General features: G+C 48.0%; 6 protein-coding genes across 6 annotated transcripts in view; all 6 read right to left on the reverse strand.

Moving 5' to 3' along the window:
* Positions 1 to 2818, reverse strand: part of LOC124012222 (mucin-5AC-like) — a gene marked incomplete at its 5' end in the record, with an annotated part of 4467 nt that extends 1649 nt beyond the window's left edge. Inside the window, 2 exons of the mRNA XM_046325697.1 lie at positions 104 to 261; positions 861 to 2818. Of these exons, the coding sequence (XP_046181653.1) occupies positions 104 to 261; positions 861 to 2818 (2116 nt within the window). The remainder of the gene's footprint in view (positions 1 to 103; positions 262 to 860) is intronic.
* A 438-nt stretch (positions 2819 to 3256) lies between these two features.
* LOC124012223 (mucin-5AC-like) lies at positions 3257 to 5314 on the reverse strand (the record flags this gene model as incomplete). The annotated part of the gene is made up of 2 exons (XM_046325699.1): positions 3257 to 3454; positions 3539 to 5314. Coding segments are annotated over 2 exons (1974 nt in total), but the record flags the coding sequence as incomplete, so codon positions are not given.
* Positions 5315 to 15720: 10406 nt separating this feature from the next.
* LOC124012224 (mucin-5AC-like) lies at positions 15721 to 20466 on the reverse strand (the record flags this gene model as incomplete). Its single annotated transcript, XM_046325700.1, has 4 exons — positions 15721 to 16398; positions 16582 to 17256; positions 17503 to 18075; positions 19669 to 20466. Coding segments are annotated over 4 exons (2724 nt in total), but the record flags the coding sequence as incomplete, so codon positions are not given.
* Positions 20467 to 23936: 3470 nt separating this feature from the next.
* On the reverse strand, positions 23937 to 27100 carry LOC124011957 (integumentary mucin C.1-like; the record flags this gene model as incomplete). The annotated part of the gene is made up of 2 exons (XM_046325243.1): positions 23937 to 24127; positions 26668 to 27100. Coding segments are annotated over 2 exons (624 nt in total), but the record flags the coding sequence as incomplete, so codon positions are not given.
* Positions 27101 to 28732: 1632 nt separating this feature from the next.
* On the reverse strand, positions 28733 to 34814 carry LOC124012225 (mucin-2-like; the record flags this gene model as incomplete). The annotated part of the gene is given in 7 exon segments (XM_046325701.1): positions 28733 to 29569; positions 30263 to 31135; positions 32585 to 33081; positions 33200 to 33209; positions 33497 to 33931; positions 33933 to 34419; positions 34504 to 34814. Coding segments are annotated over 7 exon segments (3450 nt in total), but the record flags the coding sequence as incomplete, so codon positions are not given.
* A 2026-nt stretch (positions 34815 to 36840) lies between these two features.
* LOC124012226 (mucin-5AC-like) lies at positions 36841 to 58907 on the reverse strand (the record flags this gene model as incomplete). Its single annotated transcript, XM_046325702.1, has 7 exons — positions 58707 to 58907; positions 56627 to 56776; positions 56126 to 56170; positions 55945 to 56095; positions 41489 to 42027; positions 37490 to 37937; positions 36841 to 37046 (listed from the first exon to the last, which is right to left on the reverse strand). Coding segments are annotated over exons 1-7 (1740 nt in total), but the record flags the coding sequence as incomplete, so codon positions are not given.
* Between the last annotated feature and the right edge of the window lie 8226 nt (positions 58908 to 67133).

Consider the following 67133-nt stretch of genomic DNA (forward strand, 5'->3'; position numbering starts at 1 on the left):
GAAGTATTTAGATAGCGGGAGCAGTTGAATGTTTACCTATGAAACGATATATAGAGAGAGTGGAAATAAATGTGATGATATAAGTCTAATTTCTTGAACTCACTGATATAAGTTGCATTCTGGAAGGTGGTCTGAGTGCTTCTCTGAATGTTGAATTGACGAGACAGTTGCTTGTTGATGACACCAAGGACATCATCCTCAGTGGGGACTAGTGTGTTGAGCTGGAACACCAATCTAACAAAAACCACCACTGTGCCAAATCTAAGAGAAAATAGTAATAAATGAACATGTCATTTCCTAAAGAAAATATGTGTGCTTGCTAGCTTGTCTTATATTTTTTTATGGCTGTGAAATAAGATTTATTAGTGGTAGTGACTGCAGTAGTAATGGTAGGTAGATGGGAAAACTTTGGTTTTTGGTTTGGTTTGGTGTCTCTAGCTTGAACGGATCAAGAGTTACCACTATTGTTAGGTTATTACATGCTAGTTTCTACTTGTTTAAATGTGTATAGTTTATAACGTTTTGAATTGTTGTAGTACAAAAAGTATAAATGCTATAAAATATATATCTAAGTTGATTCCGTGTTTAACTTAAAGCATTTAAGTGCTAAAGCGGGCTAAATGAATCAAATAATTAGAAGTATGTCAAAAAAATATGGTTGTTTTACCTTCAGCAAGCATATTAATTGGATTGAAATAGCGCCTATACACAAACTGAGGTACACAAAGAGCTTTTCTAAAGAATGGCTGACATTTTGAATGCTTTTGCTTCAAAGTTGGTTCTTCGCTTCAAAGTTTCCTTGATTGACAAAGTGTTTATTCAATAGCATAAAATAATTATGCAAAACATATCTTGCTTACCTGGTTGTTGATGTCCCTGAAGCCATAGAAGTTGTTGATGTCCCTGAAACCATAGAAGTTGAAGTAAAAGTTGGAAGTACAATTGTGGTTGTACTTGTAGGTGCTGCAGTCGTAGTCATTGTTGGAGCAACAGTTGTGGTCGTTGTTGTAGGACCTGCAGGTTGAATTGCCATGCTAGAAGCTACAATGGTGGTGGTGGCTGTAAGAGCTGGAGTTGCCATTGTTGGAGCTAAATTCGTAGTTGTCATTATGGCAGCTGAAGTTGTGGTTGTCATAGTAGAAGATACAGTTGTGGTGGTTATAGAAGCTTCAGTTATGGTTGTGGAAGTAGGAGCTTCTATGGTGCTGTTGATAGTAGGAGCAGTGGTAGTTCTCGTAAAAGCTGCAGTTGTGGTTGTCGTAGGAGCTGCAGTTGTCGTAGAAGCTGCAGTTGTCGTAGGTGCTGCAGTTGTCGTAGTACGTGCTGCACTTGTGGTTGTCGTAGTAGGTGCAATTGTAGTTTCTGTAGCAAGTGCTCTAGTTGTAGTAGTTGTAATATCTACAAATGTTGTAGTAAGAGCTGCAGTGGTTGTCGTAAGCGCTGCTGATGTAGATGTAGTAGGAGCAGTAGCAGGTACCTCAGTTGTAATGTTCAGAAGAGATACAGTTGTCATATGAGCTGCAGTTGTCCTAGTAGCTGCAGTTGTCGTACGAGATGCAGTTGTCGTAGGAGCTACAGTTGGTGTTGCAGGTGTTGCTGTTGAAGTGATCGTAGGAGCTTCAGTTGTAGCTGTCATAGTAGGTGTGGTTGTTGTCGGAGCTTCAGTTGTAGCTGTCGTGGAAGGTGTGGTTGTTGTCGTTGCTGCACTTGTAGCTGTTTTAGGAGCGACAGTTGTTGTAGTAGGACCTACAGTTGTTGCAGGTTCAGCTGCTGCAGTGCTTGAAACTACAACAAATATTGTAGTCGGATCTGCAGTTGTGGTTGTAGCAGTAGGTGCAGTTGTGGTTGGCGTAGTAGTTGCTGCAGTCATAGTCGTTGTAGGAGCTGCAGTTGTAGAAGGTGTTGCAGTTGAGGTTGTCGTAGGAGCTGCAGAGGTAGTTGTTGTGGGAGCTACAGTGGTCGTAGTAGGTGCTGCAGTTATCGTAGTAGGTGCTCCAGTTGTCGTAGTAGCTGCAGTTGTCGCAGGAGCTGCAGTAGTTGTAGGTGCTGCAGTTGTCGTAGGTGCTGCAGTTGTCGTAGAAGCTGCAGTTGTCGTAGGAGCTGCAGTTGTCGTAGGAGCTGCAGTTGTCGTTGCAGGTGTCGTAGGAGCTTCAGTTGTAGCTGTCGTAGTAGGTGTGGTTGGTGTCGGAGCTTCAGTTGTAGATGTTTTAGGAGCTACAGTTGTTGTAGTAGGACCTACAGTTGTAGTTTCAGCTGCTGTAGTGCTTGTAAGATCAACTAATGTTGTAGTAGGATCTGAGGTTGTGGTTGTAGCAGTAGGTGCAGTTGCGGTTGTCTTAGTAGTTGCTGAAGTCATAGTGGTTGTAGGTGCTGCATTTGCTGTAGTAGGTGCTGCAGTTGACGTAGTAGGTGCTGCAGTTGTCGTAGGTGCTGCAGTTGTCATAGTAGCTGCAGTTGTCGTAGGAACTGCAGAAGTAGTTGTTGTGGAAGCTACAGTTGTCGTAGTAGGCGCTGCAGTGGTCGTAGTAGGTGCTGCAGTTGTCGTAGTAGGTGCTCCAGTGGTCGTAGGTGCTGCAGTTGTCGTAGGTGCTGCAGTTGTCGTAGTTGCTGCAATTGTTGTAGGGACTGCAGAAGTAGTTGTTGTGGGAGCTACAGTTGTCGTAGTAGGTGCTGCAGTTGTCGTAGTAGGTGCTCCAGTTGTCGTAGGTGCTGCAGTTGTCGTAGGTGCTGCAGTTGTCGTAGTACGTGCTCCAGTTGTCGTAGGTGCTGCAGTTGTAGCTGTTTTAGGAGGTACAATTGTCGTAGTAGGTGCTCCAGTTGTCGTAGGTGCTGCAGTTGTCGTAGTAGCTGCAGTTGTCGTAGTAGGTCCTCCAGTTGTCGTAGGTGCTGCAGTTGTCGTAGGTGCTGCAGTTGTCGTAGTAGGTGCTCCAGTTGTCGTAGGTGCTGCAGTTGTAGCTGTTTTAGGAGCTACAATTGTCGTAGTAGGTGCTCCAGTTGTCGTAGGTGCTGCAGTTGTCGTAGAAGCTGCAGTTGTCATAGAAACTGCAGGAGTAGTTGTTGTGGGAGCTACAGTTGTCGTAGTAGGCGCTGCAGCGGTCGTAGTAGGTGCTGCAGTTGTCGTAGTAGGTGCTCCAGTTGTCGTAGGTGCTGCAGTTGTCGTAGTAGCTGCAGTTGTCGTAGGAACTGCAGAAGTAGTTGTTGTGGGAGCTACAGTGGTCGTAGTAGGTGCTGCAGTTGTCGTAGTAGGTGCTCCAGTTGTCGCAGAAGCTGCAGTTGTCGTTGTAGTGGTCGTAGGAGCTTCAGTTGTAGCTGTCGTAGTAGGTGTGGTTGTTGTCGGAGCGTCAGTTGTAGCTGTAGTGGAAGGTGTGGTTGTTGTCGTAGCTTCAGTTGTAGTAGTTGCTGCAGTTGTAGCTGTTTTAGGACCTACAGTTGTCGTAGTAGGTGCTCCAGTTGTCTTAGGTGCTGCAGTTGTCGTAGTAGGTGCTCCAGTTGTTGTAGATGCTGCAGTTGTCGTAGTAGCTGCAGTTGTCATAGGAACTGCAGAAGTAGTTGTTGTGGGAGCTACTGTTGTCGTAGTAGGCGCTGCAGTGGTCGTAGTAGGTGCTGCAGTTGTCGTAGTAGGTGCTCCAGTTGTCGCAGAAGCTGCAGTTGTCGTTGTAGTGGTTGTAGGAGCTTCAATTGTAGCTGTCGTAGTAGGTGTGGTTGTTGTCGGAGCGTCAGTTGTAGCTGTAGTGGAAGGTGTGGTTGTTGTCGTAGCTTCAGTTGTAGTAGTTGCTGCAGTTGTAGCTGTTTTAGGAGCTACAGTTGTCGTAGTAGGTGCTCCAGTTGTCTTAGGTGCTGCAGTTGTCGTCGTAGCTGCAGTTGTCGTAGGAACTGCAGAAGTAGTTGTTGTGGGAGCTACAGTTGTCGTAGTAGGTGCTGCAGTGGTCGTAGTAGGTGCTGCAGTTGTCGTAGTAGGTGCTCCAGTTGTCGTAGGTGCTGCAGTTGTCGTAGTAGCTGCAGTTGTCGTAGAAACTGCAGGAGTAGTTGTTGTGGGAGCTACAGTTGTCGTAGTAGGCGCTGCAGTGGTCGTAGTAGGTGCTGCAGTTGTCGTAGTAGGTGCTCCAGTTGTCGTAGTTGCTGCAGTTGTCGTAGTAGCTGCAGTTGTCGTAGAAACTGCAGGAGTAGTTGTTGTGGGAGCTACAGTTGTCGTAGTAGGCGCTGCAGTGGTCGTAGTAGGTGCTGCAGTTGTCATAGTAGGTGCTGCAGTTGTCGTAGGTGCTGCAGTTGTCGTAGGTGCTGCAGTTGTCGTAGTAGCTGCAGTTGTCGTAGGAACTGCAGAAGTAGTTGTTGTGGGAGCTACAGTTGTCATAGTAGGCGCTGCAGTGGTCGTAGTAGGTGCTGCAGTTGTCGTAGTAGGTGTTCCAGTTGTCGCAGAAGCTGCAGTTGTCGTTGTAGTGGTCGTAGGAGCTTCAGGTGTAGCTGTCGTAGTAGGTGTGGTTGTTGTCGGAGCGTCAGTTGTAGCTGTAGTGGAAGGTGTGGTTGTTGTCGTAGCTTCAATTGTAGTAGTTGCTGCAGTTGTAGCTGTTTTAGGAGCTACAGTTGTCGTACTAGGACCTACAGTTGTTGCAGGTTCAGCTGCTGCAGTGCTTGAAACTACAACTGATGTTGTAGTAGGATCTGCAGTTGTGGTTGTAGCTGTAGGTGCAGTTGTGGTTGTCGTAGTAGTTTCTGCAGCAGTCATAGTGGTTGTAGGAGCTGCAGTTGTAGAAGGTGTTGCGGTTGAGGTTGTCATAGCAGCTGCAGAAGTAGTTGTTGTGGGAGCTACAGTTGTCGAAGTAGGCGCTGCAGTGGTCGTAGTAGGTGCTCCAGTTGTCGTAGGTGCTGCAGTTGTCGAAGTAGCTGCAGTTGTCGTAGGAACTGCAGAAGTAGTTGTTGTGGGAGCTACAGTTGTCGTAGTAGGTGCCACAGTGGTCGTAGAAGGTGCTGCAGTTGTCGTAGTAGGTGCTCCAGTTGTCGTAGTAGGTGCTCCAGTTGTCGTAGATGCTGCAGTTGTCGTAGTAGCTGAAGTTGTCGTAGGAACTGCAGAAGTAGGTGTTGTGGGAGCTACAGTTGTTGTAGTAGGCACTGCAGTGGTCGTAGTAGGTGCTGCAGTTGTCGTAATAGGTGCTCCAGTTGTCGTAGGTGCTGCAGTTGTCGTAGTAGCAGCAGTTGTCGTAGGAACTGCAGGAGTAGTTGTTGTGGGAGCTACAGTTGTCGTAGTAGGTGCTGCAGTTGTCGTAGTAGGTGCTCCAGTTGTCGTAGGTGCTGCAGTTTTCGTAGGTGCTGCAGTTGTGGTAGTAGGTGCTCCAGTTGTCGTAGGTGCTGCAGTTGTCGTAGAAGCTGCAGTTGTCGAAGGAACTGCAGAAGTAGTTGTTGTGGGAGCTACAGTTGTCGTAGTAGGCGCTGCAGTGGTCGTAGTAGGTGCAGCAGCTGTCGTAGTAGGTGCTCCAGTTGTCGTAGGTGCTGCAGTTGTCGTAGTAGCTGCAGTTGTCGTAGGAACTGCAGGGGTAGTTGTTGTGGGAGCTGCAGTTGTCGTAGTAGGCGCTGCAGTGGTCGTAGTAGGTGCTGCATTTGTCGTGGTAGGTGCTCCAGTTGTCGTAGGTGCTGCAGTTGTCGTAGGTGCTGCATTTGTCGTAGTAGCTGCAGTTGTCGTAGTAGCTTCAGTTGTCGTAGGAACTGCAGAAGTAGTTGTTGTGGGAGCTACAGTTGTCGTAGTAGGCGCTGGTCAGTGTGCTCAGTTGTCGTAGGTGCTGCAGTTGTCGTAGTAGCTGCAGTTGGTGAACTGCAGAAGTAGTTGTGTGGGAGCTACAGTTGTCGTAATAGGTGCTGCAGTTGTCGTAGGTGCTGCAGTTGTCGTAGTAGCTGCAGTTGTCGTAGGAACTGCAGAAGTAGTTGTTGTGGGAGCTACAGTTGTCGTAGTAGGCGCTGCAGTGGTCGTAGTAGGTGCTGCAGTTGTCATAGTAGGTGCTGCAGTTGTCGTAGGTGCTGCAGTTGTCATAGGTGCTGCAGTTGTCGTAATAGCTGCAGTTGTCGTAGGAACTGCAGAAGGAGTTGTTGTGGGAGCTACAGTTGTTGTAGTAGGCGCTGCAGTGGTCGTAGTAGGTGCTGCAGTTGTCGTAGTAGGTGTTCCAGTTGTCGCAGAAGCTGCAGTTGTCGTTGTAGTGGTCGTAGGAGCTTCAGGTGTAGCTGTCGTAGTAGGTGTGGTTGTTGTCGGAGCGTCAGTTGTAGCTGTAGTGGAAGGTGTGGTTGTTGTCGTAGCTTCAATTGTAGTAGTTGCTGCAGTTGTAGATGTTTTAGGAGCTACAGTTGTCGTACTAGGACCTACAGTTGTTGCAGGTTCAGCTGCTGCAGTGCTTGAAACTACAACTGATGTTGTAGTAGGATCTGCAGTTGTGGTTGTAGCTGTAGGTGCAGTTGTGGTTGTCGTAGTAGTTTCTGCAGCAGTCATAGTGGTTGTAGGAGCTGCAGTTGTAGAAGGTGTTGCGGTTGAGGTTGTCATAGCAGCTGCAGAAGGAGTTGTTGTGGGAGCTACAGTTGTCGAAGTAGGCGCTGCAGTGGTCGTAGTAGGTGCTCCAGTTGTCGTAGGTGCTGCAGTTGTCGAAGTAGCTGCAGTTGTCGTAGGAACTGCAGAAGTAGTTGTTGTGGGAGCTACAGTTGTCGTAGTAGGTGCCACAGTAGTCGTAGAAGGTGCTGCAGTTGTCGTAGTAGGTGCTCCAGTTGTCGTAGTAGGTGCTCCAGTTGTCGTAGATGCTGCAGTTGTCGTAGTAGCTGAAGTTGTCGTAGGAACTGCAGAAGTAGGTGTTGTGGGAGCTACAGTTGTCGTAGTAGGCGCTGCAGTGGTCGTAGTAGGTGCTGCAGTTGTCGTAATAGGTGCTCCAGTTGTCGTAGGTGCTGCAGTTGTCGTAGTAGCAGCAGTTGTCGTAGGAACTGCAGGAGTAGTTGTTGTGGGAGCTACAGTTGTCGTAGTAGGTGCTGCAGTTGTCGTAGTAGGTGCTCCAGTTGTCGTAGGTGCTGCAGTTTTCGTAGGTGCTGCAGTTGTGGTAGTAGGTGCTCCAGTTGTCGTAGGTGCTGCAGTTGTCGTAGGTGCTGCAGTTGTCGTAGAAGCTGCAGTTGTCGAAGGAACTGCAGAAGTAGTTGTTGTGGGAGCTACAGTTGTCGTAGTAGGCACTGCAGTGGTCGTAGTAGGTGCTGCAGTTGTCGTAGTAGGTGCTCCAGTTGTCGTAGGTGCTGCAGTTGTCGTAGGTGCTGCAGTTGTCGTAGTAGGTGCTCCAGTTGTCGTAGGTGCTGCAGTTGTTGTAGTAGCTGCAGTTGTCGTAGGAACTGCAGGAGTAGTTGTGGGAGCTGCAGTTGTCGTAGTAGGCGCTGCAGTGGTCGTAGTAGGTGCTGCATTTGTCGTGGTAGGTGCTCCAGTTGTCGTAGGTGCTGCAGTTGTCGTAGGTGCTGCATTTGTCGTAGTAGCTGCAGTTGTCGTAGTAGCTTCAGTTGTCGTAGGAACTGCAGAAGTAGTTGTTGTGGGAGCTACAGTTGTCGTAGTAGGCGCAGCAGTGGTCGTAGTAGGTGCTCCAGTTGTCGTAGGTGCTGCAGTTGTCGTAGTAGCTGCAGTTGTCGTAGGAACTGCAGAAGTAGTTGTTGTGGGAGCTACAGTTGTCGTAATAGGCGCTGCAGTGGTCGTTGTAGGTGCTGCTGTTGTCGTAGGTGCTGCAGTTGTCGTAGTAGCTGCAGTTGTCGTAGGAACTGCAGAAGTAGTTGTTGTGGGAGCTACAGTTGTCGTAGTAGGCGCTGCAGTGGTCGTAGTAGGTGCTGCAGTTGTCATAGTAGGTGCTGCAGTTGTCGTAGGTGCTGCAGTTGTCATAGGTGCTGCAGTTGTCGTAGTAGCTGCAGTTGTCGTAGGAACTGCAGAAGGAGTTGTTGTGGGAGCTACAGTTGTTGTAGTAGGCGCTGCAGTGGTCGTAGTAGGTGCTGCAGTTGTCGTAGTAGGTGTTCCAGTTGTCGCAGAAGCTGCAGTTGTCGTTGTAGTGGTCGTAGGAGCTTCAGGTGTAGCTGTCGTAGTAGGTGTGGTTGTTGTCGGAGCGTCAGTTGTAGCTGTAGTGGAAGGTGTGGTTGTTGTCGTAGCTTCAATTGTAGTAGTTGCTGCAGTTGTAGATGTTTTAGGAGCTACAGTTGTCGTACTAGGACCTACAGTTGTTGCAGGTTCAGCTGCTGCAGTGCTTGAAACTACAACTGATGTTGTAGTAGGATCTGCAGTTGTGGTTGTAGCTGTAGGTGCAGTTGTGGTTGTCGTAGTAGTTTCTGCAGCAGTCATAGTGGTTGTAGGAGCTGCAGTTGTAGAAGGTGTTGCGGTTGAGGTTGTCATAGCAGCTGCAGAAGGAGTTGTTGTGGGAGCTACAGTTGTCGAAGTAGGCGCTGCAGTGGTCGTAGTAGGTGCTCCAGTTGTCGTAGGTGCTGCAGTTGTCGAAGTAGCTGCAGTTGTCGTAGGAACTGCAGAAGTAGTTGTTGTGGGAGCTACAGTTGTCGTAGTAGGTGCCACAGTGGTCGTAGAAGGTGCTGCAGTTGTCGTAGTAGGTGCTCCAGTTGTCGTAGTAGGTGCTCCAGTTGTCGTAGATGCTGCAGTTGTCGTAGTAGCTGAAGTTGTCGTAGGAACTGCAGAAGTAGGTGTTGTGGGAGCTACAGTTGTCGTAGTAGGCGCTGCAGTGGTCGTAGTAGGTGCTGCAGTTGTCGTAATAGGTGCTCCAGTTGTCGTAGGTGCTGCAGTTGTCGTAGTAGCAGCAGTTGTCGTAGGAACTGCAGGAGTAGTTGTTGTGGGAGCTACAGTTGTCGTAGTAGGTGCTGCAGTTGTCGTAGTAGGTGCTCCAGTTGTCGTAGGTGCTGCAGTTTTCGTAGGTGCTGCAGTTGTGGTAGTAGGTGCTCCAGTTGTCGTAGGTGCTGCAGTTGTCGTAGGTGCTGCAGTTGTCGTAGAAGCTGCAGTTGTCGAAGGAACTGCAGAAGTAGTTGTTGTGGGAGCTACAGTTGTCGTAGTAGGCACTGCAGTGGTCGTAGTAGTAGGTGCTGCAGTTTGTAGGTGCTAGTAGGTGCTCCAGTTGTCGTAGGTGCTGCAGTTGTTGTAGTAGCTGCAGTTGTCGTAGGAACTGCAGGAGTAGTTGTGGGAGCTGCAGTTGTCGTAGTAGGCGCTGCAGTGGTCGTAGTAGGTGCTGCATTTGTCGTGGTAGGTGCTCCAGTTGTCGTAGGTGCTGCAGTTGTCGTAGGTGCTGCATTTGTCGTAGTAGCTGCAGTTGTCGTAGTAGCTTCCGTTGTCGTAGGAACTGCAGAAGTAGTTGTTGTGGGAGCTACAGTTGTCGTAGTAGGCGCTGCAGTGGTCGTAGTAGGTGCTCCAGTTGTCGTAGGTGCTGCAGTTGTCGTAGTAGCTGCAGTTGTCGTAGGAACTGCAGAAGTAGTTGTTGTGGGAGCTACAGTTGTCGTAATAGGCGCTGCAGTGGTCGTTGTAGGTGCTGCAGTTGTCGTAGGTGCTGCAGTTGTCGTAGTAGCTGCAGTTGTCATAGGAACTGCAGAAGTAGTTGTTGTGGGAGCTACAGTTGTCGTAGTAGGTGCTGCAGTTGTCGTAATAGGTGCTCCAGTTGTCGTAGTTGCTGCAGTTGTCGTAGTAGCTGCAGTTGTCGTAGGAACTGCAGAAGTAGATGTTGTGGGAGCTACAGTTGTCATAGTAGGCGCTGCAGTGGTCGTAGTAGGTGCTGCAGTTGTCGTAGTAGGTGCTCCAGTTGTCGTAGGTGCTCCAGTTGTCGTAGGTGCTGCAGTTGTCGTAGGTGCTGCAGTTGTCGTAGTAGGTGCTCCAGTTGTCGTAGGTGCTTCAGTTGTCGTAGTAGCTGCAGTTGTCATAGGAACTGCAGAAGTAGATGTTGTGGGAGCTACAGTTGTCGTACTAGGTGCTGCAGTGGTCGTAGTAGGTGCTGCAGTTGTCGTAGGTGCTGCAGTTGTCGAAGTAGCTGCAGTTGTCGTAAGAACTGCAGAAGTAGTTGTTGTGGGAGCTACAGTTGTCGTAGTAGGTGCCACAGTGGTCGTAGAAGGTGCTGCAGTTGTCGTAGTAGGTGCTCCAGTTGTCGTAGTAGGTGCTCCAGTTGTCGTAGATGCTGCAGTTGTCGTAGTAGCTGAAGTTGTCGTAGGAACTGCAGAAGTAGGTGTTGTGGGAGCTACAGTTGTCGTAGTAGGCGCTGCAGTGGTCGTAGTAGGTGCTGCAGTTGTCGTAATAGGTGCTCCAGTTGTCGTAGGTGCTGCAGTTGTCGTAGTAGCAGCAGTTGTCGTAGGAACTGCAGGAGTAGTTGTTGTGGGAGCTACAGTTGTCGTAGTAGGTGCTGCAGTTGTCGTAGTAGGTGCTCCAGTTGTCGTAGGTGCTGCAGTTTTCGTAGGTGCTGCAGTTGTGGTAGTAGGTGCTCCAGTTGTCGTAGGTGCTGCAGTTGTCGTAGGTGCTGCAGTTGTCGTAGAAGCTGCAGTTGTCGAAGGAACTGCAGAAGTAGTTGTTGTGGGAGCTACAGTTGTCGTAGTAGGCACTGCAGTGGTCGTAGTAGGTGCTGCAGTTGTCGTAGTAGGTGCTCCAGTTGTCGTAGGTGCTGCAGTTGTTGTAGTAGCTGCAGTTGTCGTAGGAACTGCAGGAGTAGTTGTGGGAGCTACAGTTGTCATAGTAGGCGCTGCAGTGGTCATAGTAGGTGCTGCAGTTGTCGTAGTAGGTGCTCCAGTTGTCGTAGGTGCTGCAGTTGTCGTAGGTGCTGCAGTTGTCGTAGTAGGTGCTCCAGTTGTCGTAGGTGCTTCAGTTGTCGTAGTAGCTGCAGTTGTCATAGGAACTGCAGAAGTAGATGTTGTGGGAGCTACAGTTGTCGTACTAGGCGCTGCAGTGGTCGTAGTAGGTGCTGCAGTTGTCGTAGTAGTTGCTCCAGTTGTCGTAGGTGCTGCAGTTGTCGTTGTAGGTGCTCCAGTTGTCGTAGGTTCTGCAGTTGTCGTAGTAGCAGCAGTTGTCGTAGGAACTGCAGGAGTAGTTGTTGTGGGAGCTACAGTTGTCGTAGTAGGCGCTGCAGTGGTCGTAGTAGGTGCTCCAGTTGTCGTAGGTGCTGCAGTTGTCGTACTAGCTGCAGTTGTCGTAGGAACTGCAGGAGTAGTTGTTGTGGGAGCTACAGTTGTCGTAGTAGGCGCTGCAGTGGTCGTAGTAGGTGCTGCAGTTGTCGTAGGTGCTGCAGTTGTCGTAGTAGCTGCAGTTGTCATAGGAACTGCAGAAGTAGTTGTTGTGGGAGCTACAGTTGTCGTAGTAGGCGCTGCAGTGGTCATAGTAGGTGCTGCAGTTGTCGTAGTAGGTGCTCCAGTTGTCGTAGAAGCTGCAGTTGTCGTTGTAGTGGTCGTAGGAGCTTCAGTTGTAGCTGTCGTAGTAGGTGTGGTTGTTGTTGGAGTGTCAGTTGTGGGAGCTGTAGTGGAAGGTGTGGTGGCTGCAGTTGTTGTAGTAGTTGCTGCAGTTGTAGCTGTTTTAGGTGCTACAGTTGTCGTACTAGGCACTGCAGTGGTCGTAGTAGGTCCTGCAGTTGTCGTAGGTGCTGCAGTTGTCGTAGTAGCTGCAGTTGTCGTAGGAATTGCAGAAGTAGTTGTTGTGGGAGCTACAGTTGTCGTAGTAGGCGCTGCAGTGGTCGTAGTAGGTGCTGCAGTTGTTGTAGGTGCTCAGTTGTTGCAGAAGCTGCAGTTGTCGTTGTAGTGGTCGTAGGAGCTTCAGTTGTAGCAGTTGTCGTAGTAGGTGTGGTTGTTGTCGGTGCTGCAGTTGTAGCTGTAGTGGAAGGTGTGGTTGTTGTCGTAGCTTCAGTTGTAGTAGTTGCTGCAGTTGTAGCTGTTTTAGGAGCTACAGTTGTCGTACTAGGCGCTGCAGTGGTCGTAGTAGGTGTTGCAGTTGTTGTAGTAGGTGCTCCAGTTGTCGTAGGTGCTGCAGTTGTCGTAGTAGGTGCTCCAGTTGTCGTAGGTGCTGCAGTTGTCGTAGTAGCTGCAGTTGTCGTAGGAACTGCAGAAGTAGTTGTTGTGGGAGCTACAGTTGTCGTAGTAGGCGCTGCAGTGGTCGTAGTAGGTGCTGCAGTTGTCGTAGTAGGTGCTCCAGTTGTCGTAAGCTGCAGTTGTTGTAGTGGTCGTAGGAGCTTCAGTTGTAGCTGTCGTAGTAGGTGTGGTTGTTGTCGGCGCGTCAGTTGTAGCTGTAGTGGAAGGTGTGGTTGTTGTCGTAGCTTCAGTTGTAGTAGTTGCTGCAGTTGTAGCTGTCTTAGGAGCTACAGTTGTCGTACTAGGCGCTGCAGTGGTCGTAGTAGGTGTTGCAGTTGTTGTAGTAGGTGCTCCAGTTGTCGTAGGTGCTGCAGTTGTCGTAGTAGGTGCTCCAGTTGTCGTAGGTGCTGCAGTTGTCGTAGTAGCTGCAGTTGTCGTAGGAACTGCAGAAGTAGTTGTTGTGGGAGCTACAGTTGTCGTAGTAGGCGCTGCAGTGGTCGTGGTTGGTGCTGCAGTTGTCATAGTAGGTGCTCTAGTTGTCGTAGGTGCTCCAGTTGTCGTAGGTGCTGCAGTTGTCGTAGTAGCTGCAGTTGTTGTAGGAACTGCAGAAGTAGTTGTTGTGGGAGCTACAGTTGTCGTAGTAGGCGCTGCAGTGGTCGTAGTAGGTGCTGCAGTTGTCGTAGTAGGTGCTCCAGTTGTAGCAGAAGCTGAAGTTGTCGTTGTAGTGGTCGTAGGAACTTCAGTTGTAGCTGTCGTAGTAGGTGTGGTTGTTGTCGGCGCGTCAGTTGTAGCTGTAGTGGAAGGTGTGGTTGTTGTCGTAGCTTCAGTTGTAGTAGTTGCTGCAGTTGTAGCTGTTTTAGGAGCTACAGTTGTCGTACTAGGCGCTGCAGTGGTCGTAGTAGGTGTTGCAGTTGTTGTAGTAGGTGCTCCAGTTGTCGTAGGTGCTGCAGTTGTCGTAGTAGCTGCAGTTGTCGTAGGAACTGCAGAAGTAGTTGTTGTGGGAGCTACAGTTGTCGTAGTAGGCGCTGCAGTGGTCGTAGTAGGTGCTGCAGTTGTCGTAGTAGGTGCTCCAGTTGTCGAAGCTGCAGCTGTCCAGTGGTCGTAGGAGCTTCAGTTGTAGCTGTCGTAGTAGGTGTGGTTGTTGTCGGAGCGTCAGTTGTAGCTGTAGTGGAAGGTGTGGTTGTTGTCGTAGCTGCAGGTGTAGTAGTTGCTGCAGTTGTAGCTGTTTTAGGAGCTACAGTTGTCGTGCTAGGCGCTGCAGTGGTCGTAGTAGGTGCTGCAGTTGTCGTAGTAGTTGCTCCAGTTGTCGTAGGTGCTGCAGTTGTCGTTGTAGGTGCTCCAGTTGTCGTAGGTGCTGCAGTTGTCGTAGTAGCTGCAGTTGTCGTAGGAACAGCAGAAGTAGTTGTTGTGGGAGCAACAGTTGTCATAGTAGGCGCTGCAGTGGTCGTAGTAGGTGCCCCAGTTGTCGTAGGAGCTGCAGTTGTCGTAGTAGCTGCAGGAGTAGTTGTTGTGGGAGCTACAGTTGTCGTAGTAGGTGCTGCAGTTGTTGTAGGTGCTGCAGTTGTCATAGTAGCTGCAGTTGTCATAGGAACTGCAGAAGTAGTTGTTGTGGGAGCTACAGTTGTCGTAGTAGGCGCTGCAGTGGTCGTAGTAGGTGCTGCAGTTGTCGTAGTAGGTGCTCCAGTTGTCGCAGAAGCTGCAGTTGTCGTTGTAGTGGTCGTAGGAGCTTCAGTTGTAGCTGTCGTAGTAGGTGTGGTTGTTGTCGGCGCGTCAGTTGTAGCTGTAGTGGAAGGTGTGGTTGTTGTCGTAGCTTCAGTTGTAGTAGTTGCTGCAGTTGTAGCTGTTTTAGGAGCTACAGTTGTCGTACTAGGCGCTGCAGTGGTCGTAGTAGGTGTTGCAGTTGTTGTAGTAGGTGCTCCAGTTGTCGTAGGTGCTGCAGTTGTCGTAGTAGGTGCTCCAGTTGTCGTAGGTGCTGCAGTTGTCGTAGTAGCTGTAGTTGTCGTGGGAACTGCAGAAGTAGTTGTTGTGGGAGCTACAGTTGTCGTAGTAGGCGCTGCAGTGGTCGTAGTTGGTGCTGCAGTTGTCGTAGTAGGTGCTCCAGTTGTCGTAGGTGCTCCAGTTGTCGTAGGTGCTGCAGTTGTCGTAGTAGCTGCAGTTGTCGTAGGAACTGCAGAAGTAGTTGTTGTGGGAGCTACAGTTGTCGTAGTAGGCGCTGCAGTGGTCGTAGTAGGTGCTGCAGTTGTCGTAGTAGGTGCTCCAGTTGTCAGAAGCTTCAGTTGTCGTTGTAGTGGTCGTAGGAGCTTCAGTTGTAGCTGTCGTAGTAGGTGTGGTTGTTGTCTGCGCGTCAGTTGTAGCTGTAGTGGAAGATGTGGTTGTTGTCGTAGCTTCAGTTGTAGTAGTTGCTGCAGTTGTAGCTGTTTTAGGAGCTACAGTTGTCGTACTAGGCGCTGCAGTGGTCGTAGTAGGTGTTGCAGTTGTTGTAGTAGGTGCTCCAGTTGTCGTAGGTGCTGCAGTTGTCGTAGTAGGTGCTCCAGTTGTCGTAGGTGCTGCAGTTGTCGTAGTAGCTGCAGTTGTCGTAGGAACTGCAGAAGTAGTTGTTGTGGGAGCTACAGTTGTCGTAGTAGGCGCTGCAGTGGTCGTAGTTGGTGCTGCAGTTGTCGTAGTAGGTGCTCCAGTTGTCGTAGGTGCTGCAGTTGTCGTAGTAGCTGCAGTTGTCATAGGAACTGCAGAAGTAGTTGTTGTGGGAGCTACAGTTGTCGTAGTAGGCGCTGCAGTGGTCGTAGTAGGTGCTGCAGTTGTCGTAGTAGGTGCTCCAGTTGTCGCAGAAGCTGCAGTTGTCGTTGTAGTGGTCGTAGGAGCTTCAGTTGTAGCTGTCGTAGTAGGTGTGGTTGTTGTGCGGAGCGTCAGTTGTAGCTGTAGTGGAAGGTGTGGTTGTTGTCGTAGCTTCAGTTGTAGTAGTTGCTGCAGTTGTAGCTGTTTTAGGAGCTACAGTTGTCGTACTAGGCGCTGCAGTGGTCGTAGTAGGTGTTGCAGTTGTTGTAGTAGGTGCTCCAGTTGTCGTAGGTGCTGCAGTTGTCGTAGTAGGTGCTCCAGTTGTCGTAGGTGCTGCAGTTGTCGTAGTAGCTGCAGTTGTCGTGGGAACTGCAGAAGTAGTTGTTGTGGGAGCTACAGTTGTCGTAGTAGGCGCTGCAGTGGTCGTAGTTGGTGCTGCAGTTGTCGTAGTAGGTGCTCCAGTTGTCGTAGGTGCTCCAGTTGTCGTAGGTGCTGCAGTTGTCGTAGTAGCTGCAGTTGTCGTAGGAACTGCAGAAGTAGTTGTTGTGGGAGCTACAGTTGTCGTAGTAGGCGCTGCAGTGGTCGTAGTAGGTGCTGCAGTTGTCGTAGTAGGTGCTCCAGTTGTCGCAGAAGCTTCAGTTGTCGTTGTAGTGGTCGTAGGAGCTTCAGTTGTAGCTGTCGTAGTAGGTGTGGTTGTTGTCGGAGCGTCAGTTGTAGCTGTAGTGGAAGATGTGGTTGTTGTCGTAGCTTCAGTTGTAGTAGTTGCTGCAGTTGTAGCTGTTTTAGGAGCTACAGTTGTCGTACTAGGCGCGCTGCAGTGGTCGTAGTAGGTGTTGCAGTTGTTGTAGTAGGTGCTCCAGTTGTCGTAGGTGCTGCAGTTGTCGTAGTAGGTGCTCCAGTTGTCGTAGGTGCTGCAGTTGTCGTAGTAGCTGCAGTTGTCGTAGGAACTGCAGAAGTAGTTGTTGTGGGAGCTACAGTTGTCATAGTAGGCGCTGCAGTGGTCGTAGTTGGTGCTGTAGTTGTCGTAGTAGGTGCTCCAGTTGTCGTAGGTGCTGCAGTTGTCGTAGTAGCTGCAGTTGTCATAGGAACTGCAGAAGTAGTTGTTGTGGGAGCTACAGTTGTCGTAGTAGGCGCTGCAGTGGTCGTAGTAGGTGCTGCAGTTGTCGTAGTAGGTGCTCCAGTTGTCGCAGAAGCTGCAGTTGTCGTTGTAGTGGTCGTAGGAGCTTCAGTTGTAGCTGTCGTAGTAGGTGTGGTTGTTGTCGGAGCGTCAGTTGTAGCTGTAGTGGAAGGTGTGGTTGTTGTCGTAGCTTCAGGTGTAGTAGTTGCTGCAGTTGTAGCTGTTTTAGGAGCTACAGTTGTCGTACTAGGCGCTGCAGTGGTCGTAGTAGGTGCTGCAGTTGTCGTAGTAGTTGCTCCAGTTGTCGTAGGTGCTGCAGTTGTCGTTGTAGGTGCTCCAGTTGTCGTAGGTGCTGCAGTTGTCGTAGTAGCTGCAGTTGTCGTAGGAACTGCAGAAGTAGTTGTTGTGGGAGCTACAGTTGTCATAGTAGGCGCTGCAGTGGTTGTAGTAGGTGCTCCAGTTGTCGTAGGTGCTGCAGTTATCGTAGTAGCTGCAGGAGTAGTTGTTGTGGGAGCTACAGTTGTCGTAGTAGGCGCTGCAGTGGTCGTAGTAGGTGCTGCAGTTGCCGTAGGTGCTGCAGTTGTCGTAGTAGCTGCAGTTGTCATAGGAACTGCAGAAGTAGTTGTTGTGGGAGCTACAGTTGTCGTAGTAGGCGCTGCAGTGGTCGTAGTAGGTGCTGCAGTTGTCGTAGTAGGTGCTCCAGTTGTCGCAGAAGCTGCAGTTGTCGTTGTAGTGGTCGTAGGAGCTTCAGTTGTAGCTGTCGTAGTAGGTGTGGTTGTTGTCGGAGCGTCAGTTGTAGCTGTAGTGGAAGGTGTGGTTGTTGTCGTAGCTTCAGTTGTAGTAGTTGCTGCAGTTGTAGCTGTTTTAGGAGCTACAGTTGTCGTACTAGGCGCTGCAGTGGTCGTAGTAGGTGTTGCAGTTGTTGTAGTAGGTGCTCCAGTTGTCGTAGGTGCTGCAGTTGTCGTAGTAGGTGCTCCAGTTGTCGTAGGTGCTGCAGTTGTCGTAGTAGCTGTAGTTGTCGTGGGAACTGCAGAAGTAGTTGTTGTGGGAGCTACAGTTGTCGTAGTAGGCGCTGCAGTGGTCGTAGTTGGTGCTGCAGTTGTCGTAGTAGGTGCTCCAGTTGTCGTAGGTGCTCCAGTTGTCGTAGGTGCTGCAGTTGTCGTAGTAGCTGCAGTTGTCGTAGGAACTGCAGAAGTAGTTGTTGTGGGAGCTACAGTTGTCGTAGTAGGCGCTGCAGTGGTCGTAGTAGGTGCTGCAGTTGTCGTAGTAGGTGCTCCAGTTGTCGCAGAAGCTTCAGTTGTCGTTGTAGTGGTCGTAGGAGCTTCAGTTGTAGCTGTCGTAGTAGGTGTGGTTGTTGTCTGCGCGTCAGTTGTAGCTGTAGTGGAAGATGTGGTTGTTGTCGTAGCTTCAGTTGTAGTAGTTGCTGCAGTTGTAGCTGTTTTAGGAGCTACAGTTGTCGTACTAGGCGCTGCAGTGGTCGTAGTAGGTGTTGCAGTTGTTGTAGTAGGTGCTCCAGTTGTCGTAGGTGCTGCAGTTGTCGTAGTAGGTGCTCCAGTTGTCGTAGGTGCTGCAGTTGTCGTAGTAGCTGCAGTTGTCGTAGGAACTGCAGAAGTAGTTGTTGTGGGAGCTACAGTTGTCGTAGTAGGCGCTGCAGTGGTCGTAGTTGGTGCTGCAGTTGTCGTAGTAGGTGCTGCAGTTGTCGTAGTAGGTGCTCCAGTTGTCGTAGGTGCTGCAGTTGTCGTAGTAGGTGCTCCAGTTGTCGTAGGTGCTGCAGTTGTCGTAGTAGCTACAGTTGTCGTAGTAGGAACTGCAGAAGTAGTTGTTGTGGGAGCTACAGTTGTCGTAGTAGGCGCTGCAGTGGTCGTAGTTGGTGCTGCAGTTGTCGTAGTAGGTGCTCCAGTTGTCGTAGGTGCTCCAGTTGTCGTAGGTGCTGCAGTTGTCGTAGTAGCTGCAGTTGTCGTAGGAACTGCAGGAGTAGTTGTTGTGGGAGCTACAGTTGTCGTAGTAGGCGCTGCAGTGGTCGTAGTAGGTGCTGCAGTTGTCGTAGTAGGTGCTCCAGTTGTCGCAGAAGCTGCCGTTGTCGTTGTAGTGGTCGTAGGAGCTTCAGTTGTAGCTGTCGTAGTAGGTGTGGTTGTTGTCGGAGCGTCAGTTGTAGCTGTAGTGGAAGGTGTGGTTGTTGTCGTAGCTTCAGGTGTAGTAGTTGCTGCAGTTGTAGCTGTTTTAGGAGCTACAGTTGTCGTACTAGGCGCTGCAGTGGTCGTAGTAGGTGCTGCAGTTGTCGTAGTAGTTGCTCCAGTTGTCGTAGGTGCTGCAGTTGTAGGTGCTCCAGTTGTCGTAGGTGCTGCAGTTGTCGTAGTAGCTGCAGTTGTCGTAGGAACTGCAGAAGTAGTTGTTGTGGGAGCTACAGTTGTCATAGTAGGCGCTGCAGTGGTTGTAGTAGGTGCTCCAGTTGTCGTAGGTGCTGCAGTTATCGTAGTAGCTGCAGGAGTAGTTGTTGTGGGAGCTACAGTTGTCGTAGTAGGCGCTGCAGTGGTCGTAGTAGGTGCTGCAGTTGCCGTAGGTGCTGCAGTTGTCGTAGTAGCTGCAGTTGTCATAGGAACTGCAGAAGTAGTTGTTGTGGGAGCTACAGTTGTCGTAGTAGGCGCTGCAGTGGTCGTAGTAGGTGCTGCAGTTGTCGTAGTAGGTGCTCCAGTTGTCGCAGAAGCTGCAGTTGTCGTTGTAGTGGTCGTAGGAGCTTCAGTTGTAGCTGTCGTAGTAGGTGTGGTTGTTGTCGGAGCGTCAGTTGTAGCTGTAGTGGAAGGTGTGGTTGTTGTCGTAGCTTCAGTTGTAGTAGTTGCTGCAGTTGTAGCTGTTTTAGGAGCTACAGTTGTCGTACTAGGCGCTGCAGTGGTCGTAGTAGGTGCTGCAGTTGTCGTAGGTGCTGCAGTTGTCGTAGTAGCTGCAGTTGTCGTAGGAACTGCAGAAGTAGTTGTTGTGGGAGCTACAGTTGTCGTAGTAGGCGCTGCAGTGGTCGTAGTAGGTGCTGCAGTTGTCGTAGTAGGTGCTCCAGTTGTCGCAGAAGCTGCAGATGTCGTTGTAGTGGTCGTAGGAGCTTCAGTTGTAGCTGTCGTAGTAGGTGTGGTTGTTGTCGGCGCGTCAGTTGTAGCTGTAGTGGAAGGTGTGGTTGTTGTCGTAGCTTCAGTTGTAGTAGTTGCTGCAGTTGTAGCTGTTTTAGGAGCTACAGTTGTCGTACTAGGCGCTGCAGTGGTCGTAGTAGGTGTTGCAGTTGTTGTAGTAGGTGCTCCAGTTGTCGTAGGTGCTGCAGTTGTCGTAGTAGGTGCTCCAGTTGTCATAGGTGCTGCAGTTGTCGTAGTAGCTGCAGTTGTCGTAGGAACTGCAGAAGTAGTTGTTGTGGGAGCTACAGTTGTCATAGTAGGCGCTGTAGCCGGTGCTGCAGTTGTCGTAGTAGGTGCTCCAGTTGTCGTAGGTGCTGCAGTTGTCGTAGTAGCTGCAGTTGTCGTAGGAACTGCAGAAGTAGTTGTTGTGGGAGCTACAGTTGTCGTAGTAGGCGCTGCAGTGGTTGTAGTAGGTGCTGCAGTTGTCGTAGTAGGTGCTCCAGTTGTCGCAGAAGCTGCAGTTGTCGTTGTAGTGGTCGTAGGAGCTTCAGTTGTAGCTGTCGTAGTAGGCGTGGTTGTTGTCGGAGCGTCAGTTGTAGCTGTAGTGGAAGGTGTGGTTGTTGTCGTAGCTTCAGTTGTAGTAGTTGCTGCAGTTGTAGCTGTTTTAGGAGCTACAGTTGTCGTACTAGGCGCTGCAGTGGTCGTAGTAGGTGTTGCAGTTGTCGTAGTAGGTGCTGCAGTTGTCGTAGTAGGTGCTGCAGTTGTCGTAGTAGCTGCAGTTGTCGAAGGAACTGCAGGAGTAGTTGTTGTGGGAGCTACAGTTGTCGTAGTAGGTGCTGCAGTGGTCGTAGTAGGTGCTGCAGTTGTCGTAGTAGGTGCTCCAGTTGTCGTAGGTGCTGCAGTTGTCGTAGTAGCTGCAGTTGTCGTAGGAACTGCAGAAGTAGTTGTTGTGGGAGCTACAGTTGCCGTAGTAGGGCTGCTGCAGTGTGCTGCAGTTGTAGTAGGTGCTGCAGTTGTCGTAGTAGGTGCTGCAGTTGCAGTAGTAGCTGCAGTTGTCGTAGGAACTGCAGGAGTAGTTGTTGTGGGAGCTACAGTTGTCGTAGTAGGCGCTGCAGTGGTCGTTGTAGGTGCTGCAGTTGTCGTAGGTGCTGCAGTTGTCGTAGTAGTTGCAGTTGTCATAGGAACTGCAGGAGTAGTTGTTGTGGGAGCTACAGCTGTCGTAGTAGGCGCTGCAGTGGTCGTTGTAGGTGCTGCAGTTGTCGTAGGTGCTGCAGTTGTCGTAGTAGCTGCAGTTGTCATAGGAACTGCAGAAGTAGTTGTTGTGGGAGCTACAGTTGTCATAGTAGGCGCTGCAGTGGTCGTAGTAGGTGCTGCAGTTGTCGTAGTAGTTGCTCCAGTTGTCGTAGGTGCTGAAGTTGTCGTTGTAGGTGCTCCAGTTGTCGTAGGTGCTGCAGTTGTCGTAGTAGCTGCAGTTGTCGTAGGAACTGCAGAAGTAGTTGTTGTGGGAGCTACAGTTGTCGTAGTAGGCGCTGCAGTGGTCGTAGTAGGTGCAACAGTTGTCGTAGGTGCTGCAGTTGTCGTAGTAGCTGCAGTTGTCGTAAGAACTGCAGGAGTAGTTGTTGTGGGAGCTACAGTTGTCGTAGTAGTCGCTGCAGTGGTCGTTGTAGGTGCTGCAGTTGTCGTAGGTGCTGCAGTTGTCGTAGTAGCTGCAGTTGTCGTAGGAACTGCAGGAGTAGTTGTTGTGGGAGCTACAGTTGTCGTAGTAGGTGCTGCAGTGGTCGTTGTAGGTGCTGCAGTTGTCGTAGGTGCTGCAGTTGTCAGTAGCTAGTTGCTCCAATTGTCAGATGTCGTAGTAGGTGCTGCAGGTGCTGCAGTTGTCGTTGTAGGTGCTCCAGTTGTCGTAGGTGCTGCAGTTGTCGTAGTAGCTGCAGTTGTCGCTAGGAACTGCAGAAGTAGTTGTTGTGGGAGCTACAGTTGTCGTAGTAGGCGCTGCAGTGGTCGTAGTAGGTGCTCCAGTTGTCGTAGGTGCTGCAGTTGTCGCAGAAGCTGCAGTTGTCGTTGTAGTGCTAGGAGCTTCAGTTGTAGCTGTCGTAGTAGGTGTGATTGTTGTCGTGCGTCAGTTGTAGCTGTAGTGGAAGTTGTCGTAGCTTCAGTTGAGTAGTTGCTGCAGTTGTAGTTGTTTTAGGAGCTACAGTTGTCGTAGTAGGCACTGCAGTGGTCGTAGTAGGTGCTGCAGTTGTCGTAGTAGGTGCTCCAGTTGTCGTAGGTGCTGCAGTTGTCGTAGTAGCTGCAGTTGTCGTAGGAACTGCAGAAGTAGTTGTTGTGGGAGCTACAGATGTCGTAGTAGGAGCTGCAGTGGTCGTAGTAGGTGCTGCAGTTGTCGTAGTAGGTGCTCCAGTTGTCGTAGTAGCTGCAGGTGTCGTAGGATCTGCAGAAGTAGTTGTTGTGGGAGCTACAGATGTCGTAGTAGGCGCTGCAGTGGTCGTAGTAGGTGCTGCAGTTGTCGTATTAGCTGCAGTTGTCGAAGGAACTGCAGGAGTAGTTGTTGTGGGAGCTACAGATGTCGTAGTAGGCGCTGCAGTGGTCGTAGTAGGTGCTGCAGTTGTCGTAGTAGGTGCTCCAGTTGTCGTAGTAGCTGCAGTTGTCGTAGTAGGTGCTGCAGTTGTCATAGTAGGTGCTCCAGTTGTAGGTGCTGCAGTTTTTGTGGTAGCTGCAGTTGTCGTAGGAACTGCAGAAGTAGTTGTTGTGGGAGCTACAGTTGCCGTAGTAGGCGCTGCAGTGGTCGTAGTAGGTGCTGCAGTTGTCGTAGTAGGTGCTGCAGTTGTCGTAGTAGCTGCAGTTGTCGTAGGAACTGCAGAAGTAGTTGTTGTGGGAGCTACAGTTGCCGTAGTAGGCGCTGCAGTGGTCGTAGTAGGTGCTGCAGTTGTCGTAGTAGGTGCTCCAGTTGTCGCAGAAGCTGCAGTTGTCGTTGTAGTGGTCGTAGGAGCTTCAGTTGTAGCTGTCGTAGTAGGTGTGGTTGTTGTCGGAGCGTCAGTTGTAGCTATAGTGGAAGGTGTGGTTGTTGTCGTAGCTTCAATTGTAGTAGTTGCTGCAGTTGTAGCTGTTTTAGGAGCTACAGTTGTCGTACTAGGCACTGCAGTGGTCGTAGTAGGTGCTGCAGTTGTCGTAGTAGGTGCTCCAGTTGTCGTAGGTGCTGCAGTTGTCGTAGTAGCTGCAGTTGTCGTAGGAACTGCAGAAGTAGTTGTTGTGGGAGCTACAGATGTCGTAGTAGGCGCTGCAGTGGTCGTAGTAGGTGCTGCAGTTGTCGTAGTAGGTGCTCCAGTTGTCGTAGTAGCTGCAGTTGTCGTAGGAACTGCAGAAGTAGTTGTTGTGGGAGCTACAGATGTCGTAGTAGGCGCTGCAGTGGTCGTAGTAGGTGCTGCAGTTGTCGTAGTAGGTGCTCCAGTTGTCGTAGTAGCTGCAGGAGTAGATGTTGTGGGAGTTACAGTTGTCGTAGTAGGCGCTGCAGTGGTCGTAGTAGGTGCTGCAGTTGTCGTAGTAGCTGCAGTTGTCGAAGGAACTGCAGGAGTAGTTGTTGTGGGAGATACAGATGTCGTAGTAGGCGCTGCAGTGGTCGTAGTAGGTGCTGCAGTTGTCGTAGTTGGTGCTCCAGTTGTCGTAGTAGCTGCAGTTGTCGTAGTAGGTGCTGCAGTTGTCATAGTAGGTGCTCCAGTTGTCGTAGGTGCTGCAGTTTTCGTAGTAGCTGCAGTTGTCGTAGGAACTGCAGAAGTAGTTGTTGTGGGAGCTACAGATGTCGTAGTAGGCGCTGCAGTGGTCGTAGTAGGTTCTGCAGTTGTCGTAGTAGGTGCTCCAGTTGTCGTAGTAGCTGCAGTTGTCGTAGGAACTGCAGGAGTAGATGTTGAGGGAGCTACAGTTGTCGTAGTAGGCGCTGCAGTGGTCGTAGTAGGTGCTGCAGTTGTCGTAGTAGGTGCTCCAGTTGTCGTAGGTGCTGCAGTTGTCGTAGTAGCTGCAGTTGTCGTAGGAACTGCAGAAGTAGTTGTTGTGGGAGCTACAGTTGCCGTAGTAGGCGCTGCAGTGGTCGTAGTAGGTGCTGCAGTTGTCGTAGTAGGTGCTGCAGTTGTCGTAGTAGGTGCTGCAGTTGTCGTAGTAGCTGCAGTTGTCGTAGGAACTGCAGAAGTCGTAGGAACTGCAGAAGTAGTTGTTGTGGGAGCTACAGTTGCCGTAGTAGGCGCTGCAGTGGTCGTAGTAGGTGCTGCAGTTGTCGTAGTAGCTGCAGTTGTTGAAGGAACTGCAGGTGTAGTTGTTGTGGGAGCTACAGTTATCGTAGTAGGTGCTGCAGTGGTCGTAGTAGGTGCTCCAGTTGTCGTAGGTGCTGCAGTTGTCGTAGTAGCTGCAGTTGTCGTAGGAACTGCAGAAGTAGTTGTTGTGGGAGCTACAGTTGTCGTAGTAGGCGCTGCAGTGGTCGTAGTAGGTGCTGCAGTTGTCGTAGTAGCTGCAGTTGACGTTGTAGTGGTTGTAGGAGCTTCAGTTGTAGCTGTCGTAGTAGGTGTGGTTGTTGTCGGAGCGTCAGTTGTAGCTGTAGTGGAAGGTGTGGTTGTTGTCGGAGCTTCAGTTGTAGTGGTTGCTGCAGTTGTAGCTGTTTTAGGAGCTACAGTTGTCGTACTAGGCGCTGCAGTGGTCGTAGTAGGTGCTGCAGTTGTCGTAGTAGGTGCTCCAGTTGTCGTAGGTGCTGCAGTTGTCATAGTAGCTGCAGTTGTCGTAGGAACTGCAGAAGTAGTTGTTGTGGGAGCTACAGATGTCGTAGTAGGCGCTGCAGTGGTCGTAGTAGATGCTGCAGTTGTCGTAGTAGGTGCTCCAGTTGTCGTAGTAGCTGCAGTTGTCGTAGGAACTGCAGAAGTAGTTGTTGTGGGAGCTACAGATGTCGTAGTAGGCGCTGCAGTGGTCGTAGTAGGTGCTGCAGTTGTCGTAGTAGCTGCAGTTGTCGAAGGAACTGCAGGAGTAGTTGTTGTGGGAGCTACAGTTGTCGTAGTAGGCGCTGCAGTGGTCGTAGTAGGTGCTGCAGTTGTCGTAGTAGGTGCTCCAGTTGTCGTAGTAGCTGCAGTTGTCGTAGTAGGTGCTGCAGTTGTCGTAGTAGGTGCTCCAGTTGTCGTAGGTGCTGCAGTTGTCGTAGTAGCTGCAGTTGTCGTAGGAACTGCAGGAGTAGTTGTTGTGGGAGCTACAGTTGTCGTAGTAGGCGCTGCAGTGGTTGTAGTAGGTGCTGCAGTTGTCGTAGTAGGTGCTCCAGTTGTCGTAGGTGCTGCAGTTGTCGTAGTAGCTGCAGTTGTCAAAGGAACTGCAGGAGTAGTTGTTGTGGGAGCTACAGATGTCGTAGTAGGCGCTGCAGTGGTCGTAGTAGGTGCTGCAGTTGTCGTAGTAGGTGCTCCAGTTGTCGTAGTAGCTGCAGTTGTCGTAGTAGGTGCTGCAGTTGTAGTAGGTGCTCCAGTTGTCGTAGGTGCTGCAGTTGTCGTAGTAGCTGCAGTTGTCGTAGGAACTGCAGGAGTAGTTGTTGTGGGAGCTACAGTTGTCGTAGTAGGCGCTGCAGTGGTTTTAGTAGGTGCTGCAGTTGTCGTAGTAGGTGCTCCAGTTGTCGTAGGTGCTGCAGTTGTCGTAGGTGCTGCAGTTGTCGTAGTAGCTGCAGTTGTCATAGGAACTGCAGAAGTAGTTGTTGTGGGAGCTACAGATGTCGTAGTAGGCGCTGCAGTGGTCGTAGTAGGTGCTGCAGTTGTCGTAGTAGGTGCTCCAGTTGTCGTAGAAGCTGCAGTTGTCGTAGTAGGTGCTGCAGTTGTCGTAGTAGGTGCTCCAGTTGTCGTAGGTGCTGCAGTTGTCGTAGTAGCTGCAGTTGTCGTAGGAACTGCAGGAGTAGTTGTTGTGGGAGCTACAGTTGTCGTAGTAGGCGCTGCAGTGGTTTTAGTAGGTGCTGCAGTTGTCGTAGTAGGTGCTCCAGTTGTCGTAGGTGCTGCAGTTGTCGTAGGTGCTGCAGTTGTCGTAGTAGCTGCAGTTGTCATAGGAACTGCAGAAGTAGTTGTTGTGGGAGCTACAGATGTCGTAGTAGGCGCTGCAGTGGTCGTAGTAGAAGCTGCAGTTGTCGTAGTAGGTGCTCCCATTGTCGTAGTAGCTGCAGTTGTCGTAGGAACTGCAGGAGTAGATGTTGTGGGAGCTACAGTTGTCGTAGTAGGCGCTGCAGTGGTCGTAGTAGGTGCTGCAGTTGTCGTAGTAGCTGCAGTTGTCGAAGGAACTGCAGGAGTAGTTGTTGTGGGAGCTACAGATGTCGTAGTAGGCGCTGCAGTGGTCGTAGTAGATGCTGCAGTTGTCGTAGTAGGTGCTCCAGTTGTCGTAGTAGCTGCAGTTGTCGTAGGAACTGCAGGAGTAGTTGTTGTGGGAGCTACAGATGTCGTAGTAGGCGCTGCAGTGGTCGTAGTAGGTGCTGCAGTTGTCGTAGTAGGTGCTCCAGTTGTCGTAGTAGCTGCAGTTGTCGTAGTAGGTGCTGCAGTTGTCGTAGTAGGTGCTCCAGTTGTCGTAGGTGCTGCAGTTGTCATAGTAGCTGCAGTTGTCGAAGGAACTGCAGGAGTAGTTGTTGTGGGAGCTACAGATGTCGTAGTAGGCGCTGCAGTGGTCGTAGTAGGTGCTGCAGTTGTCGTAGTAGGTGCTCCAGTTGTCGTAGTAGCTGCAGTTGTCGTAGTAGGTGCTGCAGTTGTCGTAGTAGGTGCTCCAGTTGTCGTAGGTGCTGCAGTTGTCGTAGTAGCTGCAGTTGTCGTAGGAACTGCAGGAGTAGTTGTTGTGGGAGCTACAGTTGTCGTAGTAGGCGCTGCAGTGGTTGTAGTAGGTGCTGCAGTTGTCGTAGTAGGTGCTCCAGTTGTCGTAGGTGCTGCAGTTGTCGTAGGTGCTGCAGTTGTTGTAGTAGCTGCAGTTGTCATAGGAACTGCAGAAGTAGTTGTTGTGGGAGCTACAGATGTCGTAGTAGGCGCTGCAGTGGTCGTAGTAGGTGCTGCAGTTGTCGTAGTAGGTGCTCCAGTTGTCGTAGTAGCTGCAGTTGTCGTAGGAACTGCAGAAGTAGTTGTTGTGGGAGCTACAGATGTCGTAGTAGGCGCTGCAGTGGTCGTAGTAGAAGCTGCAGTTGTCGTAGTAGGTGCTCCAGTTGTCGTAGTAGCTGCAGTTGTCGTAGGAACTGCAGGAGTAGATGTTGTGGGAGCTACAGTTGTCGTAGTAGGCGCTGCAGTGGTCGTAGTAGGTGCTGCAGTTGTCGTAGTAGCTGCAGTTGTCGAAGGAACTGCAGGAGTAGTTGTTGTGGGAGCTACAGATGTCGTAGTAGGCGCTGCAGTGGTCGTAGTAGGTGCTGCAGTTGTCGTAGTAGGTGCTCCAGTTGTCGAGTAGCTGCAGTTGTCGTAGTAGCTGCAGTTGTCCTAGTAGGTGCTCCAGTTGTCGTAGGTGCTGCAGTTGTCGTAGTAGCTGCAGTTGTCGTAGGAACTGCAGGAGTAGTTGTTGTGGGAGCTACAGTTGTCGTAGTAGGCGCTGCAGTGGTCGTAGTAGGTGCTGCAGTTGTCGTAGTAGGTGCTCCAGTTGTCGTAGGTGCTGCAGTTGTCGTAGTAGCTGCAGTTGTCGTAAGAACTGCAGAAGTAGTTGTTGTGGGAGCTACAGTTGTCGAAGTAGGCGCTGCAGTAGTCGTAGTAGGTGCTGCAGTTGTCGTAGTAGGTGCTCCAGTTGTCGTAGTAGCTGCAGTTGTCGTAGGAACTGAAGAAGTAGTTGTTGTGGGAGCTACAGTTGTCGTAGTAGGCGCTGCAGTGGTCGTAGTAGGTGCTGCAGTTGTCGTAGTAGGTGCTCCAGTTGTCGTAGTAGCTGAAGTTGTCGTAGTAGGTGCTGCAGTTGTCGTAGTAGGTGCTCCAGTTGTCGTAGTAGCTGCAGGAGTAGATGTTGTGGGAGTTACAGTTGTCGTAGTAGGCGCTGCAGTGGTCGTAGTAGGTGCTGCAGTTGTCGTAGTAGCTGCAGTTGTCGAAGGAACTGCAGGAGTAGTTGTTGTGGGAGATACAGATGTCGTAGTAGGCGCTGCAGTGGTCGTAGTAGGTGCTGCAGTTGTCGTAGTTGGTGCTCCAGTTGTCGTAGTAGCTGCAGTTGTCGTAGTAGGTGCTGCAGTTGTCATAGTAGGTGCTCCAGTTGTCGTAGGTGCTGCAGTTTTCGTAGTAGCTGCAGTTGTCGTAGGAACTGCAGAAGTAGTTGTTGTGGGAGCTACAGATGTCGTAGTAGGCGCTGCAGTGGTCGTAGTAGGTTCTGCAGTTGTCGTAGTAGGTGCTCCAGTTGTCGTAGTAGCTGCGTGGGTGCTGCAGTTGTCGTAGGAACTGCAGGAGTAGATGTTGAGGGAGCTACAGTTGTCGTAGTAGGCGCTGCAGTGGTCGTAGTAGGTGCTGCAGTTGTCGTAGTAAGTGCTCCAGTTGTCGTAGGTGCTGCAGTTGTCGTAGTAGCTGCAGTTGTCGTAGGAACTGCAGAAGTAGTTGTTGTGGGAGCTACAGTTGCCGTAGTAGGCGCTGCAGTGGTCGTAGTAGGTGCTGCAGTTGTCGTAGTAGGTGCTGCAGTTGTCGTAGTAGGTGCTGCAGTTGTCGTAGTAGCTGCAGTTGTCGTAGGAACTGCAGAAGTCGTAGGAACTGCAGAAGTAGTTGTTGTGGGAGCTACAGTTGCCGTAGCTAGGCGCTGCAGTGGTCGTAGTAGGTGCTGCAGTTGTCGTAGTAGCTGCAGTTGTTGAAGGAACTGCAGGTGTAGTTGTTGTGGGAGCTACAGTTATCGTAGTAGGTGCTGCAGTGGTCGTAGTAGGTGCTCCAGTTGTCGTAGGCTGTAGGTGCTGCAGTTGTCGTAGTAGCTGCAGTTGTCGTAGGAACTGCAGAAGTAGTTGTTGTGGGAGCTACAGTTGTCGTAGTAGGCGCTGCAGTGGTCGTAGTAGGTGCTGCAGTTGTCGTAGTAGCTGCAGTTGACGTTGTAGTGGTTGTAGGAGCTTCAGTTGTAGCTGTCGTAGTAGGTGTGGTTGTTGTCGGAGCGTCAGTTGTAGCTGAGTGGAAGGTGTGGTTGTTGTCGGAGCTTCAGTTGTAGTGGTTGCTGCAGTTGTAGCTGTTTTAGGAGCTACAGTTGTCGTACTAGGTGCTGCAGTGGTCGTAGTAGGTGCTGCAGTTGTCGTAGTAGGTGCTCCAGTTGTCGTAGGTGCTGCAGTTGTCATAGTAGCTGCAGTTGTCGTAGGAACTGCAGAAGTAGTTGTTGTGGGAGCTACAGATGTCGTAGTAGGCGCTGCAGTGGTCGTAGTAGATGCTGCAGTTGTCGTAGTAGGTGCTCCAGTTGTCGTAGTAGCTGCAGTTGTCGTAGGAACTGCAGAAGTAGTTGTTGTGGGAGCTACAGATGTCGTAGTAGGCGCTGCAGTGGTCGTAGTAGGTGCTGCAGTTGTCGTAGTAGCTGCAGTTGTCGAAGGAACTGCAGGAGTAGTTGTTGTGGGAGCTACAGTTGTCGTAGTAGGCGCTGCAGTGGTCGTAGTAGGTGCTGCAGTTGTCGTAGTAGGTGCTCCAGTTGTCGTAGTAGCTGCAGTTGTCGTAGTAGGTGCTGCAGTTGTCGTAGTAGGTGCTCCAGTTGTCGTAGGTGCTGCAGTTGTCGTAGTAGCTGCAGTTGTCGTAGGAACTGCAGGAGTAGTTGTTGTGGGAGCTACAGTTGTCGTAGTAGGCGCTGCAGTGGTTGTAGTAGGTGCTGCAGTTGTCGTAGTAGGTGCTCCAGTTGTCGTAGGTGCTGCAGTTGTCGTAGTAGCTGCAGTTGTCAAAGGAACTGCAGGAGTAGTTGTTGTGGGAGCTACAGATGTCGTAGTAGGCGCTGCAGTGGTCGTAGTAGGTGCTGCAGTTGTCGTAGTAGGTGCTCCAGTTGTCGTAGTAGCTGCAGTTGTCGTAGTAGGTGCTGCAGTTGTAGTAGGTGCTCCAGTTGTCGTAGGTGCTGCAGTTGTCGTAGTAGCTGCAGTTGTCGTAGGAACTGCAGGAGTAGTTGTTGTGGGAGCTACAGTTGTCGTAGTAGGCGCTGCAGTGGTTTTAGTAGGTGCTGCAGTTGTCGTAGTAGGTGCTCCAGTTGTCGTAGGTGCTGCAGTTGTCGTAGGTGCTGCAGTTGTCGTAGTAGCTGCAGTTGTCATAGGAACTGCAGAAGTAGTTGTTGTGGGAGCTACAGATGTCGTAGTAGGCGCTGCAGTGGTCGTAGTAGGTGCTGCAGTTGTCGTAGTAGGTGCTCCAGTTGTCGTAGAAGCTGCAGTTGTCGTAGTAGGTGCTGCAGTTGTCGTAGTAGGTGCTCCAGTTGTCGTAGGTGCTGCAGTTGTCGTAGTAGCTGCAGTTGTCGTAGGAACTGCAGGAGTAGTTGTTGTGGGAGCTACAGTTGTCGTAGTAGGCGCTGCAGTGGTTTTAGTAGGTGCTGCAGTTGTCGTAGTAGGTGCTCCAGTTGTCGTAGGTGCTGCAGTTGTCGTAGGTGCTGCAGTTGTCGTAGTAGCTGCAGTTGTCATAGGAACTGCAGAAGTAGTTGTTGTGGGAGCTACAGATGTCGTAGTAGGCGCTGCAGTGGTCGTAGTAGAAGCTGCAGTTGTCGTAGTAGGTGCTCCCATTGTCGTAGTAGCTGCAGTTGTCGTAGGAACTGCAGGAGTAGATGTTGTGGGAGCTACAGTTGTCGTAGTAGGCGCTGCAGTGGTCGTAGTAGGTGCTGCAGTTGTCGTAGTAGCTGCAGTTGTCGAAGGAACTGCAGGAGTAGTTGTTGTGGGAGCTACAGATGTCGTAGTAGGCGCTGCAGTGGTCGTAGTAGATGCTGCAGTTGTCGTAGTAGGTGCTCCAGTTGTCGTAGTAGCTGCAGTTGTCGTAGGAACTGCAGGAGTAGTTGTTGTGGGAGCTACAGATGTCGTAGTAGGCGCTGCAGTGGTCGTAGTAGGTGCTGCAGTTGTCGTAGTAGGTGCTCCAGTTGTCGTAGTAGCTGCAGTTGTCGTAGTAGGTGCTGCAGTTGTCGTAGTAGGTGCTCCAGTTGTCGTAGGTGCTGCAGTTGTCGTAGTAGCTGCAGTTGTCGTAGGAACTGCAGGAGTAGTTGTTGTGGGAGCTACAGATGTCGTAGTAGGCGCTGCAGTGGTCGTAGTAGGTGCTGCAGTTGTCGTAGTAGGTGCTCCAGTTGTCGTAGTAGCTGCAGTTGTCGTAGTAGGTGCTGCAGTTGTCGTAGTAGGTGCTCCAGTTGTCGTAGGTGCTGCAGTTGTCGTAGTAGCTGCAGTTGTCGTAGGAACTGCAGGAGTAGTTGTTGTGGGAGCTACAGTTGTCGTAGTAGGCGCTGCAGTGGTTGTAGTAGGTGCTGCAGTTGTCGTAGTAGGTGCTCCAGTTGTCGTAGGTGCTGCAGTTGTCGTAGGTGCTGCAGTTGTTGTAGTAGCTGCAGTTGTCATAGGAACTGCAGAAGTAGTTGTTGTGGGAGCTACAGATGCCGTAGTAGGCGCTGCAGTGGTCGTAGTAGGTGCTGCAGTTGTCGTAGTAGGTGCTCCAGTTGTCGTAGTAGCTGCAGTTGTCGTAGGAACTGCAGAAGTAGTTGTTGTGGGAGCTACAGATGTCGTAGTAGGCGCTGCAGTGGTCGTAGTAGAAGCTGCAGTTGTCGTAGTAGGTGCTCCCGTTGTCGTAGTAGCTGCAGTTGTCGTAGGAACTGCAGGAGTAGATGTTGTGGGAGCTACAGTTGTCGTAGTAGGCGCTGCAGTGGTCGTAGTAGGTGCTGCAGTTGTCGTAGTAGCTGCAGTTGTCGAAGGAACTGCAGGAGTAGTTGTTGTGGGAGCTACAGATGTCGTAGTAGGCGCTGCAGTGGTCGTAGTAGGTGCTGCAGTTGTCGTAGTAGGTGCTCCAGTTGTCGTAGTAGCTGCAGTTGTCGTAGTAGCTGCAGTTGTCCTAGTAGGTGCTCCAGTTGTCGTAGGTGCTGCAGTTGTCGTAGTAGCTGCAGTTGTCGTAGGAACTGCAGGAGTAGTTGTTGTGGGAGCTACAGTTGTCGTAGTAGGCGCTGCAGTGGTCGTAGTAGGTGCTGCAGTTGTCGTAGTAGGTGCTCCAGTTGTCGTAGGTGCTGCAGTTGTCGTAGTAGCTGCAGTTGTCGTAGGAACTGAAGAAGTAGTTGTTGTGGGAGCTACAGTTGTCGTAGTAGGCGCTGCAGTGGTCGTAGTAGGTGCTGCAGTTGTCGTAGTAGGTGCTCCAGTTGTCGTAGTAGCTGCAGTTGTCGTAGTAGGTGCTGCAGTTGTCGTAGTAGGTGCTCCAGTTGTCGTAGGTGCTGCAGTTGTCGTAGTAGCTGCAGTTGTCGTAGGAACTGCAGGAGTGGTTGTTGTGGGAGCTACAGTTGTAGTAGTAGGGCGCTGCAGTGGTTGTAGTAGGTGCTGCAGTTGTCATAGTAGGTGCTCCAGTTGTCGTAGGTGCTGCAGTTGTCGTAGTAGCTGCAGTTGTCGAAGGAACTGCAGGAGTAGTTGTTGTGGGAGCTACAGATGTCGTAGTAGGCGCTGCAGTGGTCGTAGTAGGTGCTGCAGTTGTCGTAGTAGGTGCTCCAGTTGTCGTAGTAGCTGCAGTTGTCGTAGTAGGTGCTGCAGTTGTCGTAGTAGGTGCTGCAGTTGTCGTAGTAGGTGCTCCAGTTGTCGTAGGTGCTGCAGTTGTCATAGTAGCTGCAGTTGTCGAAGGAACTGCAGGAGTAGTTGTTGTGGGAGCTACAGATGTCGTAGTAGGCGCTGCAGTGGTCGTAGTAGGTGCTGCAGTTGTCGTAGTAGGTGCTCCAGTTGTCGTAGGTGCTGCAGTTGTCGTAGGTGCTGCAGTTGTTGTAGTAGCTGCAGTTGTCATAGGAACTGCAGAAGTAGTTGTTGTGGGAGCTACAGATGTCGTAGTAGGCGCTGCAGTGGTCGTAGTAGGTGCTGCAGTTGTCGTAGTAGGTGTCCAGTAGGTGCTGCAGTTGTCGTAGTAGCTGCAGTTGTCGAAGGAACTGCAGGAGTAGTTGTTGTGGGAGCTACAGATGTCGTAGTAGGCGCTGCAGTGGTCGTAGTAGGTGCTGCAGTTGTCGTAGTAGGTGCTCCAGTTGTCGTAGTAGCTGCAGTTGTCGTAGTAGCTGCAGTTATCGTAGTAGGTGCTCCAGTTGTCGTAGGTGCTGCAGTTGTCGTAGTAGCTGCAGTTGTCGTAGGAACTGCAGGAGTAGTTGTTGTGGGAGCTACAGTTGTCGTAGTAGGCGCTGCAGTGGTCGTAGTAGGTGCTGCAGTTGTCGTAGTAGGTGCTCCAGTTGTCATAGGTGCTGCAGTTGTCGTAGTAGCTGCAGTTGTCGTAAGAACTGCAGAAGTAGTTGTTGTGGGAGCTACAGTTGTCGAAGTAGGCGCTGCAGTAGTCGTAGTAGGTGCTGCAGTTGTCGTAGTAGGTGCTCCAGTTGTCGTAGTAGCTGCAGTTGTCGTAGGAACTGAAGAAGTAGTTGTTGTGGGAGCTACAGTTGTCGTAGTAGGCGCTGCAGTGGTCGTAGTAGGTGCTGCAGTTGTCGTAGTAGGTGCTCCAGTTGTCGTAGTAGCTGAAGTTGTCGTAGTAGGTGCTGCAGTTGTCGTAGTAGGTGCTCCAGTTGTCGTAGGTGCTGCAGTTGTCGTAGTAGCTGCAGTTGTCGTAGGAACTGAAGGAGTAGTTGTTGTGGGAGCTACAGTTGTCGTAGTAGGCGCTGCAGTGGTCGTAGTAGGTGCTGCAGTTGTCGTAGTAGGTGCTCCAGTTGTCGTAGGTGCTGCAGTTGTCGTAGGTGCTGCAGTTGTCGTAGTAGCTGCAGTTGTCGTAGGAACTGCAGAAGTAGTTGTTGTGGGAGCTACAGTTGTCGAAGTAGGCGCTGCAGTGGTCGTAGTAGGTGCTGCAGTTGTCGTAGTAGGTGCTCCAGTTGTCGTAGTAGCTGCAGTTGTCATAGGAACTGAAGAAGTAGTTGTTGTGGGAGCTACAGTTGTCATAGTAGGAGCTGCAGTGGTCGTAGTAGGTGCTGCAGTTGTTGTAGTAGGTGCTCCAGTTGTCGCAGAAGCTGCAGTTGTCGTAGTAGTGGTCGTAGGAGCTTCAGTTGTAGCTGTCGTAGTAGATGTGGTTGTTGTCGGAGCATCAGTTGTAGCTGTAGTGGAAGGTGTGGTTGTTGTCGTAGCTTCAGTTGTAGTAGTTGCTGCAGTTGTAGCTGTTTTAGGAGCTACAGTTGTCGTACTAGGCGCTGCAGTGGTCGTAGTAGGTGCTGCAGTTGTCGTAGTAGGTGCTCCAGTTGTCGTAGGTGCTGCAGTTGTCGTAGGTGCTGCAGTTGTCGTAGTAGCTGCAGTTGTCGTAGGAACTGCAGAAGTAGTTGTTGTGGGAGCTACAGTTGTCGTAGTAGGCGCTGCAGTGGTCGTAGTAGGTGCTGCAGTTGTCGTAGGTGCTCCAGTTGTCGTAGGTGCTGCAGTTGTCGTAGTAGCTGCAGTTGTCGTAGGAACTGCAGAAGTAGTTGTTGTGGGAGCTACAGTTGTCGTGGTAGGCACTGCAGTGGTCGTAGTAGGTGCTGCAGTTGTCGTAGTAGGTCCTCCAGTTGTCGCAGAAGCTGCAGTTGTCGTTGTAGTGGTCGTAGGAGCTTCAGTTGTAGCTGTCGTAGTAGGTGTGGTTGTTGGAGTAGTTGCTGCAGTTGTAGCTGTTTTAGGAACTACAATTGTCGTACTAGGCGCTGCAGTGGTCGTAGTAGGTGTTGCAGTTGTTGTAGTAGGTGCTCCAGTTGTCGTAGGTGCTGCAGTTGTCGTAGTAGGTGCTTCAGTTGTCGTAGGTGCTGCAATTGTTGTAGTAGCTTCAGTTGTCGTAGTAGCTGCAGTTGTCGTAGGAACTGCAGGAGTAGTTGTTGTGGGAGCTACAGTTGTCGTAGTAGGCGCTGCAGTGGTCGTAGTAGGTGCTGCAGTTGTCGTAGTAGGTGCTGCCAGTTGTCGTAGAAACTGCAGTAGCTGAAGTTGTCGTAGTAGGTGCTGCAGTTGTCGTAGTAGGTGCTCCAGTTGTCGTAGGTGCTGCAGTTGTCGTAGTAGCTGCAGTTGTCGTAGGAACTGAAGGAGTAGTTGTTGTGGGAGCTACAGTTGTTGTTGTGGGCGCTGCAGTGGTCGTAGTAGGTGCTGCAGTTGTCGTAGTAGGTGCTCCAGTTGTCGTAGGTGCTGCAGTTGTCGTAGGTGCTGCAGTTGTCGTAGTAGCTGCAGTTGTCGTAGGAACTGCAGAAGTAGTTGTTGTGGGAGCTACAGTTGTCGAAGTAGGCGCTGCAGTGGTCGTAGTAGGTGCTGCAGTTGTCGTAGTAGGTGCTCCAGTTGTCGTAGTAGCTGCAGTTGTCATAGGAACTGAAGAAGTAGTTGTTGTGGGAGCTACAGTTGTCATAGTAGGAGCTGCAGTGGTCGTAGTAGGTGCTGCAGTTGTTGTAGTAGGTGCTCCAGTTGTGCAGAGAAGCTGCAGTTGTCGTAGTAGTGGTCGTAGGAGCTTCAGTTGTAGCTGTGCAGTTGTAGATGTGGTTGTTGTCGGAGCATCAGTTGTAGCTGTAGTGGAAGGTGTGGTTGTTGTCGTAGCTTCAGTTGTAGTAGTTGCTGCAGTTGTAGCTGTTTTAGGAGCTACAGTTGTCGTTCTAGGCGCTGCAGTGGTCGTAGTAGGTGCTGCAGTTGTCGTAGTAGGTGCTCCAGTTGTCGTAGGCGCTGCAGTTGTCGTAGGTGCTGCAGTTGTCGTAGTAGCTGCAGTTGTCGTAGGAACTGCAGAAGTAGTTGTTGTGGGAGCTACAGTTGTCGTAGTAGGCGCTGCAGTGGTCGTAGTAGGTGCTGCAGTTGTCGTAGGTGCTCCAGTTGTCGTAGGTGCTGCAGTTGTCGTAGTAGCTGCAGTTGTCGTAGAAACTGCGTAGGAACTGCAGAAGTAGTTGTTGTGGGAGCTACAGTTGTCGTGGTAGGCACTGCAGTGGTCGTAGTAGGTGCTGCAGTTGTCGTAGTAGGTCCTCCAGTTGTCGCAGAAGCTGCAGTTGTCGTTGTAGTGCAGCAGGAGCTTCAGTTGCAGCTGTCGTAGTAGGTGTGGTTGTCGGAGAACTCAGTTGTAGCTGTTTTAGGAACTACAATTGTCGTAGTAGGCGCTGCAGTGGTCGTAGTAGGTGTTGCAGTTGTTGTAGTAGGTGCTCCAGTTGTCGTAGGTGCTGCAGTTGTCGTAGTAGGTGCTTCAGTTGTCGTAGGTGCTGCAAGTTGTTGTAGTAGCTTCAGTTGTCGTAGTAGCTGCAGTTGTCGTAGGAACTGCAGGAGTAGTTGTTGTGGGAGCTACAGTTGTTGTAGTAGGCACTGCAGTGGTTGTAGTAGGTGCTGCAGTTGTCGTAGTAGGTGCTCCAGTTGTCGTAGGTGCTGCAGTTGTCGTAGCTGCAGTTGTAGAAACTGCAGGAGTAGTTGTTGTGGGAGCTACAGTTGTCGTAGTAGGGGCTGCAGTGGTCGTAGTAGGTGCTGCAGTTGTCGTAGTAGGTGCTGCAGTTGTCGTAGTAGCTGCAGTTGTCGTAGGAACTGCAGGAGTAGTTGTTGTGGGAGCTACAGTTGTCGTAGTAGGCGCTGCAGTGGTTGTAGTAGGTGCTGCAGTTGTAGCTAGTAGGTGCTCCAGTTGTCGTAGGTGCTGCAGTTGTCGTAGGTGCTGCAGTTGTTGTAGTAGCTGCAGTTGTCATAGGAACTGCAGAAGTAGTTGTTGTGGGAGCTACAGTTGTCGTAGTAGGCGCTGCAGTGGTCGTAGTAGGTGCTGCAGTTGTCGTAGTAGGTGCTGCAGTTGTCGTAGTAGCTGCAGTTGTCGAAGGAACTGCAGGAGTAGTTGTTGTGGGAGCTACAGTTGTCGTAGTAGGCGCTGCAGTGGTCGTAGTAGGTGCTGCAGTTGTCGTAGTAGGTGCTCCAGTTGTCGTAGTAGCTGCAGTTGTCGTAGTAGCTGCAGTTATCGTAGTAGGTGCTCCAGTTGTCGTAGGTGCTGCAGTTGTCGTAGTAGCTGCAGTTGTCGTAGGAACTGCAGGAGTAGTTGTTGTGGGAGCTACAGTTGTCGTAGTAGGCGCTGCAGTGGTCGTAGTAGGTGCTGCAGTTGTCGTAGTAGGTGCTCCAGTTGTCATAGGTGCTGCAGTTGTCGTAGTAGCTGCAGTTGTCGTAGGAACTGCAGAAGTAGTTGTTGTGGGAGCTACAGTTGTCGTAGTAGGTGCTGCAGTGGTCGTAGTAGGTGCTGCAGTTGTCGTAGTAGGTGCTCCAGTTGTCGCAGTAGCTGCAGTTGTCGTAGGAACTGAAGAAGTAGTTGTTGTGGGAGCTACAGTTGTCGTAGTAGGCGCTGCAGTGGTCGTAGTAGGTGCTGCAGTTGTCGTAGTAGGTGCTCCAGTTGTCGTAGTAGCTGAAGTTGTCGTAGTAGGTGCTGCAGTTGTCGTAGTAGGTGCTCCAGTTGTCGTAGGTGCTGCAGTTGTCGTAGTAGCTGCAGTTGTCGTAGGAACTGAAGGAGTAGTTGTTGTGGGAGCTACAGTTGTCGTAGTAGGCGCTGCAGTGGTCGTAGTAGGTGCTGCAGTTGTCGTAGTAGGTGCTCCAGTTGTCGTAGGTGCTGCAGTTGTCGTAGGTGCTGCAGTTGTCGTAGTAGCTGCAGTTGTCGTAGGAACTGCAGAAGTAGTTGTTGTGGGAGCTACAGTTGTCGTAGTAGGCGCTGCAGTGGTCGTAGTAGGTGCTGCAGTTGTCGTAGTAGGTGCTCCAGTTGTCGTAGTAGCTGCAGTTGTCATAGGAACTGAAGAAGTAGTTGTTGTGGGAGCTACAGTTGTCATAGTAGGAGCTGCAGTGGTCGTAGTAGGTGCTGCAGTTGTTGTAGTAGGTGCTCCAGTTGTCGTAGAAGCTGCAGTTGTCGTAGTAGTGGTCGTAGGAGCTTCAGTTGTAGCTGTCGTAGTAGATGTGGTTGTTGTCGGAGCATCAGTTGTAGCTGTAGTGGAAGGTGTGGTTGTTGTCGTAGCTTCAGTTGTAGTAGTTGCTGCAGTTGTAGCTGTTTTAGGAGCTACAGTTGTCGTAGTAGGCGCTGCAGTGGTCGTAGTAGGTGCTGCAGTTGTCGTAGTAGGTGCTCCAGTTGTCGTAGGTGCTGCAGTTGTCGTAGGTGCTGCAGTTGTCGTAGTAGCTGCAGTTGTCGTAGGAACTGCAGAAGTAGTTGTTGTGGGAGCTACAGTTGTCGTAGTAGGCGCTGCAGTGGTCGTAGTAGGTGCTGCAGTTGTCGTAGGTGCTCCAGTTGTCGTAGGTGCTGCAGTTGTCGTAGTAGGTGCTTCAGTTGTCGTAGGTGCTGAAATTGTTGTGGTAGCTCAGTTGTCGTAGTAGCTGCAGTTGTCGTAGGAACTGCAGGAGTAGTTGTTGTGGGAGCTGCAGTTGTTGTAGTAGGCACTGCAGTGGTTGTAGTAGGTGCTGCAGTTGTCGTAGTAGGTGCTCCAGTTGTCGTAGGTGCTGCAGTTGTCGTAGAAACTGCAGGAGTAGTTGTTGTGGGAGCTACAGTTGTCGTAGTAGGGGCTGCAGTGGTCGTAGTAGGTGCTGCAGTTGTCGTAGGTGCTGCAGTTGTCGTAGTAGCTGCAGTTGTCGTAGGAACTGCAGGAGTAGTTGTTGTGGGAGCTACAGTTGTCGTAGTAGGCGCTGCAGTGGTTGTAGTAGGTGCTGCAGTTGTCGTAGTAGGTGCTCCAGTTGTCGTAGGTGCTGCAGTTGTCGTAGGTGCTGCAGTTGTTGTAGTAGCTGCAGTTGTCGTAGGAACTGCAGAAGTAGTTGTTGTGGGAGCTACAGTTGTCGTAGTAGGCGCTGCAGTGGTCGTAGTAGGTGCTGCAGTTGTCGTAGTAGGTGCTGCAGTTGTCGTAGTAGCTGCAGTTGTCGTAGGAACTGCAGGAGTAGTTGTTGTGGGAGCTACAGTTGTCGTAGTAGGCGCTGCAGTGGTCGTAGTAGGTGCTGCAGTTGTCGTAGTAGGTGCTCCAGTTGTCGTAGAACTGCAGTTGTAGTTGTTGTGGGTAGCTGCAGTTGTCGTAGTAGGTGTAGGTGCTGCAGTTGTCGTAGGTGGTGCAGTTGTCGTAGTAGCTGCAGTTGTCGTAGGAACTGCAGGAGTAGTTGTTGTGGGAGCTACAGTTGTCGTAGTAGGCGCTGCAGTGGTCGTAGTAGGTGCTGCAGTTGTCGTAGTAGGTGCTCCAGTTGTCATAGGTGCTGCAGTTGTCGTAGTAGCTGCAGTTGTCGTAGGAACTGCAGAAGTAGTTGTTGTGGGAGCTACAGTTGTCGTAGTAGGCGCTGCAGTGGTCGTAGTAGGTGCTGCAGTTGTCGTAGTAGGTGCTCCAGTTGTCGTAGTAGCTGCAGTTGTCGTAGGAACTGAAGAAGTAGTTGTTGTGGGAGCTACAGTTGTCGTAGTAGGCGCTGCAGTGGTCGTAGTAGGTGCTGCAGTTGTCGTAGTAGGTGCTCCAGTTGTCGTAGTAGCTGCAGTTGTCGTAGTAGGTGCTGCAGTTGTCGAAGTAGGTGCTCCAGTTGTCGTAGGTGCTGCAGTTGTCGTAGTAGCTGCAGTTGTCGTAGGAACTGAAGGAGTAGTTGTTGTGGGAGCTACAGTTGTCGTAGTAGGCGCTGCAGTGGTCGTAGTAGGTGCTGCAGTTGTCGTAGTAGGTGCTCCAGTTACAGTTGTAGGTGCTGCAGTTGTCGTAGGTGCTGCAGTTGTCGTAGGTAGCTGCAGTTGTCGTAGGAACTGCAGAAGTAGTTGTTGTGGGAGCTACAGTTGTCGTAGTAGGCGCTGCAGTGGTCGTAGTAGGTGCTGCAGTTGTCGTAGTAGGTGCTCCAGTTGTCGTAGTAGCTGCAGTTGTGTAGGAACTGAAGAAGTAGTTGTTGTGGGAGCTACAGTTGTCATAGTAGGAGCTGCAGTGGTCGTAGTAGGTGCTGCAGTTGTTGTAGTAGGTGCTCCAGTTGTCGCAGAAGCTGCAGTTGTCGTAGTAGTGGTCGTAGGAGCTTCAGTTGTAGCTGTCGTAGTAGATGTGGTTGTTGTCGGAGCATCAGTTGTAGCTGTAGTGGAAGGTGTGGTTGTTGTCGTAGCTTCAGTTGTAGTAGTTGCTGCAGTTGTAGCTGTTTTAGGAGCTACAGTTGTCGTACTAGGGCGCTGCAGTGGTCGTAGTAGGTGCTGCAGTTGTCGTAGTAGGTGCTCCAGTTGTCGTAGGTGCTGCAGTTGTCGTAGGTGCTGCAGTTGTCGTAGTAGCTGCAGTTGTCGTAGGAACTGCAGAAGTAGTTGTTGTGGGAGCTACAGTTGTCGTAGTAGGCGCTGCAGTGGTCGTAGTAGGTGCTGCAGTTGTCGTAGGTGCTCCAGTTGTCGTAGGTGCTGCAGTTGTCGTAGTAGCTGCAGTTGTCGTAGGAACTGCAGAAGTAGTTGTTGTGGGAGCTACAGTTGTCGTGGTAGGCACTGCAGTGGTCGTAGTAGGTGCTGCAGTTGTCGTAGTAGGTCCTCCAGTTGTCGTAGGTGCTGCAGAAGCTGCAGTTGTCGTTGTAGTGGTGGGAGCTAGGAGCTTCAGTTGTAGCTGTCGTAGTAGGTGTGGTTGTCGGAGCGTCAGTTGTAGTAGCTGCAGTTGTAGCTGTTTTAGGAACTACAATTGTCGTACTAGGCGCTGCAGTGGTCGTAGTAGGTGTTGCAGTTGTTGTAGTAGGTGCTCCAGTTGTCGTAGGTGCTGCAGTTGTCGTAGGAACTAGGTGCTTCAGTTGTCGTAGGTGCTGCAATTGTTGTAGTAGCTTCAGTTGTCGTAGGTAGCTGCAGTTGTCGTAGTAGGAACTGCAGGAGTAGGTGTTCCAGTTGGGAGCTGCAGTTGTTGTAGTAGGCACTGCAGAAGTGGTTGTGTGGGAGCTGCAGTTGTCGTAGTAGGTGCTCCAGTTGGTCATAGTAGGTGCTGCAGTTGTCGTAGAAACTGCAGGAGTAGCTTGTTGTGGGAGCTGGGAGCAGTTGTCGTAGTAGGGGCTGCAGTGGTCGTAGTAGGTGCTGCAGTTGTCGTAGGTGCTGCAGTTGTCGTAGTAGCTGCATTTGTCATAGGAACTGCAGAAGTAGTTGTTGTGGGAGCTACAGTTGTCGTAGTAGGCGCTGCAGTGGTCGTAGTAGGTGCTGCAGTTGTCGTAGTAGGTGCTCCAGTTGTCGTAGTAGCTGCAGTTGTCATAGGAACTGAAGAAGTAGTTGTTGTGGGAGCTACAGTTGTCGTAGTAGGCGCTGCAGTGGTCGTAGTAGGTGCTGCAGTTGTCGTAGTAGGTGCTCCAGTTGTCGTAGGTGCTGCAGTTTCGTAGTCGTAGGAACTGAAGAAGTAGTTGTTGTGGGAGCTACAGTTGTCGTAGTAGGCGCTGCAGTGGTCGTAGTAGGTGCTCCAGTTGTCGTAGTAGCTGCAGTTGTCGTAGGAACTGCAGGAGCAGTTGTTTTGGGAGCTACAGTTGTCGTAGTTGGCGCTGCAGTGGTCGTAGTAGGTGCTGCAGTTGTCAGTTGTAGGTGCTCCAGTTGGAAGGTGTGCAGTTGTTGTAGGTGCTGCAGTTGTCGTAGTAGCTGCAGTTGTCGTAGGAACTGCAGGAGTAGTTGTTGTGGTAGTTACAGTTGTCATAGTAGGCGCTGCAGTGGTCGTAGTAGGTGCTGCAGTTGTCGTAGGTGCTCCAGTTGTCGTAGGTGCTGCAGTTGTCGTAGTAGCTGCAGTTGTCGTAGGAACTGCAGGAGTAGTTGTTGTGGGAGCTACATTTGTCGTAGTAGGCACTGCAGTGGTCGTAGTAGGTGCTGCAGTTAACGTAGTAGGTGCTCCAGTTGTCGCAGAAGCTGCAGTTGTCGTTGTGCAGTGGTCGTAGGAGCTTCAGTTGTAGCTGCATTAGTAGGTGTGGTTGTTGTCGGAGCGTCAGTTGTAACTGTAGTGGAAGGTGTGGTTGTTGTCGTAGCTTCAGTTGTAGTAGTTGCTGCAGATGTAGCTGTTTTAGGATCTACAGTTGCCGTACTAGGCGCTGCAGTGGTCGTAGTAGGTGTTGCAGTTGTCGTAGTAGGTGCTCCAGTTGTCGTAGGTGCTGCAGTTGTCGTAGTAGCTGCAGTTGTCGTAGGAACTGCAGAAGTAGTTGTTGTGGGAGCTACAGTTGTCGTAGTAGGCGCTGCAGTGGTCGTAGTAGGTGCTGCAGTTGTCGTAGTAGGTGCTCCAGTTGTCGTAGGTGCTGCAGTTGTCATAGGAACTGAAGAAGTAGTTGTTGTGGGAGCTACAGTTGTCGTAGTAGGAGCTGCAGTGGTCGTAGTAGGTGCTGCAGTTGTTGTAGTAGGTGCTCCAGTTGTCGCAGAAGCTGCAGTTGTCGTAGTAGGTGTGTTGTTGTCGGAGCTTCAGTTGTAGCTGTAGTAGAAGGTGTGGTTGTTGTCGGAGCATCAGTTGTAGTAGTGGAAGGTGTGGTTGTTGTAGTAGCTTCAGTTGTAGTAGTTGCTGCAGTTGTAGCTGTTTTAGGAGCTGCAGTTGTCGTACTAGGCGCTGCAGTGGTCGTAGTAGGTGCTGCAGTTGTCGTAGTAGGTGCTCCAGTTGTCGTAGGTGCTGCAGTTGTCGTAGGTGCTGCAGTTGTCGTAGTAGCTGCAGTTGTCGTAGGAACTGCAGAAGTAGTTGTTGTGGGAGCTACAGTTGTCGTAGTAGGCGCTGCAGTGGTCGTAGTAGGTGCTGCAGTTGTCGTAGGTGCTCCAGTTGTCGTAGGTGCTGCAGTTGTCGTAGTAGCTGCAGTTGTCGTAGGAACTGCAGAAGTAGTTGTTGTGGGAGCTACAGTTGTCGTAGTAGGCGCTGCAGTGGTCGTAGTAGGTGCTGCAGTTGTCGTAGGTGCTCCAGTTGTCGTAGGTGCTGCAGTTGTCGTAGTAGCTGCAGTTGTCGTAGGAACTGCAGAAGTAGTTGTTGTGGGAGCTACAGTTGTCGTAGTAGGGGCTGCAGTGGTCGTAGTAGGTGCTGCAGTTGTCGTAGTAGGTCCTCCAGTTGTCGCAGAAGCTGCAGTTGTCGTTGTAGTGGTCGTAGGAGCTGCAGTTGTAGGTGCTGTAGTAGTAGGTGTTCCAGTTGTCGGAGCTGTCAGTTGTAGAACTGTTTTTGTGGGAGCTACAGTTGTCGTAGTAGGCGCTGCAGTGGTCGTAGTAGGTGCTGCAGTTGTTGTAGTAGGTGCTCCAGTTGTCGTAGGTGCTGCAGTTGTCGTAGGAACTAGTAGGTGCTTCAGTTGTCGTAGTAGGTGCTGCAGTTGTTGTAGGTGTAGCTTCAGTTGTCGTAGTAGCTGCAGTTGTCGTAGGAACTGCAGGAGTAGTTGTTGTGGGAGCTACAGTTGTTGTAGTAGGCGCTGCAGTGGTTGTAGTAGGTGCTGCAGTTGTCGTAGTAGGTGCTCCAGTTGTCGTAGGTGCTGCAGTAGTGCTGCAGTTGTCGTAGAAACTGCAGGAGTAGTTGTTGTGGGAGCTACAGTTGTCGTAGTAGGCGCTGCAGTGGTCGTAGTAGGTGCTCCAGTTGTCGTAGTAGCTGCAGTTGTCATAGGAACTGAAGAAGTAGTTGTTGTGGGAGCTACAGTTGTCGTAGTAGGCGCTGCAGTGGTCGTAGTAGGTGCTGCAGTTGTCGTAGTAGGTGCTCCAGTTGTCGTAGTAGCTGCAGTTGTCGTAGGAACTGAAGAAGTAGTTGTTGTGGGAGCTACAGTTGTCGTAGTAGGCGCTGCAGTGGTCGTAGTAGGTGCTGCAGTTGTCGTAGTAGCTGCAGTTGTCGTAGGAACTGCTCCAGTTGTCGTGGGAGCTGCAGTTGTCGTAGTAGGCGCTGCAGTGGTTGTAGTAGGTGCTGCAGTTGTCGTAGTAGGTGCTCCAGTTGTCATAGTAGGTGCTGCAGTTGTCGTAGGTGCTGCAGTTGTCGTAGTAGCTGCAGTTGTCGTAGGAACTGCAGGAGTAGATGTTGTGGGAGCTACAGTTGTCGTAGTAGGCGCTGCAGTGGTCGTAGTGGGTGCTGCAGTAGGTGCTGCAGTTGTCGTGCAGGTGCTCCAGTTGTCGTAGGTGCTGCAGTTGTCGTAGTAGCTGCAGTTGTCGTAGGAACTGCAGAAGTAGTTGTTGTGGGAGCTACAGTTGTCGTAGTAGGGGCTGCAGTGGTCGTAGTAGGTGCTGCAGTTGTCGTAGTAGGTGCTCCAGTTGTCGTAGGTGCTGCAATTGTCGTAGTAGCTGCAGTTGTCGTAGTAGCTGCAGTTGTCGTAGTAGCTGCAGTTGTCGTAGAAACTGCAGGAGTAGTTGTTGTGGGAGCTACAGTTGTCGTAGTAGGGGCTGCAGTGGTCGTAGTAGGTGCTGCAGTGTGTGTCGGAGGTGCTCCAGTTGTCGTAGAAGCTGCAGTTGTCAGTTGTAGGAACTGCAGAAGTAGTTGTTGTGGAAGCTACAGTTGTTGTAGTAGGCGCTGCAGTGGTCGTAGTAGGTGCAGCAGTTGTCGTAGTCCAGTTGTAGGTGCTGCAGTTGTAGCGTAGTAGCTGCAGTTGTCGTAGGAACTGCAGGAGTAGATGTTGTGGGAGCTGCAGTTGTCGTAGTAGGTGCTGCAGTGGTCGTAGTAGGTGCTGCAGTTGTCGTAGTAGCTGCAGTTGTCATAGGAACTGCAGGAGTAGTTGTTGTGGGAGCTACAGTTGTCGTAGTAGGTGCTGCAGCAGTAGTAGGTGTCAGTTAGTAGGTGCTGCAGTTGTCGTAGTAGGTGCAGTTGTCGTAGGTGCTGCAGTTGTCGTAGGAACTGCGGAAGTAGTTGTTGTGGGAGCTACAGTTGTCGTAGTAGGCGCTGCAGTGGTCGTAGTAGGTGCTGCAGTTGTCGTAGTAGGTGCTCCAGTTGTCGTAGGTGCTGCAGTTGTCGTAGTAGCTGCAGTTGTCGTAGGAACTGAAGAAGTAGTTGTTGTGGGAGCTACAGTTGTCGTAGTAGGCTCTGCAGTGGTCGTAGTAGGTGCTGCAGTTGTCGTAGTAGGTGCTCCAGTTGTCGCAGAAGCTGCAGTTGCCGTTGTAGTGGTCGTAGGAGCTTCAGTTGTAGCTGTCGTAGTAGGTGTGGTTGTTGTCGGAGCGTCAGTTGTAGCTGTAGTGGAAGGTGTGGTTGTTGTCGTAGCTTCAGTTGTAGTAGTTGCTGCAGTTGTAGCTGTTTTAGGAGCTACAGTTGTCGTACTAGGCGCTGCAGTGGTCGTAGTAGGTGCTGCAGTTGTCATAGTACGTGCTGCAGTTGTCGTAGTAGGTGCTCCAGTTGTCGTAGGTGCTGCAGTTGTAGCTGTTTAGCTGCAGTTGTCATAGGAACTGCAGGAGTAGTTGTTGTGGGAGCTACAGTTGTCGTAGTAGGTGCTGCCGTGGTCGTAGTAGGTGCTTCAGTTGTCGTAGTAGGTGCTCCAGTTGTCGTAGGTGGTGCAGTGGTCGTAGTAGGTGCTGCAGTTGTCGTAGTAGCTGCAGTTGTCGTAGGAACTGAAGAAGTAGTTGTTGTGGGAGCTACAGTTGTCAGTGGTCGTAGTAGGTGCTGCAGTTGTCGTAGAAGGTGCTCCAGTTGTCGTAGGTGCTGCAGTTGTCGTAGTAGCTGCAGTTGTTGTAGGAACTGCAGAAGTAGTTGTTGTGGGAGCTACAGTTGTCGTAGTAGGCGCTGCAGTGGTCGTAGTAGGTGCTGCAGTTGTCGTAGTAGGTGCTCCAGTTGTCGTAGGTGCTGCAATTGTCGTAGTAGCTGCAGTTGTTGTAGAAACTGCAGGAGTAGTTGTTGTGGGAGCTACAGTTGTCGTAGTAGGGGCTGCAGTGGTCGTAGTAGGTGCTCCAGTTGTCGTAAGTGCTGCAGTTGTCGAAGTAGCTGCAGTTGTCGTAGAAACTGCAGGAGTAGTTGTTGTGGGAGCTACAGTTGTCGTAGTAGGCGCTGCAGTGGTCGTAGTAGGTGCTGCAGTTGTAGTAGTAGGTGTTCCAGTTGTCGTAGGTGCTGCAGTTGTCGTAGGAACTGCAGAAGTAGTTGTTGTGGGAGCTACAGTTGTCGTAGTAGGCGCTGCAGTGGTCGTAGTAGGTGCTGCAGTTGTCGTAGTAGGTGCTGCAGTTGTCGTAGTAGCTGCAGTTGTCGTAGGAACTGCAGGAGTAGTTGTTGTGGGAGCTACAGTTGTCGTAGTAGGCGCTGCAGTGGTCGTAGTAGGTGCTGCAGTTGTCGTAGTAGGTGCTCCAGTTGTCGCATAAGCTGCAGTTGTCGTTGTAGTGGTCGTAGGAGCTTCAGTTGTAGCTGTCGTAGTAGGTGTGGTTGTTGTCGGAGCGTCAGTTGTAGCTGTAGTGGAAGGTGTGGTTGTTGTCGTAGCTTCAGTTGTAGTAGTTGCTGCAGTTGTAGCTGTTTTAGGAGCTACAGTTGTTGTAGTAGGACCTACAGTTTTTGCAGGTTCAGCTGCTGTAGTGCTTGAAACTACAACTAATGTTGTAGTAGGATCTGCAGTTGTGGTTGTAGCAGTAAGTGCATTTGAGTTTGTCGTAGTAGTTGCTGCAGTCATAGTGGTCATAGGAGCTGCATTTGCTGTAGTAGGTGCTGCAGGTGTGGTTGTAGTAGGTGCAATTGTAGTTTCTGTAGCAGGTGCTCCAGTTGTAGTTGTTGTACTATCTACAGCTGTTGTAGTAAGAGTTGCAGAAGTTGTCGAAGGTGTTGTGGCTGTAGTAGGGGCTACAGTTGTAGAAGGAGCTGTAGTAGGTTCTGCAGTTGTAGTGGTAAAAAGAGATACAGTTGTCATAGGAGCTGCAGTTGTCATTGCAGGTGTTGCTGTTGTGGTGGTCATAAGAGCTTCAGTTGTAGCTGTCGTAGTCGGTGTGGTTGTTGTCGTAGCTTCAGTTATAGCTGTCGTGGAAGGTGTGGTTGTTGTCTGAGCTTCAGTTGTAGCAGTTGTTGTAGCTGTTTTAGTAGCTACAGTTGTTGTAGTAGGACCTACAGTTGTTGTAGGTTCAGCTGCTGTAGTGCTTGTAAGAGCAACTGTTGTATTAGGATCTGAAGTTGTGCTTGTAGCAGTAGGACCAGTTGTGGTGGTCGTAGTAGTTGCTACAGTCATAGTGGTGGTAGGAGCTACAGTTGTAGAAGGTGCTGCTGTTGTGGTTGAAGAAGTAGCTGCAGTTGTGGTCGAATCTCCATGTGTAATCCAGCAAAACAACACTGCAATTTTTAAGATGAATGGTTAAGGTGTTTTGTGGTGCATAATAACAATATTTCCAAGATTACCCTTCATCAGCATGGTGCAGGTTTCATATCTTCATATTCAATAAATAATTATAATTTGCAGCCACACAAATTCAAGTATGAAATAAATCCCTTGATTGTCTAATACCATATTGATATTAGTACACTTGAGTTGTATTCTATGTTTGTTTTCAAGATGGCACATTTTTCATTACAGTATTAATTCAAGTAATAGAGGTTACAGCAGTGTGATAATGTTTACCGCTTACAATTGAGTCATTTTCCTTTTTTATATTTTGGAAACGTATTTAATCGAGGTGAGACATTTGACAGTAGACTAGGCAAAATGTAAAATTGCCCCCATGAAATGTCAAAATAAATATATTTGGAAATAATCCTATACATTGTACAGGAACATAATATGCAAAGAATATGTACATCATTGCTCATTATTATAATTACATTATCTAAATGTATATGGTCTCGTCTTGCCTTTTTGGTTGTTAATATTTTGATTCAGGATTAATACACAGGATTAATACACAGGTAGGCAATTTGTAAAAACTGAGTTAGAAACAAGAACACGGAATGACATTGAGTGTAATACATACCCATGGTGATAAAAGTAGCTTTCAGTTCATGTGTCTTCATTTTGATACAGTTGTTTTCTGAATAGGAAGAAAAATATAAATGTTTTTGACAGGTCATATGAACCACTCTTAATGTGCAACGGTGGATTCCATTCAATGTAATGTGTAACTTGGTAAGGAAATATATGCACTTGAACACATTTAAGTGTGCCTGACTAAGAGGTGTAAATAATTATGCATTCAAGACATCTCAGTGAATAAAAGTTTTCGATACTTTTTCATGGATTAACTTGTGTAGAATAGAATAAAAAAAATTATTAAACAAAATACGGAAGCTTTGCAATTGTGTGTAAACATGGATTTATACACATTAGTGAAATGATGCAGTAAATCCAGATTAGCATTGCATTTTTTCTATGAGAAATCATCCATTTACTGCATCACTTCAATTTTAACACCTCATGTTACTTCATAAAAGAGGAAGTCATTTCAAGTGTTCGAACAGTCTGCCAGCGACCAGCAGTTCACTCTGAATCCTACGTATACATATTCTGTGAATGCAATGGGTGTAGTTCATCAAAAAGTTGTCTTTTTTTATATAATACATAATACATCAAATAATATAGTAAAACCCATGTTAGTGTTGTATTTTTACAAGAGAAATCTGCCTTTTACTGCCTAAAAAGCATATGCTATAATACAGCTGACAAATCCAATTTCCATATTTTTTCAAAGGGAAAGATGATAAATTGAAGATGGGAGTCATGTTTATGTCATTCATTATGACAGCACAAGACATAGCTACATGTTATTGTATTCTTATAAAGAAGACAGGATGATAAATAATTATATGTAATATTCTCTCACATATAGCAATACTGTAAGGCTAATTCATTATTTTGAAAGGATTGCACATCCATCCATCATGCGGATGAATGGACATCACTTACACTGCCTTCAGAAAGTAGTCACACCTCTTTACTTTTTCCACATTTTGTTGTGTTACAGCCTGAATTTAAAATGGATTTTGTCACTGGCCTACACATAATACCCCATAATGCCAAATTGGAATTCTATTTTTAGGATTTTATTTGACAAATTCATTAAAAATGAAAAGCTGTAAATTGCTTGAGTAAATAAGTATTCAACCTCTTTGTTATGCCAATCCTGAAATATGCTTTACAAGTCAAATAAGTTGCACGGACTCACTATGTGTGCAATAATAGTCTTTAACATGATTTTTGAATGACTACTTCCTCTATGTACCCCACACATACAAATATCTGTAAGGTCCCTCAGTCAAGCAGTGAATTTCAAACACAGATTAAACCACAAAGACTGGGAATGTGTTCCTATGCCTTGCAAAGAAGGGCACTTATTGGTACAAAAATAAAAATGCAGACATTGAATATCCTTTTTATCATGTTGACGTTTTAATTATACTTTGGATGGTGATACAGTCTTCCTTCCTGACTCAGTTGACGGAGAGGAGGGAAACCGCTCAGGGATATCACCATGAGGACAATGGAGACTTTAAAACAACTACAGGGATTGTTGGCTGTGATAGGGAAAAACTGAGGCAGGATCAACAACATTGCAGATACTCCACAATACTAACCTAATTGACAGAGGGAAAAGAAGAAAGTCTGTATAGAATACAAATATTCCAAAGCAGGTATCCTGTATGCAACAAGTCACTAAAGTAATAATACAAAAATAAAATGTGGCAAAGCAAATTCATTTTTTGTCCTGAATACTAATTGTTATGTGTGGGGCAAATCCAAAACAACACACTACTGAGTACCACTCTCCATATTTTCAAGCATAATGGTGGCTGCATCATGTTATGGGTATGCTTGTAATTGTTAAGGAATGGGGAGATATTCAAGATTTTTAAAAATCGGACTGGAACTAAGCACAGCCAAAATCCTAGAGGAGGACCTGGTTCAGTCGACTCTCCACCAGATACTGGGAGATGAATTCACCTTTCATCAACACAATAATCTAAAACACAAGGACAAATCTACAGTGGAGTTGCTTACCAAAGAGACAGTTAATGTTTCTGAGCCGCCAAGTTACAGTTTTGACTTAAATATACTTGGAAATGTATGGCAAGGCCTAAAAATGGTTGTCTAGCAATAATCAATAACTAATTGGACAGAGCTCGAATAATTTTCAAAATAATAATATATAGAACAATGTTGCACAATCCAGGTGTGGAAAGCTCTTACTGACTTACCCAGAAAGACTCAAAGCTGTAATCGCTGCCAAAGGTGCTACTACAAAGTATTTACTCAGGGGTGTGAATGCTTATGTAAATTAGGCTATAACACAGCAAAGTGTGGAATAAGTCAAGGGGTATAAATACTTTTTGAATGCACTGTAAATCATGTAACCATTACTTCATAAAAGAGAAAGTAATTACAGGTTTTCAAATCGTCTGCCAACAATTCACTCTGAATCCTATACATATTCAGTGGCAGAATAGAAGTTGTAATTTAGCAAAAGTGTAACGGTGTTCACATATAACACATACATATTAATCATAATCTTCATAGTTTCAATGCTTTTGCTTACATGATCAATGTTGGATTTTGATCCTTATTTATAAGAACATTTTACCTCGTAATATTTGTTTGTATTTCTATGTTTTTTACTGTGAGCAAATAAATGTTTGTTTTAAATCAAAGCTTGTCCATGTATATATTCCATTATACAGTAAATGTTATTACTTACCTACAGCAAACACTTCAGTGCCAGCCTCCGTTTTCTGTAATGTCTCCAAATATCAATTGAGGAGGTCTTAGTTAATAACAATAAACAATCACAATATCTAGCTTATATCTACTTTAAAATCTCATTGTCTGTCTAGTTATGTTAGCCATTTCAAGCTTACAAGTGAACTGTTCATATGCATACTGTAATGCCAATGCATTTCTAGTTGCTATTTATATTATTATAGGGCTGGTATGACGCCACAAGTTGTTTGTCTTTCAGGTGATGTAATATTTTCGCAGTCGCAAAAGACAATAAGATAAAGATGATGAAAAAAGGGAGGGACAATGGATGGGACAATGGACGAGCAGAGGAATGCATGTGAGTTGTATTTTGGTTAATAATGCTTTCATTTTTCCCCCAATGACTGACGTGGTATGGAAAACTGGTTATGTGTTCTGACAAAATGTTTGGGGAGAGACAAAAGATTGTCTGAAATAAGGGAGGGGAAAAAGAAGGCCAGGTCTATCTGTTTGAGAGTAAAATAGCAGTGTTGTTATCCCCAATTACTTATTGTATTGAAAATTGGTCAGGTGACAATATACATTTTCTATAGCCAGAAACTTGCTTCATTGCAATTAATCAACTTAACTTTTGAGCCATTCATTTTATTTAGTCACAGGCCTAAAGTAAGCAATCAGCTTTTTTCTATTTAACAGTCCACCACTCACACACCTGCTACTTCACATATCCTTTTACGTATCATATCTGTTTCTTTTGAAGGTAGATTCAGTTTATGAATCTCTAACAAAAAAAGATGTTGAGATACAATGTGATCAGCTGGTAACTATGATTGAGGGTCACAATGACAATGATCATATTGGATTCCTGATTTCTGGTTTTATGGGGAGTTGGGCTTCATGAATGAATTAATACAAATAATATATTTGTATGGCAATTTTTTCCAGATGCTCAAATAATTTAACAATGATTACTTACACTGAAGAATGTTGACATCTAACCGTTCGTGTGTGCCTGCTGAAAAGCAAGGGGGAAAATGCATTTTTAAAAACTAAAGGAATTTCTGAACTTCAATTTTTTTGGTGTGCGACATACCCTTTATTTTTTGGACTTCACAGTTCATATATTTGGAGAAATTAATATAAATCTGTATCTTGTGGCTGAATTATTTATTTATTTAAAGACAGTATTTCATTATTTAAGCAGTTTACCACTTAGTACTTGTCAACAGTCTCATAAGCAGTACAATTGTCACATTCTGTCCTTAGTTCCTTTGTTTTGTCTGTGTTTTAGTATGGTCAGGGCGTGAGTTGGGGTGGGCAGTTTATGTTTGTTTTTCTATGTGGGTTTTTGAGTTCGGCCTAGTATGGTTCTCAATCAGAGGCAGCTGTCAATTGTTGTCCCTGATTTAGAATCATACTTAGGTAGCCTGGGTTTCACTTTTGGTTTGTGGGTGTTTGTTTCCGTTTGGGCCACACGGTACTGTTTCGTTTTGTTCACGTCATTTATTGTTTCGTTCGAGTGTTCAGTTTGTTTATTAAAAAAGACATGAACACTTTCAACACTGCACCTTGGTCCTCACCTTCTTCCACCGACGACAACCCTTACAACAATGACCAATTTCTTTGCTGTAAATCAAAGGAAATGGAGAGTTGGACTGAGGAGGAGAAACAGGAAGGTGCTGAGGTTCTGTGCTCTGATGCTCACGCTGCTGCTCTTTGGACCAACTTTAGGCTCAGGAGTTGGTTTCTCTTGAACAGAAAGTTCCACTTGACGAAGAATGTCCTCTGTTGGTATGTTAATGTTAAACATTAACTTAACATGTCTAATTGTTACTGTCTCACGACTTCTTGACTAATAAGGACTGTTGCCCTGGATATATTTGTGTGATTTTCAGTTATACTTGCTAGGTGTAAACACAACAGAGGTTTTAGAGAGTATGTTTATCTTCAAAGGTGTGATTTTCACAGAGACAGTGCTGGGACAGTGCGGCTCAACAATGTGAAAAGATTTTACAACTTTAGCCTGGCCAAAATTGGTTTCAGAATCTAATACAAATATAGAATATATACAGGATATACAGGATATACAGGATATTCCCTAAAACTTAACCAGTCAGGTGCATTTATAACCTTTATTTAAACTATTGTACTATCAAAATTGTGCAGATGCATGCCTTTACACCTCTGTGAAGTGGATTATATTCATAAAACGTCCATCCTGCTTATACGACGGATACTTGCCATAAACTTAACTAACACATGTACTGGTAGAAGTGTATTCCGTTTAGAGGAAATCTATTGTCATCTTGCAGAGAGCAAAATCCCCAGTCAGAGCATGTTGGTAAGTAGTCTCGGTTGTCAGTGTTTTGACCAGTATTTTTTGGCACACATCCCAACTAACAATTTGCATTGACCCAATCATAACAACTTATTTTTATCAGATGTGAATTGTACAACTTAGTCTTGCACTTAACATTCTTTGAACTGTGATTTCATGTTTCTGATGATTTATTGTTGTCTTGGGTGTTGCTCTCCACCAATAACTCCACTGTTCTCTGACAAGTCACACCCTAAACATGCTTGATTAAACACTGGTCAGGTTTGTCATTCGATGACACATCAGAAGATGGCATGTTTTTTAAAAGAGTTGTATTACTCTCTGACGTCTCCCTGACGTCCCGTATGACATTTAAAGGTGTTTGAGTTTCTTTTAGAATCTGTTCTATTGAACATACCTCTACATCCATAACAAGGAACATCCTCCTTGTTTTATGTTTGAATGCCATGGTATAACATGGTAAATGGCATTAGTGCTTAGTTTATAATGTCATTTAGTAGATGCTTTTATCGAAAGCAACATACAGTAGAGCATGCATACATTTTTGTGTGGCTGATTCCTGAGGGAACCAAACACACAACCCTGGCATTGCAAGCGCTGCACTCTACATAATGGTACATAATGGCCCTTTGAAAACTTTGAATGCTGGTTTTCATCAATTCAGACATGTAAGACTTTATTTTCAAAGTATTTGGACCGAGTCTATACGGTGAGCTCAAAAGTATTGGGACAGTGAACATTTAGTTGTTTTGGCTCTGTGCTCCAGCACTTTGGATTTCAAATGATATAATGACTATCAGGTTAGTGCAGATTGTCACCTTTAATTTGAGGGTATTATCACCCATATCATTTGAACTGTTTAGAAATTACAACATTTTTGTACAATTAATTAATTTTGTAACACTTCCTTTTAAGGGGCCCTCATTACAGTGTAATTACACTGTAACAAGTATTGTAGTTGACCGTAACAACTCATAGTTACAATGTAAGAACATTTGACTGGTTGTAATTGAGGTCTGTCATTTTTCGTCTTCTCTGCTGCATCCGATTCATTCACAACTGTGGCGAAGCTTGGGATCCCTTGTGGATGCACTGGGTGTCTGAGAGATTATAGCCTATGTTCAATTTTTTTATGTTTCTGGAAGTGTTATGGCTCTCATATGGCTCATTGACAAAGGATACAGTGCTGTTCTCTTTCACGGTCTATTCTGCAAATACATACACAACACAATTGCAAACTCACCTCACAATTTCCATCAAAGTTGAACAACACTTTGGTTAGAATTGTAATAATTTTAGAAACGGTAAATTTATATGTATATTATACATTTGATACATTACTACATTTATAGCATGGTTACAGAGGAGTGCTCATCTTATGACTCCTTCTGATCGTGGACTTCAGGAAAAGGCAGAGGGAGTACCCCCCTATCCATATCAATGGGACCGCAGTCGAGAAGGTGGAAAGCATAAATTTCCTCGGCATACACATTTTTATTTGATTTATTCCACCTTTATTTAACCAGGTAGGCAAGTTGAGAACAAGTTCTCATTTACAACTGCGACATGGCCGAGATAAAGCAAAGCAGTTACACATGCAATAAACAAACATACAGTCAATAATACAGTAGAAAAAAACAAAAGTCTATATACAGTGACTGCAAATGAGGTAAGATAAGAGAGGTAAGGCAATAAATAGGCCATGGTAGCGAAGTATATAGCAATTAAACACTGGAATGGTAGATGTGCAGAAGATTCATGTGCAAGTAGAGATACTGGGGTGCAAAGAAACAAGACAAATAAATAAATACAGTATGGTGATGAGGTAGTTGTATGGGCTGTTTACAGACGGGCTATGTACAGGTGCAATGAACTGTGAGCTGCTCTGACAGCTGGTGCTTAAAGCTAGTGAGGGAGATATGAGTCTCCAGCTTCAGTGATTTTTGCAGTTTGTTCCAGTCATTGGTAGCTGAGAACTGAAAGGAGAGGCGGCCAAAGGAGGAATTGGCTTTGGGGGTGACCAGTGAGATATACCTGCTGGAGCTCGTGCTACGGTTGGGTGATGCTATGGTGACCAGAGAGCTGAGATAAGGCGGGGTTTTACCTAGTAAAGACTTGTAGATGATCGGGAGCCAGTGGGTTTGGTGACGAGTATGAAGCGAGGGCCAGCCAACGAGAGCATACAGGTCGCAGTGGTGGGTAGTATATGGGGCTTTGATGACAAAACGGATGGCACTGTGATAGACTGCATCCAATTTGTTTAGTAGTGTTGGAGGCTATTTTATAGATGACATCGCCGAAGTCGAGGATCGGTAGGATGGTCAATTTTACGAGGGTATGTTTGGCAGTGTCACGCCCTAATAGGTCAGAGCGTGACTAGGGGGTGTTCTAGTCTTGAATTTCTATGTTGGTGTGAGTATGGTTCCCAATTGGAGGCTGCTGATGATCATATTTAGTGTGGTCCTTTTCCCACCTGCATTTGTGGGATATTGTTTCGTTATGGTTTAGTGCTATGTGTGCTACGCACTTCACGTTCGTTTATTCTTTGTTGTTTTTTGAAGGTTCACTTTAATAAATATGTGGATCTCTACTCACGCTGAGCCTTGGTCCGCTCATTATGTATACGATGAACATGACAGGCAGCATGAGTGAAGGATGCTTTGTTGCGAAATAGGAAGCCGATTCTAGATTTAATTTTGGATTGGAGATGCTAATGTGAGTCTGGAAGGAGAGTTTACAGTCTAGCCAGACACTTAGGTATTTGTAGTTGTCCACATATTCAGAACAAATCAGAACCCGTCCAGAGTATTGATGCTGGACGGGCGGACAGGTGCAGGCAGTGATCGGTTGAAAAGCATGCATTTAGTTTTTCTTGCATTTAAGAGCAGTTGGAGGCCTCGGAAGGAGAGTTGTATGGCATTGAAGCTCGTCTGGAGGTTAGTTAACACAGTGTCCAAAGAAGGGCCAGAAGTATACAGAATAGTGTTGTCTGCGTAAAGCCGGATCAGAGAATCACCAGCAGCAAGAGAGACATCATTGATGTATCACTGACAAGTTGAAATGGTAAGCATTCACAAAGCCCTGACCTCAATCCTATAGAACATTTGTGGGCAGAACTGAAAAAGCGTGTGCGAGCAAGTAAGCCTACAAACCTGACTGTTACAACAGATTTGTCAGGAGGAAGGGACCAAAAGTATTGGGTGAAATGTTTGACGCAAGTTAAACAATTTAAAGGCAAAGCTACCAAATACTAATTGAGGGTATGTAAACTTCTGACTCACTGGGAAAGCTCAAATAAATCATTCTCTCTACTATTATTCTGACATTTCACATTCTTAAATTAAAGTAGTGATCATAACTGACCTAAGACAGGGAATTTTTACTAGGATTAAATGTCAGGAATTGTGAACAAAAGTTTAAATGTATGTAATTTTTCCATATAATTTGGGAGCACGTACCTGCAAATATATAAACACTGTGAAAACATCAGAACCACTGAAAACCCACCAAGCAATCTGAGTAACATGAAATAACAGTTTCTCTTCACGAGATGACTTGCCTCATTAGCAAAGAAAGTTCAAGGTTAGTTAGCTACCGTAGCCTTTAGCATAACGCAACATACACATTTTGCAAATGTCCATACAATTGTAAATACATGACACAACTCTGTAACACTATCATATAACATGTCAACATCGATAGTGATCATAAAACATAATCGTTTTCAACTTAACATACATTAGATATAATTTTTAAAATGAAAACACTTATCAGGTATGAAGGTAAGACTCAGATGCAGACGTCCAATTAAAAAATGGTTTAATAATCCAACAAAGGCAGGCAATAGACAGGTCAAGGCAGGCAGAGGTCAGTAAACAAGAGGCGGGGCAACTGTACCGGACGGGAGGCAGGCTCGGGGTTAGGGGCAGGCAGAGTGGTCAAGCAGGCGGTCTCAGTGTCAGGGCAGGCAAGGGTCAAAACCAGGAGGGCGAGAAAAAGCGAGACTGGGAAAAGCAGGAGCTGAGACAGAAACGCTGGTTGACTTGACAAACTGGCAACAGAGAAAAATGAAAAAGTAGGTATCAATACACAGGGGATAATGGGAAGATGGGTGACATCTGGAGGGGGGGTGGAGTCAATCACAAAGACAGGTGAAACAGACCAGGGTGTGACATACCCCCACTAGGGGCGTCACCTGGCGTCCTACCGGGGTGCCGGCGGTGGAAGTCGGCGATGAGGGCTGGGTCCAGGTTGTCTCTAGCCGGGACCCCGCACCTCTCCTCCGGGATATAACCCTCCCAGTCAACCAGATACTGGAAACCGCTGCCCTGTGGTCAAACACTCAGGAAGCGTCTCACTGTGTACGCTGGATGGCCATCGATGACACGGGAGGAGGGGTGGGCCTGGAAACAGAAGACAAAGGACTGTGAGACATGGTTTTAACTCTAGACACAAGGGAGTACGGTGAATAAGGAGGGGTATCAAAATACAAACAGCAGTTGGGCTAATGACTCTAGAGATGGGGAATGGGCCAATGTAACAGGGGGAAAGTTTACAGAACTCCACCAAGAGGTGCAGGTTCGGGTGGAGAGCCATACCTTCTGCCCGAGCCGAAAGTGTGGAGCAGGGGTCCTGTGGCGATCCGCTTGACACCTATACCTGGAAGTGGTCTTCAAAAGAGTGGGCTGGGCTCTCTTCCAGGTATGGCGACAGCGGGGGATGAACATTTGGCCAAAGGGATTGCTGACCACCTCCTATTGCTCGTGGAAGAGAAGATGCTGGTATCCCAGGGCACACTCGAAGGGCGATAGACCCGTGGCAGAGCAAGGAAGTGTGTGGCGAGCTTACTCAACCCATACCAGTTGCTGACTCCAGGTGGTAGGGTTGTCAGAGGCTAGGTAGCGAAAGGTTCTCTCCACGTCCTGGTTGGCTTGCTCCGACTGGCCGTTGGACTGTGGGTGGACTCCGGAGGACAGACTGGCCGACGACCCAATGAGTGTGCAGAACGCCTTCCAGAACCGGGACGAGAACCGCAGACCCGGTTGGAGACCATGTCCACCACGATTCCTTGGATCTGGAAGACGTGCTGCACCATAAACTGGGCTGTCTCCTAGGCCAAGGATAGTTTGGAAAGAGGAATGTGGGCCGCTTTTGAAAACTGATCGACCACACTGCAGTGTTGCCCTCAGACAGGTGGAGACCCGTGAAGAAATCCAGGGATATATGGGACGGTGAGGGACAGGCAGTTGTTGAAGACCAGCATGAGCTTGCTGAGGAGTCTGGTTCTGTGCACAGACTGTGCAGGCGGCGACAAATGCAACAACATCCGGAACCATAGTAGGCCACCAAAAGTGTTGTCGCACAAAGGCCAGGGTCTAACGAGAGCCCGGGTGAATAGGCCCACTCCAGGACCGAGGAGCGGACAGCGTCAGGCACACAGCCGAGACAGGGCAACCCGGCTTGATGTTCTCGGACCCTGGCTGGTAGAAGAAGTAAAAGTTGAACCGGGTAAACAGCATGGCCCATCTCGCTTAACTGAAGTTAAGGCTCTTGGCAGTAAAGGAGATACTCCAGGTTTTTGTGGTCGGTCCACACAATGAACAGATGTTCCGCCCTGTCTAGCTAGTGCCTCCATTCCTCCAATGCCAACTTTACCGCAAGAAGCTCCCGATTCCCCACATCGTAATTCCTCTCCCTGGCATTGAGGCAGTGGGAGAAGAAGGTGCTGGGATGTAGCTTAAACCTGTTATGGCTGCAATCCCAATATTGGAATCGATATGACAACTACCAGTGAAAATAGAGGGCGCCAAATTCAAACCATAGAAATCTCATTATTACAATTCCTAAAACATACATGTGTCTTATATCATTTTAATGCTATTATCGTTGTTAATCCACCCAAGTGACCGATTTCAAATAGGCTTTTCAGCGAAAGCACTACAAACGATTATGTTAGGTCTCCACCAAACCACAATAAACACAGCCATTTTCCAGCAAAATATAGCATTCACAAAAACCTAAAATTAATCACTAACCTCAAATTATCTTCATCAGATGACACTCATAGGACTTCATGTTACACAATACATGCATGTTTTGTTTGATAAAGTTGATATTTATATCCAAACATCTGAGTTTACATTGGCACGTTATGTTCAGTAGTTCCAAAACATCTGGTGATTTTGCAGAGAGCCACAACAATTTACAAAAATAGTCATCATAAATGTTGATGAATATACAAGTTATACACATGGAATTATACCTCTCCTTAATGCAACCGCTGTGTCAGATTTCAAAATAACTTTACGGAAAAAGTAAAGCATGCAATAACCTGAGACGGCGCTCAAAAGCAAAAACACCACAGCCGCAAAGATGGCGTCAACATAAACAAAAAATTACATGATACATATTCCCTTACCTTTGATGATCTACATCAGAAAGCACTCCAGGAATCCCAGGTCCACAATAAATGTTTGTTTTGTTCGAAAATGTCCGTTATTTATGTCCAAATACCTTCTTTTGTTAGCGTGTTTGGTATACATATCCAAACGCTATTTCTGGTCAGCATTATATCGGACAAAAACTTTAAAAAGTGATAGTACCGGTCAAAGAAACATTTCAAACTAAGTACAGAATCAATCATTAGGATGCTTTTATTTTTCCATATAGCTTCAATAAAGTTCCAACCAGAGTATTTCTTCTTGTCTTCGTGAGCAATGGAACGCAAGTGACTACCATGAGGAAAAAGCGCAATCACAAAATGGCTGCTTGATGGACATCTGATATATATTCTGCTCTCATTCACTCCCACAACAACATAGAAGCCTCATTATATTTTCTATTGATGGTTGACATCTAGTGGAACCCCTAGGCAGTGCAACATCATTCATATCTCAAGGGGATTTCATTGGTGAATACATACAATCTCAGATTTCTGACTTCCTGAAATCTCAGGATCTGAAATCGGAGGCGAGGTGGAATCCCTGGACTTGCGAGGAAATTGAATTTCCTCTCCATCTGTCGTTCCCGCAATCGCCCATCGATGCAGATGGTCAAAGCGATGAGGGAGTTAAGACCCGTGGGTAACTCCTGAGCAGCAAGCTTGTCCTTAACCACCTCCAAGACGCCATGAAGGAACATGTCGAGCAGTGCTTCCTGGTTCCACGCACTCTCCGCTGCCAACGTGCGGAAATCCACTGCATAGTAGGCCACTGCGAGCGTCCTGCCAGAGCTGAATTAGTTTCCGGACAGCTTCTCTCCTGGACAACGGGGCATCAAAAACCTTCCTCACCTCTCCCACAAACCCCTCCTGACTCACACACATCGCTGGCTGTTGTTTCCATATTGCAGTAGCCCAGGTGAGCCCTCCCAGACATCAGCTTGATGAAGTAGACTATTGTGAGAGCAAAATTGCAAGATTATGTTATAATACTAATATTGCATCAAATGGTTGTTTTATGCAACATAATTATTTAACCAGGCAAGTCAGTTAAGAACAAATTATTATTTTCAATGAAGGCCTAGGAACAGTGGGTTAACTTCCTGTTCAGGGGCAGAATGACATGATGATTTGTACCTTGGGGTTTGAACTTGCAACCTTCCGGTTACTAGTCAAACGCTCTAACCACTAGGCTACCCTGCCACCACAGAATAGGGGGTTCTTAGAACTATTGTGTCTGTGTGAACTGAAAGTGGGCCTTTGGGAGATAACACTGACAGGAGATTCACGATGCCTTTTGGTGATAAAACCAAAAGAGACCGCAATCCAGAGCATGAGTTAATGTTTCTGTTCTATATTGTACCAATGAGAGATGACCCCAGGGACAGATCTAGGTCTCTACACAAAGATAACTGTTTTTACATCAGATACTGTCTGCTGTGAATTACAAATATCTTTCATACAAATCTTAACCTTGTGACCCATTCCATACATCTGTTGTTCGTCATGTAGACTGAAATGGGTGTATCTTGGCTGTAAAATACCTTTGTAATTTTATCTCGGGGCTCTCAACAAATCATCAGAGGGTCGTTGACCAGCCATCATTATCGTAGAGCACTCAATCGATTCACTTTATATGTGAGTGTTGTATTGACCTGCTCCCTAAATTCAAATAAATTACTATAAAAAACAAACTTTTATGAACCACACATGTAAGATACCAATTTAAAACTACACTTGTGAATCCAGCCAACATGTCAGATTTCAAAAAGGCTTTTCGGCGAAAACAAACGATGCTATTATCTGAGGATAGCACCTCCGTAACAAAGAGAGAAAAGCATATTTTAACCCTTCAGTCGCGACACATAACTCATAAATCAAAATCAAATTCATGCCTTACCTTTGACGAGCTTCTTTTGTGGGACAATATGTCCCATAAACATCACAAATGGTCCTTTTGTTCGATTAATTCCGGCGATATATATCCAAAATGTCCATTATTTGGTGCGTTTGATCCAGAAAAACACCGGTTCCAACTTGCGCAACGTGACTACAAAATATCTTACCGTTACCTGTAAACTTTGCCAAAACATTTCAAACTACTTTTGTAATATAACTTTAGGTATTTTTCAACGTAAATAATCAATAAAATTGAAGACGGGATGATCTGTGTTCAATACAGGGGGAAAACAAACTGTAGCTAGCTTACTGGTCACGCGCCTCTATCTAACAGTACACTTGCAACTGGGTACAGGACATCCTGACGGGCCACTCCTAGGTGATGGGGGTAGGTAACAACATCTCCACCCCGCTAATCCTCAACACTGGGGCCCCACAGGGTTGCGTTCTGAGCCCTCTCCTGTACTCCCTGTCACCCACAACTGCGTGGCCATGCATGCCTCTAACTCAATCATCAAGCTTGATTACCAACAACGATAAGACGGCCTACAGGGAGGAGGTGAGGGCTCTCGGAGTGTGGTGTCAGGAAAATAACCTCCCACTCAATGTCAACAAAACAAAGGAGATGATAGTGGACTTCAGGAAACAGCAGAGGGAGTACCCCCCTATCTACATCGACGGGACAGTAGTGGAGAGGGTAGTAAGTTTTAACATCATCTGCACAATCGAGAGCATCCTGTCGGGCTGTATCACCGCCTGGTACAGCAACTGCTCCGCCCACAACCGTAAGGCTCTCCAGAGGGTAGTGAGGTCTGCACAACGCATCACCGGTGGCAAACTCCCTGCCCCCCAGGACACCTACACCACCCGATGTCTCAGGAAGGCCATCAAGATCATCAAGGACAAGCCATTGCCTCTTCACCCCGCTATCATCCAGGAGGCGAGGTCAGTACAGGTGCATCAAAGCAGGGACCGAGACTGAAAAACAGCTTCTATCTCAAGGCCATCAGACTGTTAAACAACCACCACTAACACTGAGTGGCTGCTGCCAACATACTGACTCAACTCCAGCCACTTTAATAATGGAAATTGATGTAAAAACTGTATCACCAGCCACTTTAAACAATGCCACTTAATATAATGTTTACATACCCTACATTACCCATCTCATATGTATATGTATATACTGTACTCTATATCATCTACTGGATCTTTATGTAATACATGTATCACTAGCCACTTTAAACTATGCCACTTTGTTTACATACCCTACATTACTCATCTCATATGTATATACTGTACTCGATACCATCTACTGTGTCTTGCCTATGCCATTCTGTACCATCACTCATTCATATATCTTTAGGTACATATTCTTTATCTCTTTACACTTGTGTGTATAAGGTAGTTGTTTTGGAATTGTTAGGTTAGATTACTCATTGGTTATTACTGCATTGTCGGAACTAGAAGCACAAGCATTTCGCTACACTCGCATTAACATCTGCTAACCATGTATATGTGACAAATAACATTTGATTTGATTTGACACTTGAAGTGACCCTTGTTCTGAACAGGGCTACCTCTTCATTACACAAAGGAAAAACCTCAACCAATTTCTAAAGACTGTTGGCATCCAGTGGAAGAAGTAGGAACTGCAAGAAGGTCCTGTAGAAATCTGGATTCCCAATGAAAAACATTGAAAAGAGAGTGACCTCAAACAAACCAAAAATCTGAATAGTTTGTTCTCTGAGTTTCGCCTGCTAAATAAGTTCTGTTATACTCACAGACATGATTCAAACAGTTTTAGAAGCTTCAGAGTGTTTTCCATCCAAATATAGTAATAATATGCATATCTTATCTTCTGGGGATGAGTAGCAGGCAGTTGAACTTGGGCATGCGTTTCATCCGGACGTGAAAATACTGCCCCCTGTCACCAATAAGTTAAAGCGTTCTGGGGAGGTAAATGGGGCTCCGTGGACTGGTCGGTGGGCGGCGCTGCTAACCGCTGAGTTACTGAGCGGCGGTATGGTTACCACTATGGCAGGCTGCCCCCCAGAAAACTAGTGTAATTGCTCCAGCAGCACGTCCAAAGTCCGGTCATGGCGTTCAGCCAACGTTTGGACCCCCTCCATAAGACCACGAAGCAATTCCCCGTGCCTAACAATGGAGGCTCCTTGGGAGGAGATGGCGTTGCACAGTTGGCCTCGGTCATGGCCCGTTTGTACTATCAGGTAGGAAGGTAAGACCCAGATGCGGACAACGTCAAATTAACAATAGTTTAATAAAAATAACAATAATACTACAACATGGCCAGGCAATAGACAGGTCAAGGCAGGCAGGGGTCAGTAAACCAGAGGTGGGGCAATGGTACCGGATGGCAGGCAGACTCAGGGTCTGGGTAGGCAGAGGTCAATAATCCAGAGGTGCGGCAAAGGTCGGCAGGCAGGGTCAGGGGTAGGCAGAGAGGTTAGGCAGGAGTCAGGACAGGCAAGGATCTAAACCAGGAGGGTGAGGAAAAAGAGAGACTGGGAAAATCAGGAGCTGAGGCAAAAACATTGGTTGACTTGACAAACAAGACAAACTGGCAACAGACCAACAGAGAACACATGTATAAATACACAGGGGATAATGAGGAAGATGGGTGACACCTGGAGGAGTTGGAGACAATCGCAAAGACAGGTGAAACAGATCAGGGTGTGACAACACTGGGTGCAATATGGATCAAGATACATACCTCCATCAAAGTTGAACAACTATTTGGTTGGATGCTGCGTGACCATGTGTGACCATGTGTGACCATGTGACCAAGTTTGAGGTCACTTAGAAATGTCCTTGTTTTTTTAAATAACAGCACATTAAAATAACATCAAATCAGAAATACAGTGGAGACATGTTAATGTTGTATATGACTATTGTAGCTGGAAACGGCTGTTTTTTTATGGAATATCTACATCGGCATACAAAGGCCCATTATCAGCAACCATCACTCCTGTGTTCCAATGGCACGTTGTGTTAGCCTTTTACATTATAAACTTGTATTTGCTAATTGATCATTAGAAAACCCTTTTCCCATCATGTTAGCACAGCTGAAAACTGTTGTTCTGATTAAAGAAGGAATAAAATTGGCCTTTTTTACCCTAGTTGAGTATCTGGAGCATCAGCATTTGTGGGTTCGATTACAGGCTCAAAATGGCCAGAAACAAAGAACTTTCTTCTGAAACTCATCAGTCTATTCTTGTTTTGAGAAAGAAGGCGATTCCATGTGAAAAATTGCCAAGAAACTGAAGATCTCATACAACGCTGTGTACTACTCCCCACACAGAACAAACTGAGTGGGAGGCCCAGGTGCACAAATGAGCGAGAGGACAAGTACATTAGTGTCTCTAGTTTGAGAAACAGACGCCTCACAAGTCCTTAACTGTCAGCTTCACTAAATAGTACCCGCAAACAAATCAGAAACTTCTAAAGCTGTGACATAATTTTCTGAACATTTCCAAGCTGTTTAAATGCACAATCAATTTAGTGTATGTAAACTTCTGACCCGCTGGAATTGTGATACAGTGAATTACAAGTGAAATAATCTGTCTGTAAACAATTGTTGGAAAAATAACTTGTGTCATGCACCAAATGACTTGTGTCATGCCAAAACTGTAGCTGGTTAACAGGAAATTTGTGGAGTGGTTGAAAAACGAGTTTTAATGACTCCAACCTAACTGTATGTAAACCTCCAACTTCAACTGTATTTATACAGTACTTGTGAAACGTTTGGAGACACCTACTCATTCAAGGGTGTTTCTTTATTTGTACTATTTTATACATTGTATAATAATAGTGAAGTCATCAAAACTTAGAAATAACATATATGGAATCGTATAGTAACCAAAAAAAGTGTTAAATAAGTCAAAATATGTGTTATATTTGAGATTCCTTAAAGTAACCACCCTTTGCCTTGATGACAGTTTCAAACATTCTTGGCATTCTCTCAGCCAGCGTCATGAGGAAGTCACCTGGAATGCATTTCAATTAACAGGTGTGCCTTGTTAAGAGTTCATTTGTGGAATTGCATTCCCTCCTAATGCGTTTGAGCCAGTCAGTTAAGTTGTGACAAGGAAGGAGTGGTATACAGAAGATAGCCATATTAGGTAAAAGACCAAGTCCATATTATGGCAAGAACAGCTCAACTAAGCAAAGAGAAATGACAGTCCATCTTTATTTAAAAACATGAAGGTCAGTCAATGAGGAAAATATCAAGAACTTTTACATTTTCTTCAACTGCAGTCGCAAAACCATCTAGCACTATAATGAAACTGGCTCTCATGAGGACCACCACATGAAAGGAAGACCCAGAGTTGCCTCTGCTGCAGAGGATGTTCATTAGAGTTACCAGCCTCAGAAATTGCAGCCCAAATAAATGCTTCACAGTGTTCAAGTAACAGATACATCACAACTTCAACTGTTCAGAGGAGACTGCGTTTATCAAAACTTCACGGTCGAAACCACTACTAAAGGACACCAATAAGAAGAAGAGTCTAGCTTGGGCCATGAAAGACGAGCAATGGACATTAGACCGGTGAAATCTGTCCTTTGGTCTGATGTGTCCAAATTTGAGATATTTGGTTTCAACTGACGGGTATTTGTGAGACGCAGAATAGATGAACAGATTATCTCCAGTGTGGGGGTGCTTTGGTGGTGACAGGCTCCGTGATTCATTTATAATTCAAGGCACACTTAACCCGCATTGCTACCACATCATTCTGCAGGGGTGTTGTGTTCATGGGAAACACTATTTCGTCACTGCAATTTCTCCATCAATAGTTCCAACATGCCCATCATCTCATCTGGCTGCTGCTGTGCATGTTGAACCAAGGCGGGAGTTACGGAAGTATATGGAATGTGATACTGTTGACTTTGAGTAGGAGCAGGAGCAAAAGAGGAGTGGGAGGCATGACGTTTTTCATTGTTAAATTGGTTGTGTGACACTGGGACATTGTCGTGCAGAGCAGTGACATGGCTCTTTGTTCGTTTGACGCCGCTTTGTTTCATTAAGGCTCTCTGCTCCCTCTGGTGCTCGTCTATCCTCACCTGAACGTCTCTGGAGCACCACTCATGAAGTGCTTTGCAGCGGAACCTGTAGGAGAGCTTAGGATCAGGGCAATCTTTCACAACAATGCGGGCCACTTGCTGACAAGTTTTCCATCCTCCCACCCGGTCTGCGTAAACCCTCATCAGCTAAATCCGCTGCTTTGTTGAGCCTGATCCAGTAGACTACCGGATCCTCCCTTAGTTTGGGCTTCGTTGAGTAGAAATCTTCAATTGGGTGACATCATGAAGTGTCACTAAAATAGGAGGATATTATAGATTAGATTTGAGTTCTGTTTCACATCCAATGACTCGTCACTCCTCAAGCCTATCTTCACTACATCCCTAGCTTTTCCCATCAACCTGCTAATGATCTCTTCTGCTTGATCAGGCACCTCACATCTTTGGTTTTTCAAATAGTCTGTTGTCAGATCAACCCACTCTTACATTTACATTTACATTTAAGTCATTTAGCAGACGCTCTTATCCAGAGCGACTTACAAATTGGTGCATTCACCTTATGACATCCAGTGGGACAGTCACTTAACAATAGTGCATCTAAAACTTAGGGGGGGGGGTGGGGTGAGAGGGATTACTTAACCTATCCTAGGTATTCCTTAAAGAGGTGGGGTTTCAGGTGTCTCCGGAAGGTGGTGATTGACTCCGCTGTCCTGGCGTCGTGAGGGAGTTTGTTCCACCATTGGGGGGCCAGGGCAGCGAACAGTTTTGACTGGGCTGAGCGGGAGCTGTACTTCCTCAGTGGTAGGGAGGCGAGCAGGCCAGAGGTGGATGAACGCAGTGCCCTTGTTTGGGTGTAGGGCCTGATCAGAGCCTGGAGGTACTGAGGTGCCGTTCCCCTCACAGCTCCGTAGGCAAGCACCATGGTCTTGTAGCGGATGCGAGCTTCAACTGGAAGCCAGTGGAGAGAACGGAGGAGCGGGGTGACGTGAGAGAACTTGGGAAGGTTGAACACCAGACGGGCTGCGGCGTTCTGGATGAGTTGAAGGGGTTTAATGGCACAGGCAGGGAGCCCAGCCAACAGCGAGTTGCAGTAATCCAGACGGGAGATGACAAGTGCCTGGATTAGGACCTGCGCCGCTTCCTGTGTGAGGCAGGGTCGTACTCTGCGGATGTTGTAGAGCATGAACCTACAGGAACGGGCCACCGCCTTGATGTTAGTTGAGAACGACAGGGTGTTGTCCAGGATCACGCCAAGGTTCTTGGCGCTCTGGGAGGAGGACACAATGGAGTTGTCAACCGTGATGGCGAGATCATGGAACGGGCAGTCCTTCCCGGGAGGAAGAGCAGCTCCGTCTTGCCGAGGTTCAGCTTGAGGTGGTGATCCGTCATCCACACTGATATGTCTGCCAGACATGCAGAGATGCGATTCGCCACCTGGTCATCAGAAGGGGGAAAGGAGAAGATTAATTGTGTGTCGTCTGCATAGCAATGATAAGAGAGACCATGTGAGGTTATGACAGAGCCAAGTGACTTGGTGTATAGCGAGAATAGGAGAGGGCCAAGAACAGAGCCCTGGGGACACCAGTGGTGAGAGCGCGTGGTGAGGAGACAGATTCTCGCCACGCCACCTGGTAGGAGCGACCTGTCAGGTAGGACGCAATCCAAGCGTGGGCCGCGCCGGAGATGCCCAACTCGGAGAGGGTGGAGAGGAGGATCTGATGGTTCACAGTATCGAAGGCAGCCGATAGATCTAGAAGGATGAGAGCAGAGGAGAGAGAGTTAGCTTTAGCAGTGCGGAGCGCCTCCGTGATACAGAGGAGAGCAGTCTCAGTTGAATGACTAGTCTTGAAACCTGACTGATTTGGATCAAGAAGGTCATTCAGAGAGAGATAGCGGGAGAGCTGGCCAAGGACGGCACGTTCAAGAGTTTTGGAGAGAAAAGAAAGAAGGGATACTGGTCTGTAATTGTTGACATCGGAGGGATCGAG

This window comes from Oncorhynchus gorbuscha, linkage group LG24 (genome assembly GCF_021184085.1).
Source record: "Oncorhynchus gorbuscha isolate QuinsamMale2020 ecotype Even-year linkage group LG24, OgorEven_v1.0, whole genome shotgun sequence".
In the NCBI taxonomy this organism is placed as follows: Eukaryota; Metazoa; Chordata; class Actinopteri; order Salmoniformes; family Salmonidae; genus Oncorhynchus; species Oncorhynchus gorbuscha.